At 43.0% G+C, this 69,817-nt stretch overlaps 4 protein-coding genes and 1 long non-coding RNA gene across 10 annotated transcripts in view; 3 read left to right on the top strand and 2 right to left on the bottom strand.

The window, feature by feature from the left end:
* The window catches only part of LOC118374571 (glia-derived nexin-like), an 8,177-nt gene extending 6,186 nt beyond the window's left edge, over positions 1 to 1,991 (top strand). For all 4 annotated transcript variants that reach the window (XM_035761020.1, XM_035761018.1, XM_035761019.1 and 1 more), the window contains exons 6-9: positions 372 to 469; positions 841 to 927; positions 1,070 to 1,153; positions 1,417 to 1,991. In XM_035761020.1, coding sequence (XP_035616913.1) covers positions 372 to 469; positions 841 to 927; positions 1,070 to 1,153; positions 1,417 to 1,454 — 307 coding nt within the window. In that variant the 3' untranslated portion in view covers positions 1,455 to 1,991. The remainder of the gene's footprint in view (positions 1 to 371; positions 470 to 840; positions 928 to 1,069; positions 1,154 to 1,416) is intronic.
* A 22,797-nt stretch (positions 1,992 to 24,788) lies between these two features.
* Positions 24,789 to 44,650, top strand: LOC118378391 (WD repeat and FYVE domain-containing protein 1). Its single transcript, XM_035765369.1, has 12 exons — positions 24,789 to 24,983; positions 30,350 to 30,417; positions 32,110 to 32,183; positions 32,393 to 32,447; positions 33,183 to 33,333; positions 33,477 to 33,589; positions 38,119 to 38,245; positions 38,467 to 38,572; positions 40,365 to 40,466; positions 40,838 to 40,968; positions 41,189 to 41,297; positions 41,787 to 44,650. Exons 1-12 carry the CDS (start codon positions 24,847 to 24,849, stop codon positions 41,844 to 41,846), a joined length of 1,233 nt encoding a protein of 410 aa, XP_035621262.1. The 5' UTR covers positions 24,789 to 24,846; the 3' UTR covers positions 41,847 to 44,650.
* Positions 44,651 to 44,723: 73 nt separating this feature from the next.
* Positions 44,724 to 53,074, bottom strand: LOC118378392 (dehydrogenase/reductase SDR family member 12-like). 2 transcript variants are annotated; one of them, XM_035765370.2, is made up of 10 exons: positions 52,922 to 53,074; positions 51,339 to 51,472; positions 51,096 to 51,178; positions 50,895 to 50,990; positions 50,045 to 50,126; positions 49,902 to 49,963; positions 49,713 to 49,817; positions 47,274 to 47,364; positions 46,908 to 47,051; positions 44,724 to 45,963 (listed from the first exon to the last, which is right to left on the bottom strand). In XM_035765370.2, the coding sequence occupies exons 1-10, from the start codon at positions 52,990 to 52,992 to the stop codon at positions 45,848 to 45,850; spliced, it is 984 nt and encodes a 327-aa protein (XP_035621263.1). In that variant the 5' UTR covers positions 52,993 to 53,074; the 3' UTR covers positions 44,724 to 45,847. The 2 variants fall into 2 exon arrangements, with proteins under 2 accessions (XP_035621263.1, XP_035621264.1); XM_035765371.2 differs by having other exon boundaries at positions 46,908 to 47,045.
* A 525-nt stretch (positions 53,075 to 53,599) lies between these two features.
* On the top strand, positions 53,600 to 59,115 carry LOC118378396 (uncharacterized). Of its 2 annotated transcripts, none has more exons than XR_004824427.2 (4): positions 53,600 to 53,758; positions 54,537 to 54,715; positions 58,152 to 58,289; positions 58,386 to 59,115. It is a non-coding gene; the product is annotated as an uncharacterized LOC118378396 (long non-coding RNA). The 2 variants fall into 2 exon arrangements; XR_004824428.2 differs by having other exon boundaries at positions 53,634 to 53,861.
* A 720-nt stretch (positions 59,116 to 59,835) lies between these two features.
* LOC118378395 (secretogranin-2-like) lies at positions 59,836 to 66,146 on the bottom strand. Its single transcript, XM_035765373.2, has 2 exons — positions 63,301 to 66,146; positions 59,836 to 62,222 (listed from the first exon to the last, which is right to left on the bottom strand). Exon 2 carries the CDS (start codon positions 62,208 to 62,210, stop codon positions 60,237 to 60,239), a length of 1,974 nt encoding a protein of 657 aa, XP_035621266.1. The 5' UTR covers positions 62,211 to 62,222; positions 63,301 to 66,146; the 3' UTR covers positions 59,836 to 60,236.
* Positions 66,147 to 69,817: the final 3,671 nt, after the last annotated feature.

Below are 69,817 nucleotides of genomic sequence, written 5' to 3'. Positions count from 1 at the left end.
ACCTTTACCCAGAATCCTGTACAGGAGGGTGCAATGTTCTAAACACATTGCAGGTAAAAAATATATTGTATAGAGCTGACGTTATTGCCCACTACATGACAGAGAAGCGTGTCTGTAGTGTTGCATCCCAATGACCAGGTAACTTCCAGGTATTGTTGCAGGGTCAGGTCAAAGACAAGACACACCTACTCCTAGCTCTTTTATTGGCAGGAAGCACTTCCTGTCACCTGCTAACACTCATCAAATGTCACACATAAATGACTAACTCCTAGGTACAACATTGTGCAATCTTTCTATTTGTTATGTGTATGAAAAGTCTTCACTAATTGTTGAAGGAAAGGCTCATTTTGTGTGTGTGTGTGTGTGTGTAGGTTTACTGCTGAGGCCGAAGTGGACCTGCAAGCCTCCCTCTCAGCCCTGGGGATAACGATCCTATTTGATGAGGGCAAAGCCGACTTCAGACACCTCAGTGAGTGGCACTGGGATAATAAATCAAATATCACATAGAACTGTAATGTCTTCTTTCTGACAGTGTATCAATCATTGGTCTGTCTGACTTGACACAACAATGACTGGAGCTAATATATGAAAGGATTGTGGACTGTTTACTGCAGTGAGATCTCCAAATAGCCATGATTCATGACTAACTGTCCGGTGTGAAGTGCCGATAAAGCATAAGATCTTCTTTACTACTAACATCTTCTGCAGGCTTCCTTAAATAATGGATCAGAATTAGTGTGCATAATAATTGGGTTGTCCTTTAGCGCCACCTAGTGGGACATTGTTTTTAATCAATGGAACTTTACAGCACTAATATTTTGTCATCAACTTTTCCCTTAGGTACAGAGCCTGTGTATATATCTAAAGCTCTACAGAAGGCCAAGATCGAGATCAATGAGGATGGAACTAAAGCAGCAGCTGTTACGAGTGAGTGGTTGTTGGTTTAGTCAGTTTTGTTTCTGTTTGTATTTAGTTTAGTGTGTGTGAATTGGATTTTGATTCTGAATATTAGAGATCAGGCAGGTTGAAGACTTAAGTGTTTTCATTTGTATTTCTAATTTTTCTCCAGCTGCCATCTTAATGGCCAGGTCTTCTCCACCTTGGATCATCGTAGACCGACCCTTCCTCTTCCTCATTCGGCACAACCCAACAGGTACAGCATGCTGTCTCTCTGTCAATCTCTCATTTTTCTATTACTTTTTGAAGCCATTAGAGTATATTCTAAAGACTGGCATCCTCTTTGGCAAAGATCACTAGTTGTTGTGTAATTGACATGACATAAATCGGGACGCATGTCAGGTCAAATTCTGATCTCTGGTCATATTCTGTCTTTGTTTTTCTTTCTTATTGATATGTTGACTATGTTAATTTTCTTCTATTTTCCGTAGAATTACTTGTTGTTTCCTTGGTCCTCAGGTACAATCCTCTTCATCGGCCAGGTCAATCAGCCTTGAGCCTTTCCTGCCTGCAGATATCCCTTTCACTGGAATGTGCCTTCCGAGCTTCAAAATAATACATTTTTAATATACACAGCACACACTTCCTTGCTCACATGCAAGCACACCTATACCACACTTGCACACAAACAACATACACACTGTCATACTCAAAGACTTGTATTTGTGGACAATGTGGACATATTATGATGCTATTTCTTTTAAATGTTTGCATTTGATTTTACTTTTATTATGGTCCATAATATAGTGTTCTGCCAATGAGACATTCCATTGTTTCAATTATCCTTTCTAGATTATTTGCTACCTTTTTTAAATGACCCTGAATGTCAAATGTGTATATTAAATGTAGTACATTTCAGTTTGAATTCATGTTATTGGTGATTTTGCATGTTCAATTTAAGATTGGAAAGTTACACTCCAAGTCACTGACTTCATTTAGCCACTCAAACCCATGTTTTGATAGGCATTAAACTCTGTTTGTTTCCAATACTTTTTATTTTTTAAATAAACATCCTTTCTGTTGTCTCAATCAAATATACAAAACTATATTTTTACTTTCTATAAAGTAAATTCATATTATGTAAAGGGTACCTTCTATTGAAAAGTACCTTTGATGTGCATTCGACTGGGAGATTCTCATTTGCGAAAAAGACAGTATTCTCCTCGACTCCTTCATCCCCTCTCCTCCGTGACCTGGAAACGACTCAAGTGATCTAGCGGTTGAGGAGAGTGTCAATTAATTAGTAGGCGAATGGAGGAGCATCCTCGCCTCATTCTGCCAATGAAGCACAAGAGTCATGTGAACTAAAGTTTTGTGAGCATGGACAGGATAGAGACAGGCAGACTAGTAAATTGAGATAAGATGGGTATTGAAGAAAGGCCATCTTTGTGTGTTCCCGAAAGCAGTATAGCGGACAAAGGCACGGCATGAGCAAGGTGAACAGATAGACGTGATTATGGACAGCAAGGAAGAAGGAGAAGATGTTGAAGTACAAAATGTATCCTTCTGTCTCTGATGGCTCAGAAATTGAACCTGACTGAGTGAGAATTAATTACCTGTGGTGGCAGGTGTGGTGAAGACCTCTGAGTCCGAGCCTTACCGGGGTGGCTTTGAGGTGGATAAAATAAAAAAATTCCCTCTGTCTGTGACGCCCACAGTTTGGTGTGACACAGACCCGGTGTTGAAACTGAGAAGACATTGTCCTTTTGAGATTTGAAGTAGCCTTTACCTGATAAAGTCATGTTAGGATATGTCAGTTATCCTGAGAGCATTTGTGCCGAACCCACTGAGGTGTTTCAGATGCCAAGCTTATGGTCATGTTGAAACCGTGTGTAGGAGGGAGATTCCAAGATGTGAGAAGTGTGTATGAGGGCATGGGACAAAGGAATGTGCAGTATCTGTGGAAAAACTTTGTCAATTGTGGGGGTGCCCATGTTGCTGGGGATCAGAAGTGCCCGGTGCGAGAGACAGGTTGAGTTTGCCAGGGTCAGAGTAGAAAAGAAGGTGTTGTATGCTGAGGCAGTGAAGAGAGAAGATGATGATGGGTCAAGGGTGAGCAGTAGGCCTAGGCTGATACATAGTGATACAAATTTGTGTTTCAGTAAGGTTGGCATCTGAGCATTCATTACCATGGTTATCAACTGTACCACAGAAATGGAAGGTAAAATCATATAAAATATGTTGTGGTGGCAGTTGCAGAGAAGAACTTGGGTGTACAAGTTTTTACTGCAGAAGAGTTACAAGGTGTGTTGAACGAAAGAGTCCCGTCCTTTCAAGCCATTGGCCTGGTGTAGGATCAGTTAGGGTCAAAGTAGTGGAATGGGGTGGTGATTTTTATTTGATTAAATAGTAGTCTACAGATGGAAGGTTAGTTGGTATGAAATAGTGGTATTTACATTTTTACTTTTAAGTCATTTAGCAGACGCTCTTATCCAGAGCGACTTACAAATTGGTGCATTCACCTTATGACATCCAGTGGAACAGCCACTTTACAATAGTGCATCTAAATCTTTTAAGGGGGGTGAGAAGGATTACTTTATCCTATCCTAGGTATTCCTTAAAGAGGTGGGGTTTCAGGTGTCTCAGGAAGGTGGTGATTGACTCCGCTGTCCTGGCGTCGTGAAGGAGTTTGTCCCACCATTGGGGGGCCAGAGCAGCGAACAGTTTTGACTGGGCTGAGCGGGAACTGTACTTCCTCAGTGGTAGGGAGGCGAGCAGGCCAGAAGTGGATGAACGCAGTGCCCTTGTTTGGGTGTAGGGCCTGATCAGAGCCTGGAGGTACTGAGGTGCCGTTCCCCTCACAGCTCCGTAGGCAAGCACCATGGTCTTGTAGCGGATGCGAGCTTCAACTGGAAGCCAGTGGAGAGAGCGGAGGAGCGGGGTGACGTGAGAGAACTTGGGAAGGTTGAACACCAGACGGGCTGCGGCGTTCTGGATGAGTTGTAGGGGTTTAATGGCACAGGCAGGGAGCCCAGCCAACAGCGAGTTGCAGTAGTCCAGACGGGAGATGACAAGTGCCTGGATTAGGACCTGCGCCGCTTCCTGTGTGAGGCAGGGTCGTACTCTGCGGATGTTGTAGAGCATGAACCTACAGGAACGGGCCACCGCCTTGATGTTAGTTGAGAACGACAGGGTGTTGTCCAGGATCACGCCAAGGTTCTTAGCGCTCTGGGAGGAGGACACAATGGAGTTGTCAACCGTGATGGCGAGATCATGGAACGGGCAGTCCTTCCCCGGGAGGAAGAGCAGCTCCGTCTTGCCGAGGTTCAGCTTGAGGTGGTGATCCGTCATCCACACTGATATGTCTGCCAGACATGCAGAGATGCGATTCGCCACCTGGTCATCAGAAGGGGAAAGGGAGAAGATTAATTGTGTGTCGTCTGCATAGCAATGATAGGAGAGACCATGTGAGGTTATGACAGAGCCAAGTGACTTGGTGTATAGCGAGAATAGGAGAGGGCCTAGAACAGAGCCCTGGGGACACCAGTGGTGAGAGCGCGTGGTGAGGAGACAGATTCTCGCCACGCCACCTGGTAGGAGCGACCTGTCAGGTAGGACGCAATCCAAGCGTGGGCCGCGCCGGAGATGCCCAACTCGGAGAGGGTGGAGAGGAGGATCTGATGGTTCACAGTATCGAAGGCAGCCGATAGGTCTAGAAGGATGAGAGCAGAGGAGAGAGAGTTAGCTTTAGCAGTGCGGAGCGCCTCCGTGATACAGAGAAGAGCAGTCTCAGTTGAATGACTAGTCTTGAAACCTGACTGATTTGGATCAAGAAGGTCATTCTGAGAGAGATAGCGGGAGAGCTGGCCAAGGACGGCACGTTCAAGAGTTTTGGAGAGAAAAGAAAGAAGGGATACTGGTCTGTAGTGGATGACATCGGAGGGATCGAGTGTAGGTTTTTTTCAGAAGGGTGCAACTCTCGCTCTCTTGAAGACGGAAGGGACGTAGCCAGCGGTCAGGGATGAGTTGATGAGCGAGGTGAGGTAAGGGAGAAGGTCTCCGGAAATGGTCTGGAGAAGAGAGGAGGGGATAGGGTCAAGCGGGCAGGTTGTTGGGCGGCCGGCCGTCACAAGACGCAAGATTTCATCTGGAGAGAGAGGGGAGAAAGAGGTCAGAGCACAGGGTAGGGCAGTGTGAGCAGAACCAGCGGTGTCGTTTGACTTAGCAAACGAGGATCGGATGTCGTCGACCTTCTTTTCAAAATGGTTGACGAAGTCAATTGAGAGAGTAGCGGGGGGAGAGAGAGCGAAGGTTGGGACGGCGCGATACCATCCGAGTAGGGGCAGTGTGGGAGGTGTTAGATGAGAGCGAGAGGGAAAAGGATACAAGGTAGTGGTCGGAGACTTGGAGGGGAGTTGCAATGAGGTTAGTGGAAGAACAGCATCTAGTAAAGATGAGGTCGAGCGTATTGCCTGCCTTGTGAGTAGGGGGGAAGGTGAGAGGGTGAGGTCAAAGAGGAGAGGAGTGGAAAGAAGGAGGCAGAGAGGAATGAGTCAAAGGTAGACGTGGGGAGGTTAAAGTCGCCCAGCACTGTGAGAGGTGAGCCGTCCTCAGGAAAGGAGCTTATCAAGGTATCAAGCTCATTGATGAACTCTCCGAGGAACCTGGAGGGCGATAAATGATAAGGATGTTAAGCTTGAAAGGGCTGGTAACTGTGACAGCATGGAATTCAAAGGAGCGATAGACAGATGGGTGAGGGGAGAAAGAGAGAATGACCACTTGGGAGAGATGAGGATCCCGGTGCCACCACCCCGCTGACCAGAAGCTCTCGGGGTGTGCGAGAACACGTGGGCGGACGAAGAGAGAGCAGTAGGAGTAGCAGTGTTGTCTGTGGTGATCCATGTTTCCGTCAGTGCCAAGAAGTCGAGGACTGGAGGGAGGCATAGGCTGAGATGAACTCTGCCTTGTTGGCCGCAGATCGGCAGTTCCAGAGGCTACCGGAGACCTGGAACTCCACGTGGGTCGTGCGCTGGGACCACCAGATCAGGGTGGCGCGGCCACGCGGTGTGGAGCGTTTGTATGGTCTGTGCAGAGAGGAGAGAACAGGGATAGACAGACACATAGTTGACAGGCTACAGAAGAAGCTACGCTAATGCAAAGGAGATTGGAATGACAAGTGGACTACACGTCTCGAATGTTCAGAAAGTTAAGCTTACGTAGCAAGAATCTTATTGACTAAAATGATTAAAATGATACAGTACTGCTGAAGTAGGCTAGCTGGCAGTAGCTGCGTTGTTGACACTACACTAATCAAGTCGTTCCGTTGAGTGTAATAGTTTCTGCAGTGCTGCTATTCGGGGGCTAGCTGGCTAGCTAGCAGTGTTGTTTACGCTACGTTGCGTTAAAAGAACGACAATAGCTGGCTAGCTAACCTAGAAAATCGCTCTAGACTACACAATTATCTTTGATACAAAGACGGCTATGTAGCTAGCTATGTAGCTAGCTACGATCAAACAAATCAAACCGTTGTACTGTAATGAAATGAAAATGTGATACTACCTGTGAATGCGACCGGGTTGTTGAGTTCTATTCAGTAGACGTTGGCTAGCTGTTAGCTGTTAGCTGTTGGCTAGCTAGCAGAGTCTCCTACGTTAAGGACGACAAATAGCTGGCTAGCTAACCTCGGTAAATTAAGATAATCACTCCAAGACTACACACTCTAAACTACACAATTATCTTGGATACAAAGACAGCTATGTAGCTAGCTAACACTAAACTAATCAAGTCGTTCAGTTGAGTGTAATAGTGTAATAGCACTACAGTGCTGCTAATCTGTGGGCGTTTGCTAGCGTTTGCTAGCTGGCTAGCTGGCTAGCTGCTGGGCAAATAGCAGTGAAGGCTACGTTAGGGCGACGAAATACGATAATTATGCAATTATCTTTGATACAAGGACGGCTATGTAGCTAGCTAAGAAGAAATTGCTAAGATTAGACAAATCAACCGTTGTACTATAATGAAATGTAATGAAATGTAATGAAAAAGTTATACTACCTGCGGAGCGAAGTGCCGATGCGACCGCTCGCTCCAACCCGGAAGTAGAACTAGAGAGGTGGAGGGTTAGTTGGTGGTGTTTAATAGTGGTATAGAGGTGGAGGGTTAGTTGGTGGTGTTTAATAGGGGTATAAAGGTGGAGGGTTAGTTGGTGGTATGTAATAGTGGTATAGAGGTGGAGGGTTAGTTGGTGGTGTTTAATAGTGGTATAGAGGTGGAGGGTTAGTTGGTGGTGTTTAATAGTGGTATAGAGGTGGAGGGTTAGTTGGTGGTGTTTAATAGGGGTATAGAGGTGGAGGGTTAGTTGGTGGTGTTTAATAGGGGTATAGAGGTGGAGGGTTAGTTGGTGGTGTTTAATAGTGGTATAGAGGTGGAGGGTTAGTTGGTGGTGTTTAATAGTGGTATAGAGGTGGAGGGTTAGTTGGTGGTGTTTAATAGGGGTATAGAGGTGGAGGGTTAGTTGGTGGTGTTTAATAGTGGTATAGAGGTGGAGGGTTAGTTGGTGGTGTTTAATAGGGGTATAGAGGTGGAGGGTTAGTTGGTGGTGTTTAATAGTGGTATAGAGGTGGAGGGTTAGTTGGTGGTGTTTAATAGGGGTATAGAGGTGGAGGGTTAGTTGGTGGTGTTTAATAGGGGTATAGAGGTGGAGGGTTAGTTGGTGGTGTTTAATAGGGGTATAGAGGTGGAGGGTTAGTTGGTGGTGTTTAATAGGGGTATAGAGGTGGAGGGTTAGTTGGTGGTGTTTAATAGGGGTATAGAGGTGGAGGGTTAGTTGGTGGTGTTTAATAGGGGTATAGAGGTGGAGGGTTAGTTGGTGGTGTTTAATAGGGGTATAGAGGTGGAGGGTTAGTTGGTGGTGTTTAATAGGGGTATAGAGGTGGAGGGTTAGTTGGTGGTGTTTAATAGGGGTATAGAGGTGGAGGGTTAGTTGGTGGTGTTTAATAGGGGTATAGAGGTGGAGGGTTAGTTGGTGGTGTTTAATAGGGGTATAGAGGTGGAGGGTTAGTTGGTGGTGTTTAATAGGGGTATAGAGGTGGAGGGTTAGTTGGTGGTGTTTAATAGGGGTATAGAGGTGGAGGGTTAGTTGGTGGTGTTTAATAGGGGTATAGAGGTGGAGGGTTAGTTGGTGGTGTTTAATAGGGGTATAGAGGTGGAGGGTTAGTTGGTGGTGTTTAATAGGGGTATAGAGGTGGAGGGTTAGTTGGTGGTGTTTAATAGGGGTATAGAGGTGGAGGGTTAGTTGGTGGTGTTTAATAGGGGTATAGAGGTGGAGGGTTAGTTGGTGGTGTTTAATAGGGGTATAGAGGTGGAGGGTTAGTTGGTGGTGTTTAATAGTGGTATAGAGGTGGAGGGTTAGTTGGTGGTGTTTAATAGGGGTATAGAGGTGGAGGGTTAGTTGGTGGTGTTTAATAGGGGTATAGAGGTGGAGGGTTAGTTGGTGGTGTTTAATAGGGTATAGAGGTGGAGGGTTAGTTGGTGGTGTTTAATAGGGGTATAGAGGTGGAGGGTTAGTTGGTGGTGTTTAATAGGGGTATAGAGGTGGAGGGTTAGTTGGTGGTGTTTAATAGGGGTATAGAGGTGGAGGGTTAGTTGGTGGTGTTTAATAGGGGTATAGAGGTGGAGGGTTAGTTGGTGGTGTTTAATAGGGGTATAGAGGTGGAGGGTTAGTTGGTGGTGTTTAATAGGGGTATAGAGGTGGAGGGTTAGTTGGTGGTGTTTAATAGGGGTATAGAGGTGGAGGGTTAGTTGGTGGTGTTAAATAGGGGTATAGAGGTGGAGGGTTAGTTGGTGGTGTTTAATAGGGGTATAGAGGTGGAGGGTTAGTTGGTGGTGTTTAATAGTGGTATAGAGGTGGAGGGTTAGTTGGTGGTGTTTAATAGTGGTATAGAGGTGGAGGGTTAGTTGGTGGTGTTTAATAGTGGTATAGAGGTGGAGGGTTAGTTGGTGGTGTTTAATAGGGGTATAGAGGTGGAGGGTTAGTTGGTGGTGTTTAATAGTGGTATAGAGGTGGAGGGTTAGTTGGTGGTGTTTAATAGGGTATAGAGGTGGAGGGTTAGTTGGTGGTGTTTAATAGGGGTATAGAGGTGGAAGGTTAGTTGGTGGTATGTAATAGTGGTATAGAGGTGGAGGGTTAGTTGGTGGTGTTTAATAGGGGTATAGAGGTGGAGGGTTAGTTGGTGGTGTTTAATAGTGGTATAGAGGTGGAGGGTTAGTTGGTGGTGTTTAATAGGGGTATAGAGGTGGAGGGTTAGTTGGTGGTGTTTAATAGGGGTATAGAGGTGGAGGGTTAGTTGGTGGTATGTAATAGTGGTATAGAGGTGGAGGGTTAGTTGGTGGTGTTAAATAGGGGTATAGAGGTGGAGGGTTAGTTGGTGGTGTTAAATAGGGGTATAGAGGTGGAGGGTTAGTTGGTGGTGTTTAATAGGGGTATAGAGGTGGAGGGTTAGTTGGTGGTGTTTAATAGGGGTATAGAGGTGGAGGGTTAGTTGGTGGTGTTTAATAGGGGTATAGAGGTGGAGGGTTAGTTGGTGGTGTTTAATAGGGGTATAGAGGTGGAGGGTTAGTTGGTGGTGTTTAATAGGGGTATAGAGGTGGAGGGTTAGTTGGTGGTGTTTAATAGTGGTATAGAGGTGGAGGGTTAGTTGGTGGTGTTTAATAGGGGTATAGAGGTGGAGGGTTAGTTGGTGGTGTTAAATAGGGGTATAGAGGTGGAGGGTTAGTTGGTGGTGTTTAATAGGGGTATAGAGGTGGAGGGTTAGTTGGTGGTGTTAAATAGGGGTATAGAGGTGGAGGGTTAGTTGGTGGTGTTTAATAGGGGTATAGTAGTGGAGGGTTAGTTGGTGGTGTTTAATAGTGGTATAGAGGTGGAGGGTTAGTTGGTGGTGTTAAATAGGGGTATAGAGGTGGAGGGTTAGTTGGTGGTGTTTAATAGGGGTATAGAGGTGGAGGGTTAGTTGGTGGTGTTTAATAGGGGTATAGAGGTGGAGGGTTAGTTGGTGGTGTTTAATAGGGGTATAGAGGTGGAGGGTTAGTTGGTGGTGTTTAATAGGGGTATAGAGGTGGAGGGTTAGTTGGTGGTGTTTAATAGGGGTATAGAGGTGGAGGGTTAGTTGGTGGTGTTAAATAGGGGTATAATGGTGGAGGGTTAGTTGGTGGTGTTTAATAGGGGTATAGAGGTGGAGGGTTAGTTGGTGGTGTTAAATAGGGGTATAGAGGTGGAGGGTTAGTTGGTGGTGTTTAATAGGGGTATAGAGGTGGAGGGTTAGTTGGTGGTGTTTAATAGGGGTATAGAGGTGGAGGGTTAGTTGGTGGTGTTAAATAGGGGTATAGAGGTGGAGGGTTAGTTGGTGAGGGTTAGTTGGTGGTGTTTAATAGGGGTATAGAGGTGGAGGGTTAGTTGGTGGTGTTAAATAGGGGTATAGAGGTGGAGGGTTAGTTGGTGGTGTTTAATAGTGGTATAGAGGTGGAGGGTTAGTTGGTGGTGTTTAATAGGGGTATAGAGGTGGAGGGTTAGTTGGTGGTGTTTAATAGGGGTATAGAGGTGGAGGGTTAGTTGGTGGTGTTTAATAGGGGTATAGAGGTGGAGGGTTAGTTGGTGGTGTTAAATAGGGGTATAGAGGTGGAGGGTTAGTTGGTGGTATTAAATAGGGGTATAGAGGTGGAGGGTTAGTTGGTGGTGTTTAATAGGGGTATAGAGGTGGAGGGTTAGTTGGTGGTATGTAATAGTGGTATAGAGGTGGAGGGTTAGTTGGTGGTGTTTAATAGGGGGTATAGAGGTGGAGGGTTAGTTGGTGGTGTTTGTTTAATAGTGGTATAGAGGTGGAGGGTTAGTTGGTGGTGTTTAATAGTGGTATAGAGGTGGAGGGTTAGTTGGTGGTGTTTAATAGTGGTATAGAGGTGGAGGGTTAGTTGGTGGTGTTTAATAGTGGTATAGAGGTGGAGGGTTAGTTGGTGGTGTTTAATAGTGGTATAGAGGTGGAGGGTTAGTTGGTGGTGTTTAATAGTGGTATAGAGGTGGAGGGTTAGTTGGTGGTGTTTAATAGGGGTATAGAGGTGGAGGGTTAGTTGGTGGTGTTTAATAGTGGTATAGAGGTGGAGGGTTAGTTGGTGGTGTTTAATAGGGGTATAGAGGTGGAGGGTTAGTTGGTGGTGTTTAATAGGGGTATAGAGGTGGAGGGTTAGTTGGTGGTGTTTAATAGGGGTATAGAGGTGGAGGGTTAGTTGGTGGTGTTTAATAGGGGTATAGAGGTGGAGGGTTAGTTGGTGGTGTTAAATAGTATGGAGGTGGAGGGTTAGTTGGTGGTGTTAAATAGTGGTATAGGGGTGGAGGGTTAGTTGGTGGTGTTTAATAGGGGTATAGAGGTGGAGGGGTTAGTTGGTGGTGTTTAATAGGGGTATAGAGGTGGAGGGTTAGTTGGTGGTGTTTAATAGGGGTATAGAGGTGGAGGGTTAGTTGGTGGTGTTTAATAGGGGTATAGAGGTGGAGGGTTAGTTGGTGGTGTTTAATAGGGGTATAGAGGTGGAGGGTTAGTTGGTGGTGTTAAATAGGGGTATAGAGGTGGAGGGTTAGTTGGTGGTGTTAAATAGTGGTATAGAGGTGGAGGGTTGGTTGGTGGTGTTTAATAGGGGGTATAGAGGTGGAGGGTTAGTTGGTGGTGTTTAATAGGGGTATAGAGGTGGAGGGTTAGTTGGTGGTGTTTAATAGGGGTATAGAGGTGGAGGGTTAGTTGGTGGTGTTTAATAGGGGTATAGAGGTGGAGGGTTAGTTGGTGGTGTTTAATAGGGGTATAGAGGTGGAGGGTTAGTTGGTGGTGTTAAATAGTGGTATAGAGGTGGAGGGTTAGTTGGTGGTGTTTAATAGTGGTATAGAGGTGGAGGGTTAGTTGGTGGTGTTTAATAGGGGTATAGAGGTGGAGGGTTAGTTGGTGGTGTTAAATAGGGGTATAGAGGTGGAGGGTTAGTTGGTGGTGTTTAATAGGGGTATAGAGGTGGAGGGTTAGTTGGTGGTGTTAAATAGGGGTATAGAGGTGGAGGGTTAGTTGGTGGTGTTTAATAGGGGTATAGAGGTGGAGGGTTAGTTGGTGGTGTTTAATAGGGGTATAGAGGTGGAGGGTTAGTTGGTGGTGTTTAATAGGGGTATAGAGGTGGAGGGTTAGTTGGTGGTGTTTAATAGGGGTATAGAGGTGGAGGGTTAGTTGGTGGTGTTAAATAGGGGTATAGAGGTGGAGGGTTAGTTGGTGGTGTTAAATAGGGTATAGAGGTGGAGGGTTAGTTGGTGGTGTTAAATAGGGGTATAGAGGTGGAGGGTTAGTTGGTGGGTTTAATAGTGGTATAGAGGTGGAGGGTTAGTTGGTGGTGTTAAATAGGGTATAGAGGTGGAGGGTTATTTGGTGGTGTTTAATAGGGGTATAGAGATGGAGGGTTAGTTGGTGGTGTTTAATAGGGGGTATAGAGGTGGAGGGTTAGTTGGTGGTGTTTAATAGGGGTATAGAGGTGGAGGGTTAGTTGGTGGTGTTTAATAGGGGTATAGAGGTGGAGGTTAGTTGGTGGTGTTTAATAGGAGTATAGAGGTGGAGGGTTAGTTGGTTGTGTTTAATAGTGGTATAGAGGTGGAGGGTTAGTTGGTGGTGTTAAATAGGGGTATAGAGGTGGAGGGTTAGTTGGTGGTGTTTAATAGGGGTATAGAGGTGGAGGGTTAGTTGGTGGTGTTTAATAGTGGTATAGAGGTGGAGGGTTAGTTGGTGGTGTTAAATAGGGGTATAGAGGTGGAGGGTTAGTTGGTGGTGTTTAATAGGGGTATAGAGGTGGAGGGTTAGTTGGTGGTGTTTAATAGGGGTATAGAGGTGGAGGGTTAGTTGGTGGTGTTTAATAGGGTATAGAGGTGGAGGGTTGGTTGGTGGTGTTTAATAGGGGTATAGAGGTGGAGGGTTAGTTGGTGGTGTTTAATAGGGGTATAGAGGTGGAGGGTTAGTTGGTGGTGTTAAATAGGGGTATAATGGTGGAGGGTTAGTTGGTGGTGTTTAATAGGGGTATAGAGGTGGAGGGTTAGTTGGTGGTGTTAAATAGGGGTATAGAGGTGGAGGGTTAGTTGGTGGTGTTTAATAGGTATAGAGGTGGAGGGTTAGTTGGTGGTGTTTAATAGGGGTATAGAGGTGGAGGGTTAGTTGGTGGTGTTAAATAGGGGTATAGAGGTGGAGGGTTAGTTGGTGGTGTTAAATAGTGGTATAGAGGTGGAGGGTTAGTTGGTGGTGTTTAATAGGGTATAGAGGTGGAGGGTTAGTTGGTGGTGTTAAATAGGGGTATAGAGGTGGAGGGTTAGTTGGTGGTGTTTAATAGTGGTATAGAGGTGGAGGGTTAGTTGGTGGTGTTTAATAGGGGTATAGAGGTGGAGGGTTAGTTGGTGGTGTTTAATAGGGGTATAGAGGTGGAGGGTTAGTTGGTGGTGTTTAATAGGGGTATAGAGGTGGAGGGTTAGTTGGTGGTGTTAAATAGGGGTATAGAGGTGGAGGGTTAGTTGGTGGTATTAAATAGGGGTATAGAGGTGGAGGGTTAGTTGGTGGTGTTTAATAGGGGTATAGAGGTGGAGGGTTAGTTGGTGGTATGTAATAGTGGTATAGAGGTGGAGGGTTAGTTGGTGGTGTTTAATAGGGGTATAGAGGTGGAGGGTTAGTTGGTGGTGTTTGTTTAATAGTGGTATAGAGGTGGAGGGTTAGTTGGTGGTGTTTAATAGTGGTATAGAGGTGGAGGGTTAGTTGGTGGTGTTTAATAGTGGTATAGAGGTGGAGGGTTAGTTGGTGGTGTTTAATAGTGGTATAGAGGTGGAGGGTTAGTTGGTGGTGTTTAATAGTGGTATAGAGGTGGAGGGTTAGTTGGTGGTGTTTAATAGTGGTATAGAGGTGGAGGGTTAGTTGGTGGTGTTTAATAGGGGTATAGAGGTGGAGGGTTAGTTGGTGGTGTTTAATAGTGGTATAGAGGTGGAGGGTTAGTTGGTGGTGTTTAATAGGGGTATAGAGGTGGAGGGTTAGTTGGTGGTGTTTAATAGGGGTATAGAGGTGGAGGGTTAGTTGGTGGTGTTTAATAGGGGTATAGAGGTGGAGGGTTAGTTGGTGGTGTTTAATAGGGGTATAGAGGTGGAGGGTTAGTTGGTGGTGTTAAATAGGGGTATGGAGGTGGAGGGTTAGTTGGTGGTGTTAAATAGTGGTATAGGGGTGGAGGGTTAGTTGGTGGTGTTTAATAGGGGTATAGAGGTGGAGGGTTAGTTGGTGGTGTTTAATAGGGGTATAGAGGTGGAGGGTTAGTTGGTGGTGTTTAATAGGGGTATAGAGGTGGAGGGTTAGTTGGTGGTGTTTAATAGGGGTATAGAGGTGGAGGGTTAGTTGGTGGTGTTTAATAGGGTATAGAGGTGGAGGGTTAGTTGGTGGTGTTAAATAGGGGTATAGAGGTGGAGGGTTAGTTGGTGGTGTTAAATAGTGGTATAGAGGTGGAGGGTTAGTTGGTGGTGTTTAATAGGGGTATAGAGGTGGAGGTTAGTTGGTGGTGTTTAATAGGGGTATAGAGGTGGAGGGTTAGTTGGTGGTGTTTAATAGGGGTATAGAGGTGGAGGGTTAGTTGGTGGTGTTTTAATAGGGGTATAGAGGTGGAGGGTTAGTTGGTGGTGTTTAATAGGGGTATAGAGGTGGAGGGTTAGTTGGTGGTGTTAAATAGTGGTATAGAGGTGGAGGGTTAGTTGGTGGTGTTTAATAGTGGTATAGAGGTGGAGGGTTAGTTGGTGGTGTTTAATAGGGGTATAGAGGTGGAGGGTTAGTTGGTGGTGTTAAATAGGGGTATAGAGGTGGAGGGTTAGTTGGTGGTGTTTAATAGGGGTATAGAGGTGGAGGGTTAGTTGGTGGTGTTAAATAGGGGTATAGAGGTGGAGGGTTAGTTGGTGGTGTTTAATAGGGGTATAGAGGTGGAGGGTTAGTTGGTGGTGTTTAATAGGGGTATAGAGGTGGAGGGTTAGTTGGTGGTGTTTAATAGGGGTATAGAGTGGAGGGGTTAGTTGGTGGTGTTTAATAGGGGTATAGAGGTGGAGGGTTAGTTGGTGGTGTTTAATAGGGGTATAGAGGTGGAGGGTTAGTTGGTGGTGTTTAATAGGGGTATAGAGGTGGAGGGTTAGTTGGTGGTGTTAAATAGGGGTATAGAGGTGGAGGGTTAGTTGGTGGTGTTTAATAGGGGTATAGAGGTGGAGGGTTAGTTGGTGGTGTTAAATAGGGGTATAGAGGTGGAGGGTTAGTTGGTGGTGTTTAATAGGGGTATAGTAGTGGAGGGTTAGTTGGTGGTGTTTAATAGTGGTATAGAGGTGGAGGGTTAGTTGGTGGTGTTAAATAGGGGTATAGAGGTGGAGGGTTAGTTGGTGGTGTTTAATAGGGGTATAGAGGTGGAGGGTTAGTTGGTGGTGTTTAATAGGGGTATAGAGGTGGAGGGTTAGTTGGTGGTGTTTAATAGGGGTATAGAGGTGGAGGGTTAGTTGGTGGTGTTTAATAGGGGTATAGAGGTGGAGGGTTAGTTGGTGGTGTTTAATAGGGGTATAGAGGTGGAGGGTTAGTTGGTGGTGTTAAATAGGGGTATAATGGTGGAGGGTTAGTTGGTGGTGTTTAATAGGGGTATAGAGGTGGAGGGTTAGTTGGTGGTGTTAAATAGGGGTATAGAGGTGGAGGGTTAGTTGGTGGTGTTTAATAGGGGTATAGAGGTGGAGGGTTAGTTGGTGGTGTTTAATAGGGGTATAGAGGTGGAGGGTTAGTTGGTGGTGTTAAATAGGGGTATAGAGGTGGAGGGTTAGTTGGTGGTGTTAAATAGTGGTATAGAGGTGGAGGGTTAGTTGGTGGTGTTTAATAGGGGTATAGAGGTGGAGGGTTAGTTGGTGGTGTTAAATAGGGGTATAGAGGTGGAGGGTTAGTTGGTGGTGTTTAATAGTGGTATAGAGGTGGAGGGTTAGTTGGTGGTGTTTAATAGGGGTATAGGGTGGAGGGTTAGTTGGTGGTGTTTAATAGGGGTATAGAGGTGGAGGGTTAGTTGGTGGTGTTTAATAGGGGTATAGAGGTGGAGGGTTAGTTGGTGGTGTTAAATAGGGGTATAGAGGTGGAGGGTTAGTTGGTGGTATTAAATAGGGGTATAGAGGTGGAGGGTTAGTTGGTGGTGTTTAATAGGGGTATAGAGGTGGAGGGTTAGTTGGTGGTATGTAATAGTGGTATAGAGGTGGAGGGTTAGTTGGTGGTGTTTAATAGGGGTATAGAGGTGGAGGGTTAGTTGGTGGTGTTTGTTTAATAGTGGTATAGAGGTGGAGGGTTAGTTGGTGGTGTTTAATAGTGGTATAGAGGTGGAGGGTTAGTTGGTGGTGTTTAATAGTGGTATAGAGGTGGAGGGTTAGTTGGTGGTGTTTAATAGTGGTATAGAGGTGGAGGGTTAGTTGGTGGTGTTTAATAGTGGTATAGAGGTGGAGGGTTAGTTGGTGGTGTTTAATAGTGGTATAGAGGTGGAGGGTTAGTTGGTGGTGTTTAATAGGGGTATAGAGGTGGAGGGTTAGTTGGTGGTGTTTAATAGTGGTATAGAGGTGGAGGGTTAGTTGGTGGTGTTTAATAGGGGTATAGAGGTGGAGGGTTAGTTGGTGGTGTTTAATAGGGGTATAGAGGTGGAGGGTTAGTTGGTGGTGTTTAATAGGGGTATAGAGGTGGAGGGTTAGTTGGTGGTGTTTAATAGGGGTATAGAGGTGGAGGGTTAGTTGGTGGTGTTAAATAGGGGTATGGAGGTGGAGGGTTAGTTGGTGGTGTTAAATAGTGGTATAGGGGTGGAGGGTTAGTTGGTGGTGTTTAATAGGGGTATAGAGGTGGAGGGTTAGTTGGTGGTGTTTAATAGGGGTATAGAGGTGGAGGGTTAGTTGGTGGTGTTTAATAGGGGTATAGAGGTGGAGGGTTAGTTGGTGGTGTTTAATAGGGGTATAGAGGTGGAGGGTTAGTTGGTGGTGTTTAATAGGGGTATAGAGGTGGAGGGTTAGTTGGTGGTGTTAAATAGGGGTATAGAGGTGGAGGGTTAGTTGGTGGTGTTAAATAGTGGTATAGAGGTGGAGGGTTAGTTGGTGGTGTTTAATAGGGGTATAGAGGTGGAGGGTTAGTTGGTGGTGTTTAATAGGGGTATAGAGGTGGAGGGTTAGTTGGTGGTGTTTAATAGGGGTATAGAGGTGGAGGGTTAGTTGGTGGTGTTTAATAGGGGTATAGAGGTGGAGGGTTAGTTGGTGGTGTTTAATAGGGGTATAGAGGTGGAGGGTTAGTTGGTGGTGTTAAATAGTGGTATAGAGGTGGAGGGTTAGTTGGTGGTGTTTAATAGTGGTATAGAGGTGGAGGGTTAGTTGGTGGTGTTTAATAGGGTATAGAGGTGGAGGGTTAGTTGGTGGTGTTAAATAGGGGTATAGAGGTGGAGGGTTAGTTGGTGGTGTTTAATAGGGGTATAGAGGTGGAGGGTTAGTTGGTGGTGTTAAATAGGGGTATAGAGGTGGAGGGTTAGTTGGTGGTGTTTAATAGGGGTATAGAGGTGGAGGGTTAGTTGGTGGTGTTTAATAGGGGTATAGAGGTGGAGGGTTAGTTGGTGGTGTTTAATAGGGGTATAGAAGGGTTAGTTGGTGGTGTTTAATAGGGGTATAGAGGTGGAGGGTTAGTTGGTGGTGTTAAATAGGGGTATAGAGGTGGAGGGTTAGTTGGTGGTGTTAAATAGGGGTATAGAGGTGGAGGGTTAGTTGGTGGTGTTAAATAGGGGTATAGAGGTGGAGGGTTAGTTGGTGGGTTTAATAGTGGTATAGAGGTGGAGGGTTAGTTGGTGGTGTTAAATAGGGGTATAGAGGTGGAGGGTTATTTGTTGGTGTTTAATAGGGGTATAGAGATGGAGGGTTAGTTGGTGGTGTTTAATAGGGGTATAGAGGTGGAGGGTTAGTTGGTGGTGTTTAATAGGGGTATAGAGGTGGAGGGTTAGTTGGTGGTGTTTAATAGGGGTATAGAGGTGGAGGGTTAGTTGGTGGTGTTTAATAGGGTATAGAGGTGGAGGGTTAGTTGGTTGTGTTTAATAGTGGTATAGAGGTGGAGGGTTAGTTGGTGGTGTTAAATAGGGGTATAGAGGTGGAGGGTTAGTTGGTGGTGTTTAATAGGGGTATAGAGGTGGAGGGTTAGTTGGTGGTGTTAAATAGGGGTATAGAGGTGGAGGTTTAGTTGGTGGTGTTTAATAGGGTATAGAGGTGGAGGGTTAGTTGGTGGTGTTTAATAGTGGTATAGAGGTGGAGGGTTAGTTGGTGGTGTTAAATAGGGGTATAGAGGTGGAGGGTTAGTTGGTGGTGTTTAATAGGGGTATAGAGGTGGAGGGTTAGTTGGTGGTGTTAAATAGTGGTATAGAGGTGGAGGGTTAGTTGGTGGTGTTTAATAGTGGTATAGAGGTGGAGGGTTAGTTGGTGATGTTTAATAGGGGTATAGAGGTGGAGGGTTAGTTGGTGGTGTTAAATAGGGGTATAGAGGTGGAGGGTTAGTTGGTGGTGTTTAATAGGGGTATAGAGGTGGAGGGTTAGTTGGTGGTGTTAAATAGGGGTATAGAGGTGGAGGGTTAGTTGGTGGTGTTTAATAGGGGTATAGAGGTGGAGGGTTAGTTGGTGGTGTTTAATAGGGGTATAGAGGTGGAGGGTTAGTTGGTGGTGTTTAATAGGGGTATAGAGGTGGAGGGTTAGTTGGTGGTGTTTAATAGGGGTATAGAGGTGGAGGGTTAGTTGGTGGTGTTAAATAGGGGTATAGAGGTGGAGGGTTAGTTGGTGGTGTTAAATAGGGGTATAGAGGTGGAGGGTTAGTTGGTGGTGTTAAATAGGGGTATAGAGGTGGAGGGTTAGTTGGTGGGTTTAATAGTGGTATAGAGGTGGAGGGTTAGTTGGTGGTGTTAAATAGGGGTATAGAGGTGGAGGGTTATTTGTTGGTGTTTAATAGGGGTGTAGAGATGGAGGGTTAGTTGGTGGTGTTTAATAGGGGTATAGAGGTGGAGGGTTAGTTGGTGGTGTTTAATAGGGGTATAGAGGTGGAGGGTTAGTTGGTGGTGTTTAATAGGGGTATAGAGGTGGAGGGTTAGTTGGTGGTGTTTAATAGGAGTATAGAGGTGGAGGGTTAGTTGGTTGTGTTTAATAGTGGTATAGAGGTGGAGGGTTAGTTGGTGGTGTTAAATAGGGGTATAGAGGTGGAGGGTTAGTTGGTGGTGTTTAATAGGGGTATAGAGGTGGAGGGTTAGTTGGTGGTGTTAAATAGGGGTATAGAGGTGGAGGGTTAGTTGGTGGTGTTTAATAGGGGTATAGAGGTGGAGGGTTAGTTGGTGGTGTTTAATAGTGGTATAGAGGTGGAGGGTTAGTTGGTGGTGTTAAATAGGGGTATAGAGGTGGAGGGTTAGTTGGTGGTGTTTAATAGTGGTATAGAGGTGGAGGGTTAGTTGGTGGTGTTTAATAGGGGTATAGAGGTGGAGGGTTAGTTGGTGGTGTTTAATAGGGGTATAGAGGTGGAGGGTTAGTTGGTGGTGTTTAATAGTGGTATAGAGGTGGAGGGTTAGTTGGTGGTGTTTAATAGGGGTATAGAGGTGGAGGGTTAGTTGGTGGTGTTTAATAGGGGGTATAGAGGGGGAGGGTTAGTTGGTGGGGTTTAATAGGGGTATAGAGGTGGAGGGTTAGTTGGTGGTGTTTAATATTTTATTTAAAAAAAATATTTCACCTTTATTTAACCAGGTAGGCTAGTTGAGAACAAGTTCTCATTTGCAACTGCGACCTGGCCAAGATAAAGCGTAGCAATTTCAAATAAAATCTAATCAAATTTATTTATATAGCCCTTCGTACATCAGCTGATATCTCAAAGTGCTGTATAGAAACCCAGCCTAAAACCCCAAACAGCAAGCAATGCAGGTGTAGAAGCATGGTGGCTAGGAAAAACTCCCTGGAAAGGCCAAAACCTAGGAAGAAACCTAGAGAGGAACCAGGCTATGTGGGGTGGCCAGTCCTCTTCTGGCTGTTCCGGGTGGAGATTATAACAGAACATGGCCAAGATGTTCAAATGTTCATAAATGACCAGCATGGTCCAATAATAATAAGGCAGAACAGTTGAAACTGGAGCAGCAGCACGGCCAGGTGGACTGGGGACAGCAAGGAGTCATCATGTCAGGTAGTCCTGAGGCATGGTCATAGGGCTCATGTCCTCCTCCGAGAGAGAGAAAGAAAGAGAGAAAGAGAGAATTAGAGAGAGCACACTTAAATTCACACAGGACACCGAATAGGACAGGAGAAGTACTCCAGATATAACAAACTGACCCTAGCCCCCCCGACACATAAACTACTGCAGCATAAATACTGGAGGCTGAGACAGGAGGGGTCAGGAGACACTGTGGCCCCATCCGAGGACACCCCCGGACAGGGCCAAACAGGAAGGATATAACCCCACCCACTTTGCCAAAGCACAGCCCCCACACCAATAGAGGGATATCTTCAACCACCAACTTACCATCCTGAGACAAGGCTGAGTATAGCCCACAAAGATCTCCCCCACGGCACAACCCAAGGGGGGGACGCCAACCCAGACAGGATGATCACATCAGTGACTCAACCCACTCAGGTGACGCACCCCACCCAGGGACAGCAATTTGACACATACACCAACAGAGTTACACATGGAATAAACAAAACATACAGTCAATAATACAGTAGAACTAAATAAAACAAAAAAGTATATACACAGTGAGTGCAAATGAGGTAAGTTAAGGAAATAAATAGGCCATGGTGGCGAAGTAATTACAATATAGAAATTAAACACTGGAATGGTTGATCGGCAGAAGATGAATGTGCAGGTAGAGATACTGGGGTGCAAAGGAGCAAAATAAATAAATAAACACCAATATGGGGACGAGGTAGGTAGATAGATGGGCTGTTTACAGATAGGCTAAGTACAGGTGCAGTGATCTGTAAACTGCTCTGACAGCTGGTGCTTAAAGCTAGTGAGGGAGATGTGAGTCTCCAGCTTCAGAGATTTTTGCAATTTGTTCCAGTCATGGGCAGCAGAGAACTGTAAGGGAAGACGACCAAAGGAGGAATTGGCTTTGGGGGTGACCAGTGAGATATACCTGCTGGAGCGCGTGCTACGAGTGGGTGCTGCTATGGTGACCAGTGAGCTGAGATAAGGCGGGTCTTTACCTAGCAGAGACTTGTAGATAACCTGTAGCCAGTGGGTTTGGCGACGAGTATGAAGCGAGGGCCAACCAACGAGAGCATACAGGTCGCGATGGTGGGTAGTGTATGGGGCTTTGGTGACAAAACGGATGGCACTGTGATAGACTGCATCCAGTTTGTTGAGTAGAGTGTTGGAGGCTATTTTATAGATGACATCACCGAAGTCTAGGATCGGCAAGGATGGTCAGTTTTACGAGGGTATGTTTGGCAGCATGATTGAAGGATGCTTTGTTGCAATATAGGAAGCTGATTCTAGATTTAATTTTGGATTGGAGATGCTTAACTTCTTGCGTTGAGCCATCCCGCAACCGGGATCGTGAATACAGCCTCAAGCTCATTACCATAACGCAACGTTAACTATTCATGAAAATCGCAAATGAAATGAAATTAATCTATTTGCTCTCAAGCTTAGCCTTTTGTTAACAACACTGTCATCTCAGATTTTCAAAATATGCTTCTCAACCATAGCAAACTAGCATTTAGCGTTAGCATTGAGCGTTAGCATTTAGCATTAGCATTTAGCGTTAGCATTAGCAGGCAACATTTTCACAAAAACCAGCAAAAACATTCAATAAATCATTTACCTTTGAAGAACCTCGGATGTTTTCAATGAGGAGACTCTCAGTTAGATAGCAAATGTTCAGTTTTCCTGAAAGATTAGTTGTGCGGGAGAAATCGGTCCGTTTTCTGCGTCATGTTTGGCTACCAAAAAAAAAACGAAAATTCATTCATCCAAACGCCAAACTTTCTTCCACATTAACTCCATAATATTGACTGAAACATGGTAAACGTTGTTTAGAATCAATCCTCAAAGTGTTTTTCACATATCTCTTCATGATATATCATTCCTGGAAGTCTCCTCTCTGTCTCAATCACATGGATAAATGCGAGCAGCTTGGAGATTACGCAACAATTTCAACAAAGGACACTGGGCGGACCCCTGGTAAATGTAGTCTCTTATGGCCAATCTTCCAATGATATGCCTACAAATACGTCACAATGCTGCAGACAACTTGGAGAAACGATAGAAAGGGCAGGCTAATTCGTGGCGCTTTCACAGCCATATAAGGAGACAATGGAAAACAGAGCCTCAAAAATCCTGCTCATTTCCTGTTTGAAGTTGCATCTTGGTTTCGCCTCTAAGATCAGTTCTGGGGCACCCACAGATAATATCTTTGCAGTTTTGAAAACGTCAGAGTGTTTTCTTTCCAAAGCTGGCAATTATATGCATAGTCGAGCATCTTTTTGTGACAAAATATTGCGCTTAAAACGGGCACGTTTTTTTTATCCAATAATGAAATAGCGCCCCCCTAGCTTCAACTGGTTAATGGTTCATTGGTGGTGCAATTGTTATCCTTTCCCCCCTTTGTTTTTGCATCACAAAATGTAACATGATCGACCAAGCACATTAGGTGGCGGTATGCACAAACAAAATGTGCAAACGCCATAATACCAAAGAAGAAGAGGAAGCTCAAGAGTATCCTGTTGAGTCCTTCTCAGAAGAGTTTTGAAATCTGCCACACCTCCTTCGAAACCAGCTGTGGTTTACTCGGAGAAGAAAAACATGCACATATTTAATAACGATGTGTTACTTTTAATTGTATCTATAAAATGTCTAGCACAACTATCTAAATGTCTTTTTACCTTGTTACAGATTTAATTTGGGATTCCACCCTTGTAAACACAGTTTGCGTGATGGGATTGAAGTGAATAAAGAGTCATTTCATACAAGCTTATTTGTTTCCACATTTCCTCTCCTCGGTTACCTTTGACCCTATTCAAAAGATGTTGAGGAGAGGACGGATGAGTTGGCAAACCAGTTGAGATTCTCCCTAAGTTTGACCACATAACAGTGACAGCAGCAAAGAGTTGTGCGCCCTAGTAGACAAGGCATTGGCTTTGGATGGACAGTTGAAAAACATATTTCCATTTCTAAAATCCTGTTTTTGCTTTGTCATTATTGGGTATTGTGTGTAGATTGATGATTAAAAAAAATATTTAATCAATTTTAGAATATGGGTGCTATGTAACAGCATGTGAGGAAAGTCAAGGGGTCTGAATACTTTCTGAATGCACTGTAAAATGGATATTCGTGCTCCACTGGGTAGAAGTTAGGCCAAATGTAAGATTAAAGCCATTATGATAGATGGGACAGAGCCCTCCAAAGAAAGGTTGGTGGACCAAGATTCAATTTAGGAAGGATTGAGGTGGTGTATGCTTTGTTGCATGTAGGACATTGTACATTGAACTGGTCATTGAATCTGGTTGACAAGCATGCAAATGGTTTCTGTCTGATTGATGAAACAGTGAAGAACTGTCATTTGTTGATGCGTTGTTGTAAGTACCGGTAGTGGGCTCACGGGTGGCGCAGCGGTCTAAGGCGCTACGTCTCAGTGCAAGATGCGTCACTATAGGCCTTGGTTTGATTGAGGTTGAGTTTATTTTATTTTTACAGGGACAGTGCACATTAATCAACGTTTCAGTAAAAGTGCCGGTTTTAGCCAGCCGGCTAATTTTCAACCGCAGTCCCTGGGCAGGTTATTAAAAACAATTACAATATAGACAATCATTGAGCAGTGAGCACACGCAGAGCAACATAGGACAAGCAAGACATAGCATACAGACAGAGAAACATAGGACAAAAAGCAGCAAGACAACATTCAGAAAAGCAACAAAGTGTTTCCACACCTCACAAGCTACAGACAACAGACAACATGGAAAGCGGCAACACACAGCTAGGGATTATGATCACAAATCTGATTGACCTTTAGCCGTGTATTCATACATTTTGTGAAAGTGTGATAGGTGGTGCAGTTATGTGTGTCTGATGGCAGTGTATTCCAGACATGGGAAGCTCTCACAGAGAAAGTGCATTTACTAAAGGTGCTTTTCCTTAAGGGAACTATATAGTCACCTCTCATGGCAGACCTTGTGGATCTGCTGTCATATGTTTGGGTTTTCTGTTTAACAAAACTGAGTGGAGGGGGAGCCAGGCCATTTAGGATCTTGAATACAAGACATGCGTCGGTGTATTGCACAAGATTTTCCCAACTCAGGAGCTCATGCTTTCTGAGGATGTAACAGTGATGATGGCTATTGGGCTTCCTATCAAGCACTTGCTTCCAGGCTGTATCACAACCGGCCGTGATTGGGAGTCCCATAGGGTGGTGTACAATTGGCCCAGCGTCGTCTGGGTAAGGGTTTGGCCGGGGTAGGCTGTCATTGTAAATACGAATTTGTTCTTATCTGACATGCCTAGTTAAATAAAGGAACAATAAAAAAAAAGATGTGGAAGAGAGGGAAAGATTGATGTGTTGGGTTATTGAGGTTGGACAGTTGATGGGGAGGTTTTGATAGAAGGGCTATTTTCTGTCTTAGTAGTACAGGATTAGATAGGAGATTTTAGTGTCTCTCAATGTTTATTTTCTTTATATTCATTTAAGTCTATAAACTGTGATTGACTACACGCCCCAATGCAGTAGGAAACGCTGTGCACCGCTAACGTTTGTTTACGGGCCGCCATAATATTATAGTTTGAAGAAGAAACAAAGTAGTGCGCTGCTATTCTAGACATTATTGTAATCCTACTGAACTTCCTTAGCCGTCATCTGATTGTCGAGTTGGGAGAAAAAGACAACATAGCCATGGCGGCAGAGATTCATTCGAGGCCTCAAAGCTCAAGACCCGTTCTTCTAAATAAAATCGAAGGACACTCGGACGCGGTCAATGCTGCAGTTTTGATACCGAAAGAGGACGGAGTGATCACGGTTAGCGAGGACAGGTAGGTTGTCTGACGCCCCATTAGCTGTTTTCCAGACCATTATCTAGCTCTTAGCCAGATAACGGTAACGTTAGCTAGCTAGCCTGGTTACTGTTATTTTTTTCCACCTTTATTTAATTTAACCAGGTAGGCCAGTTGAGAACAAGTTCTCATTTACAATCAAGATAAAGCTAAGCAGTGCGACAAAAACAACACAGAGTTACACAAAAACAAACGTACAGTCAATAACACAATTTGCCATGGGGACCAGACGGTGTTATTCTAAATTCACCGTCTGGAACATCATGACAGTGTTTGATTCTTGAAATGGTCCTCCTCTACAAGCCGGAATGTTGAATACAGTTATATTTTAACTTACTCAGCCTATTTTCTGATGTTGATCCTTCAAATGTTCCAAACTTTAGACAAAATATCTACAGGAAAATATTTAGTCGACTTTTTAGAACACCGGTATTGAAGTTTAAATGTATATCACCTGGTACGTGCGCAAAACCATGTAAACACCTGCAAGACAATAGATATCCTATTAAACTAGAGGGGCTAGCTACAAAGATTTTTATAACTAACCCAGAGCTTGTCTTTCCAATGGGAGCAAATTAATCATAGTGGACAGAACAAGCAAGGAGGTAGGCAGGGTCAAGCAGGAGCTAGTGAGATCCTATTGGCGCGTTTTAGTCTTTATTTTCATATTTCCGTTAGGGAACGCGCACTTAACAGAGTATGCGTTCCCTAACGCAATTTTTTTGAAACTTTGGCAAAAGTCTACAAAACGCAGTCCACTGTTTGGAGATGAAATGATTCATTGAATGTCGGGGAAAATCCATCTTGTTCCATCTTCTCCCACTGCCAGTCACTGGGCTTCCTCTCATCACCATATTTGGTAGTGAGTGGAAACTCCAACAGGATGCTTCACATTTATACATCCAGTGAAATATCTGGCTCATTGTTCTGTGTTAGCTTTGTTATAAACCCTCAAATGTGGGAAATACACATGCTGAGATCATCCTTTCACCTACTATGCGTCTCATAAAGACAAGGCGGTTGGAACCAAAAATCTCCAATTTGGACTCCAGACCAAAGGGCAAATTTCCACCGGTCTAATGCCCATTGCTTGTGTTTCTTGGCCCAAGCAAGTCTCTTCTTCTTATTGGTGTCCTTTTTGTGGTGATTTCTTTGCAGCAATTTGTCTACGAAGGCCTGATTCTCGCAGTCTCCTCTGAACAGTTGATGTCTGTTACTTGAAATTTGAAGCATTTATTTGGGCTGCAATTTTTGGGGCTGGTAACTTGTCCTCTGCAGCAGAGGTAACCCTGGTTCTTCCTTTCCTGTGGTGGTTCTCATGAGAGCCAGTTTCATCATAGCTCTTGATGGTTTTTTATATTATATTATTATTATTATTATTGATGGTTTTTGCGACTGCACTTGAAGAAACTCAAAGTTTTTGAAGTGTTCCGGATTAACTGACCTTCATGTCTTAGAGTAATGATGGACTGTGGTTTCTCTTTGCTTATTTGAGCTGTTCTTGCGATAATATGGACTTGGTATTTTACCAAATAGGGCTATCTTATTTCTGTATGCCATCTCTACCTTGTCACAACACAACTGACTGGCTCAAACGCATTAAGAAGGAAATAAATTCCACAAATTAACTTTTAACAAGGCACACCTGTTAATTGAAATTAATTCATGAAGCTTGTTGAGAGAATGCCAAGAGTGTGCAAAGCTGTCAAGGAAAAGGGTGGCTATTTGAAAAATCTCAAATATAAAATATATTTTGAATTGTTTACACTTCTTTTTGCTTACTACATGATTCCATATGTGTTATTTCATAGTTTTGATTTCTTCAATATTATTCTACAATATAGAATAATATTATTCTACAATATAATATATGGCTCAGTTGGTAGAGCATGGCGCTTGTAACGCCAGGGTAGTGGGTTCGATTCCCGGGACCACCCATACGTAGAATGTATGCACACATGACTGTAAGTCGCTTTGGATAAAAGCGTCAGCTAAATGGCTATTATTATTATTATTATTATTATTATTATATTATATTATTATTATAAAAACCCTTAAATGAGTAGATGTTCTGAAACTTTTGACCGGTATTGTATTTTATATACATTTTCTGTATAAATGGCCTCTAAAATAAATGTCTTAGATGTATTTTTCCTGGAAAGCTTTTAGTGCTATTATATGATGGATACAATATCAGTTCAACTTGTCTATCATCATCTGATTTGAGCCATTGTATGACTGTGGATTAACTGCATTGTTTGAATACAATCATTCCTCTAAAATTGACTGGTTAGCTAGCTAACACACATATAGTGCAGATCAATTCTTAAGTTAGTGTAAAACACTGAAAGTTATCACAGCACTGTCAAACCATGATCAACTCCCTGAGCAATATGAGCAATATGGCTGACCTTTGGACCATCATATGAAGGTTCATGTCCATTTTTGGTATTCTAAATCCTAATTCTATGTGCAAGACTTGGGTTAGTATGCATGGTTCGCATGCGTATACTTCCGTCTTGTGTGTGTGCCTTCAGTCATGAGCAAAATACATCTTGATTACCAAACACATAGACCCATGTTTTGAAGTCTGTTTTTAAAAATATTTTGTCTCAAAATACCAACTGAGGGACCAACACCACAGACAGTCAGCTGAGTAGGTTTAAATAGAATTGTATTCTACATTCGTTACAGACTAGGGACATTTAGGATTTTTAAATGTGCGTGACGTTGTCTACATAATTTGAAGACATCGCCACGTTTCGTTATCATCAAACTAACCAAACAGCGAACTGTCCTCTGCCTAAATAACCTGTAAACCAATGATTTATATGTACACTAAACAATAGCTCATTGTGTGATGAATCAACTTCGCTCCTAGAGGCAACTGCTTAAACAGTTTACTGCTTTTGTTGGTGTTAGCAATAGCAAATATTTATTTTATTGATTTTGCAAGTTAGCTAGTTAGTAGGTTTGGAATGCATATCCTCAGGGCATAACAATGTGTGTAACGCTAGCTAGCTGCACAATGCTGGCACTGACATCAGGATATTGTTGATTTGTGTGCTAGTTGGTATATATTTGGCTACCTGTTACCTTCGCTACATACTAGGACTGGGATTTGCCAGGGACCTCATGATACAATATTATCACGATTAGAGGTCGACCGATTTAATCGGAATGGCCGATTTAATTAGGGCCGATTTCAAGTTTTCATAACAATCGGAAATCTGTATTTTTGGACACCGATTTGGCCGTTACATTTTTTTAAATTATTTAATTTTTACACCTTTTTATTTAATCTTTTTAACTAGGCAATTCAGTTAAGAACACATTGTTATTTTCAATGACGGCCTAGGAACAGTGGGTTAACTGCCTTTTTCAGGGGCAGAACGACAGATTTTTACCTTGTCAGCTCGGGGATTCAATCTTGCAACCTTACAGTTAACTAGTCCAACGTAAGTTGCTAGCTAGCATTAAACTTATCTTATAAAAAACCATCAATCATAATCACTAGTTAACTACACATGGTTGATGATATTACTAGTTTATCTAGCGTGTCCTGCGTTGCATATAATCGATGCAGTGCGTATTCGTGAAAAAGGACTGTAGGTGCTCCAATGTGTACCTTACCATATACATCAATGCCTTTTATTAAAATCAATACACAGAAGTGTATATTTTTAAACCTGCATATTTAGCTAAAAGAAATCCAGGTTAGCAGGCAATATTAACCAGGTGAAATTGTGTCACTTCTCTTGCGTTCATTGCACGCAGAGTTGGTGTATATGCAACAGTTTGGGCCACCGAATTTGCCAGAATTTTACTTAATTTTGACATAACATTGAAGGTTGTGCAATGTAACAGGAATATTTAAACTTATGCATGCCACTCGTTAGATAAAATACGGAACAGTTCCGTATTTCACTGAAAGAATAAACGTCTTGTTTTCGATATGGTAGTTTCCGGATTCGACCATATTAATGACCTAAGGCTCATATTTCTGTGTGTTATGTTATAACTAAGTCTTTAATGAAATACAAATGGTATAGAGAGAAATAGTCATATAATTCCTATAATAACTACAACCTAAAATTTCTTACCTCGGAATATTGAAGACTCCTGTTAAAAGGAACCACCAGCTTTCATATGTTCTGAGCAAGGAACTGAAACGTTAGCTTTCTTACATGGCACATATTGCACTTTTACTTTCTTCTCCAACACTTTGTTTTTGCATTATTTAAACCAAATTGAACATGTTTCATTATTTATTTGAGGCTAAATTGATTGTATTGATGTATTATATTAAGTTAAAATAAGTGTCGTCGTCACGATACATGGGTTACGATTGCGATTATCACGATTCTATATGTATTTCGATTCGATGTTCCAAACATATTGCTCACCGTATGTCTGCTGCAGAGGGACGAGAGAGCCATGAGAGAATGAGTTTTGATCAGCTATGCGAATAAAAGTCCTGAAAACAAATTGGCTGCCTATTTAAAAAGATGGAGAGCAAGCTATGAAGGAAAAATACTAAAGTTTTGGTGCAGGTACAGCAAACTAGCATAAAAACACTACCTAATACCCAATGGTCACCATTATTTGAGACATTATCTTACGGGTATGCCTTATGTGAATCAATTGACAAGTGTTACTGCAACCCCAATTGCAGTTTAATTTTTATTTTGTTTTCAGTCATTTTGTACACCTCCTAACCACACAATTTAGACACAAAAGAGATGTAGGCCATTAACACCCAACTCCAAAAAGTATTCATAAATGGTGAGGAAGAGAGTAGCATGGGCACTTCTCTAAAACGGGAGGCCTTCTGCTTCTGGTCAACTTTAGGGCACCAGGCAGGCGTAGATCAGAGCAAATTAATTTGTCGGTCATGCTTGGTCAATTGTACATTGAGGAGCAATATCCTGAGCAAGGTATAGAGAGAATTTAAATCTCTGGAGCGATACCCTTCCTTGTCCCCAGTAGGATAAGCTTCTCATGGTTGACTAGAAAATGAACATTTTTGAGGAAGGGAGAATCCAGTAGTATGAGAAGTTATTTTTTTTAATATATATATCTTGTGACTGGGCTGTCGTAATGGCACTGTACTCTCCTTTTGTCTCACAATGATCTTGTGGCTTGAGAATTTCATGGTGTTCTAAAACTGTATTATATTGCAATAGAGGAGCTGACAGTCTTACAGACATTTTTCTCCCAAGTAGCCCAAGTTCTAGTACTGTAATCCCTATTCACATTTGAGACTATCATGCTGCACCTTCAGGAGCAGTGCCAAGAGGGGCACTTGAAGTTTGAATATGACATTTCCTGTGTCCTATGTCCAGAACTATCCGGGTATGGCTGAAGAGAGACAGTGGACAGTACTGGCCCAGCATCTACCACACGGTCTCTTGTAAGTACCACAAGTGATTAGAAGTAGGCCTCAGCTGAAACATCCACTAACGTTACATGCTAAAAATACAGTGACCTGCAAAAGTATTCATCCCCATTGCCATTTTTCCTATTTTTGTTGCATTACAATCTGTAATTTGAATAGATTTTTATTTGGATTTCATGTAATGAACATACACAAAATAGTCCAAATTGTTGAAGTGAATTGGGAAAAAAATATAAAAAAAATAAAAAACCAAAAAGTGTTGTGTGCATATGTATTCACCCCCTTTGCTATGAAGCCCCTAAATGAGTTTAGTTAAATAAAGTCCACCTGTGTGTAATCTAAGTCTCACATGATCTCAGTGTATATATACACCTGTTCTGAAAGGCCCCAGAGTCTCCAACACCACTAAGCAAGGGGCACCATGAAGACCAAGGAGCTCTCCAAACAGGTCAGGAACAAAATTGTGGAGAAGTACAGATCAGAGTTGGGTTATAAAAAAAATATCAGAAACTTTGAACATCCCACGGAGTACCATTTAAATCCATTATTAAAAAATGGAAAGAATATGGCACCACAACAAACCTGCCAAGAGAGGGCCGCCCACCAAACTCACAGACCAGGCAAGGAGGGCATTAATCAGAGAGGCAACGAAGACACAAAAGATAACCCTGAAGGGGCTGAAAAGCTCCACAGTGGAGATTGGGGTATCTGTCCATAGGACCACTTTAAGCCATACACTCCACAGAGCTGGGCTTTACGGAAGAGTGGACAGAAAAAAGCAAATTGTTTAAAGGAAAAAAAGGAGCAAACACATTTGGTGTTTGCCAAAAGGCATGTGGGAGACTACCCAAACTTATGGAAGAAGGTACTCTGGTCAGATGAGACTAAAATGGAGCTTTTTGGCCATCAAGGAAAACGCTATGTCTGGTGCAAACCCAACACCTCTCATCACCCCGAGAATACCATCCCCATAGTGAAGCATGGTGGTGGCAGCATCATGCTGTGCGTTTGTTTTCCATCGGCAGGGACTGGGAAACTGGTCAGAATTGAAGGAATAATGGATGGCGCTAAATACGCGAAATTCTTCAGAAAAACCTGTTTCGGTCTTCCAGAGATTTGAGACTGGGACGGAGGTTCACCTTCTAGCAAGACAATGACCCTAAGCATACTGCTAAAGCAACAATTGAGTTGTTTAAGGGGAAACATTTAAATGTCATGGAATGGCCGAGTCAAAGCCCAGACCTCAATCCAATTGAGAATCTGTGGTATGACTTAAAGATTGCTGTACACCAGTGGAACCCACCCAACTTGAAGGAGCTGGAGCAGTTTTGTCTTTAAGAATGGGCAAAAATCCCAGTGGCTAGATGTGCCAAGCTTATAGAGACATACCCCAAGAGACTTACAGCTGTAATTGCTGCAAAAGGTGGCTCTACAAAGTATTTACTTTTTTTGGGGGGGTTATTTCTTGTTTGTTTCACAATAAAAACATATTTTGCATCTTCAAAGTGGTAGGGATGTTGTGTAAATCAAATTATACAGGCCCCCCCAAAAATATATTTTATTTCCAGGTTGAATGGCAACAAAATAGGAAAAATGCCAAGGGGGTGGATACTTTCGCAAGCCTCTGCAGCTGAAGCGTATACTATCGAATCAAAACATTGGCCATACACAATTGTTTTTTCAAGACATTTTTCATCTCTGTACTAGCGCCATGCTCCTGTATGTCATACCATCACGACAGCAGGCGCATCTTCATTGGGCAGGACAACGGAGCCATTGTGGTGAGTGAGATGAAGCCTTTAAGATGACCTCATGTGTAAACCCCAGTCTCTGTGTTTTGAGTGGACCCATAACATTCCAATCTGGTTCACACTGACCCCGTTTCTAATGTTTCCCTGCTTTGAATGAGAAAAAAGCATGAGTATGAAGTTACATGGAATAAGAGTGGGACGGGTAACTGATTTTTACTATTGTTTGGTGGTGCGAACAGGAATTCCTTCTGTCTGAAGATTTCAACAAGATGAACCATGTGAAGACCTATCCTGGTGAGATCTTAGTGGGGGTTTTCTGCCTTTACAAAGTCAATGAAAACTAAGAAGCTTTGGTGACGTAGACATGATATGATCTCTAGTGTTCAGTAATGGAGTCTTGTGTAACAGTATATATCAGTGATAATGGCTCTTTAGTGTACATTAGTGTGTGTGTCTACTGAGCTGTGTTCTGAAGCACTGCCCAGTCCCATGAGAAATCATCTGGTCCCTACCCAGCATGCCTCTGGGGAAATGTCCGAACAGGAAATAGAGACCGACGTCATTGCTGCTTAGAACACATGCATGCACACACTCACAGACCCAGACCCACCGTGAAAGAGGATAAGTAATTATTGTTCAAGCAATCCCAACTTGATGATGATGATCCACCACCACCATATTGTCTGACTATTATTATGTTATTACAGTCACCTTCCCCCAGGCTCAGAGAATATATGGTCTCTGTGACTAACAGCCTAGCCATGCAGTCTGGACCCTTCTCTCATCATTGGAAAATCCCTGCTTAGGGAAACTTGAGTTTTTTTTTAAGCATTAAATGCCAAAAAACATGTCTCTGGAAGTTTGTAGCAGTTCTCATCCAGCAGTGAAAATGGGCCCAGAACAGAATATCTCCATTAAGTGATCTATAGTCTTTCTACTCGCTAAAACCTTTTGCAGAAAGAGAAAGTTGAGTGGAGAATGAATTCAACATTTTTGTGTATTTTACCCATTGTGGCTGTGTGTGTCCAGCCCATCAGAACCGTGTGTCAGACATGGTGTTTTCTTTGGAGAGCGAGTGGGTGGTGAGCACCGGACACGACAAGAGTGTGAGCTGGATGTGCACCCAGAGCGGCAGTATGCTGGGGCGCCACTACTTCGGCTCCTGGGCCTCCTGTCTACAGTATCCTTCTCTGTTTGCGTGAGAGCTGGACAGGGGTCAGTTTATTGTTAATGTTCTTATTCCTAAGAAGGACTTTGGTCGAAGGTAACTTCCTATCTGTCCTATGTGCTCTTCCTGTGTATCTTCCTTGACTCTGTGTCTAGGTATGACAACGACACCCAGCATGCCTTTGTAGGGGACTACTCAGGACAGATTACCTTGCTGAAACTGGAGAGACAGACCTACTCCACCATCACCACACTGAAGGGCCACGAAGGTAACGCACACACCACAGGAGGTTTGTGGCACCTTAATTGGGGAGGATGGGCTCGTTATAATGAGTGGAATGGTATCAAATACATCACATACATGCTTTTCAGGCGTTTTGATGCCATTTGCTCCATTCCGGACATTATTATGAGCCGTTTGCCACTCAGCAGCCTCCTGTGACACACAACGGGACACACGGACAGCCTATGGACAATATGGAAACGGACGCTATAAATTTCTCGGATGCCATCTCTAACTGGCAATCATTTAAAAAGAGGAAATGTTGCTGGCACATTGTATGGCGCTATACTGTATACATACAGTGCGGTAACAGTTTTGTACTTGTATATACAGTGGGGCAAAAAAGTATTTAGTCAACCACCAATTGTGCAAGTTCTCCCACTTAAAAAGATGAGAGGCCTGTAATTTTCATCATGGGTACACTTTAACTATGACAAACAAAATTAGATTTTTTTGTTCTCCAGAAAATCACATTGTAGCACATCTGGGACATCATGTCTCGCTCCATCCACCAACGCAAAGTTGCACCACAGACTGTCCAGGAGTTGGCGGATGCTTTAGTCCAGGTCTGGGAGGAGATCCCTCAGGAGACCATCCGCCACCACCTCAGAAGCATGCCCAGGTGTTGTAGGGAGGTCATACAGGCACGTGGAGGCCACACACACTACTGAGCCTCATTTTGACTTGTTTTAAGGACATTACATCAAAGTTGGATCAGCTTGTAGTGTGGTTTTCTACTTTAATTTTGAGTGTAACTCCAAATCCAGACCTCCATGGGTTGATAAATTTGATTTCCATTGATAATTTTTGTGTCATTTTGTTGTCAGCACATTCAACTATGTAAAGAAAAAAGTATTTAATAAGAATATTTCATTCATTCAGATCTAGGATGTGTTATTTTAGTGTTCCCTTAATTTTTTTGAGCAGTGTATATATTGTGTGTGTGTGATTGCACATTATGTTTTTTTACGAAAATTGTGTGTGTGTACCAGTCAGGTTTGGACACACCTGCTCATTCAAGGGTTTTTCTATATTTTTACTATTTTCTACATTGTAGAATAATAGTGAAGACATCAAAACTATGAAATAACATGTAGTAATCAAAAAAGTGTTAAACAAATCAAAATAGATTTGAGATTCTTCAACGTAGCCACCCTTTGCCTTGACATATTTTACATACTCTTGGCATTCTCTCAACCAGCCTCGCCTGGAATGCTATTCCAACATTTTCTGAGAAGTTGTTGGCTGCTTTTCTTTCACTCTGTGGTCCAACTCACCCAAACCATCTCAATTGGGTTGAGGTTGGGTGATTGTGGAGGCCAGGTCATCTGATGCAGCACTCCATCACTCCCCTTCTTGGTCAAATAGCCCTTACACAGCCTGGAGGTGTGGGTCATTGTCTTGTTGAAAAACAAATGTTGGTCCCACTAAGCGCAAACCAGATGGGATGGTGTACCGCTGCAGAATGCTGTGGTAGCGATGCTGGTTTTAGTGTGCCTTGAATTCTACATTACAGACCGTGTCACCAGCAAAGCACCATTACACCTCCTTCTCCATGCTTCACCGAGGAGGGCCGTATTTGGTAAAAGACTAAGTCCATATAATGGCAAGAACAGCTCAAATAAGCAAAGAGAAACGACAGTACATTCCTTTTAAGACTTGAAGGTCAGTCAATATGGAACATTTCAAGAACTTTTAAAGTTTTTTTCAAGTGCAGTCGCAAAAACCATCAAGTGCGACGATGAAACTGGCTCTCATTTCCCTTTGACTCACTCCAACCTTCCAAAGTCAATCAAATTTGATTTGTCAAATGCTAATTCAGAAAGTTTTCAGATCCCTTCCCCTTTTCCACATTTTGTTACAGCCTTATTCTTAAATGGATTAAATAACATTTTCCCTGACAATACCCCATAATGACAAAGTGAAAACAGGTTTTTAGGAATGTTTTGCAAACGTATTTTAAAAATTAAAAAACAGACCTGATGAGACTCGAAATGGAGCTCAGGTGCATCCTGTTTCCATTTATCATCCTTGATGTTTCTACAACTTGATTGGAGTCCACCTGTGGTAAATTGAATTGATTGGACATGATTTGGAAAGGCACACGTCTCACAGTTGACAGTGCATGTCAGAGCAAAAACTAAGCCATGAGGTCGAAGGAATTGTCTGTAGAGCTCCAAGACAGGATTGTGTCGAGGCACAAATCTGGGGAAGGATACCAACAATGTATAGTATTGAAGGACCGCAAAAACACTGTGGCCTACATCACTCTTAAATGGAAGACGTTTGGAACCACAAAGACTCTTCCGAGAGCTGACCGCCCGGCCAAACTGAGCAATCGGGTGAGAAGGTCCTTGGTCAGAGAGCTAACCAAGAATCCGATGATCACTCTGACAGCGCTCCATAGTTCCTCTGTGGCAATGGGAGAACCTTCCAGAAGGACAAACGTCTTTGCTGCACTCCACCAGTCAGGCAGACCTTTATGGTAGAGTGGCCAGATGGAAGCCACTCTTCAGTAAAAGGCACATGACAGGAAATTGGCACCATTCCTACGGTGAAGCATGGTGGTGTTTTTCAGCGGAAGGGACCCGGAGACAGGATCAAGGGAAAGATGAAGGTAGCAAAGTACAGAGATTCTTGATGAAAACCTTCTCAGGACCTCAGACTGGGGCAAAGGTGAGCCCGATCGAACATCTCCGGAGAGACCTGAAAATAGCTGTGCAATGGCGCGCCCCATCCAACCTGACAGAGCTTGAGAGGATCTGCAGAGAGGAATGGGAGAAACTCTCCAAATACAGGGGAGTCATACCCAAGAAGACTCAACGCTGTAATCACTGCCAAAGGTGCTTCAACAAAGTACTGAGTCAAGGGTCTGCATACTTACAGTGCCTTGCGAAAGTATTCAGCCCCCTTGAACTTTGACCTTTTGCCACATTTCAGGCTTCATACATAAAGATATAAAACTGTATTTTTTTTGTGAAGAATCAACAACAAGTGGGACACAATCATGAAGTGGAACGACATTTATTAGATATTTCAAACTTTTTTAACAAATCAAAAACTGAAATTGGGCGTGCAAAATTATTTCTGAATAAAGTACTTTCTGAATGCACTGTATGTGACTGGGTACCTGTACTGATTCGATATGCAGGGGTACGAGGTAATTGATGTAGATATGTACATATAGGTAAGGATAAAGTAACTAGGCAACAGGATAGATAATTAAGCAAAGGGGTACGAAGGGCTGTTTATATATGGTCAATATACCACGGCTAAGGGTTGTTCTTATGCACAACACTGAGTGCCTGGATACAGCCCTTAGCTGTGGTAGTGTATTGGCCAACAATCCCCAGAGGTGCCTTATTGCTGCTATTATTATTATTATTATTATTATTATTATTATTACCAAAGTAATTAGAAGAGTAAAAAAATATGTTTTGTCATACCCATGGTATACAGTCTGATATATCACTGCTTTCAGCATCCAGGAGCCAAACTACTTGGTTTATAATAAACATTACCATGGCATTGTTGAATACTCATTTCTGATTGGCTTGAAGGGCATTCTTTGTAGCGTGCATTATATCTCTATAATGCACATGTTCTATGTTTGAGCTGCTTTTGAAAGCAAAAGTCGAACTGAACATTTATTGGTGTTGAATTTGATTTTCATACTAGCAGTAGGGCTGATGGTTTGGTTAGCGAAACATGCAACTATGTTTGTTTGGTCACCAAGGCAACTAGCTACTGTAATAACTTGCTAGCTACTTAGTGGATGTTGAACACATTTCTAGTGGCAGATGTGTTAAGTTATTTATATATTTTTATTTAACCTTTATTTAACTAGGCAAGTCAGTTAACATAAATTGTAAATTCTTATTTACAATGACGGCCTACCCCTGCCAAACCCGGACGATGCTGGGCCAATTGTGCATCGCCCTATGGGACCACCAATCACGGCCAGATGTGACACAGCCTGGATTTGAACCAGGGACTGTAGTGATGCCTCTTGCATTGAGATGGAGTGCTTTAGACCGATGCTCCAGTCGGGAACCCAAAATGATGCATCTTCCACATCATTCATAATTTTCCATAGAATGCATAGCCCCTTGTTGATTATCCATTTTTGCACCAGAAAAAGTGCAAAAAGGGTCCATGCAGATAGGAGCAATTGGTTAACTTTTTAGCAATCTTATGCCGTTGGGTTAGAAACTGTTAAGGGTCCTGTTGGTTCCTGACTTGGTGCATCGGTACAGCTTTTCTGTGCGATAGCAGAGAGCTCAGTCTTATGACTTGGGTGGTTGGCATTTTAGAACATTTTTAGGGTTTTCATCAGACACCACCTGGTGTAGAGGGCCTGGATGGCAGGAAGATCAGTGATGTACTGGGCTGTACACACTACCCTCTGTAGTGTCTTGCTGTTGGATGCCAAACAGTTACCATACCAAGCGGTCACACTACCAACCACCCGTCTGTTGTCATAACTTCCTGGTCTCTCTCCTCCCCTCCCCCCAGGTAGTATTGGAGCTCTGTGGTGGGATCCTGTTCAGAGGCTTTTGTTCTCAGGAGCGTCTGACCACAGTGTCATCATGTGGGATATCGGGGGCCGCAAGGGACGAACACTACTGCTCCAGGGACACCAGTAAGAGGGAGGGAGTGTATGTGTGTGTGTCAGCCAGTGCATATGCTTATCAGTAGCAGGGCTCTGTAGGTCAGTACCAGTTGTCGCAGGGAGCTGTTCACTTCCTAATGTTTTATTTTGATGTTTTACCATCTGTGAGCTCATCAGATGGCGTAACTATCAGACCAATTTACGTCTGGAATTCTTTGGAAGATCACTCTATTTTCTACACCCCCCCCCAGTGAACGAGTGCAGGCAGTGCGATACCTGCAGCTGACCAGACAACTGGTGTCCTGTTCTGCAGATGGCGGCGTCACAGTGTGGAACATGGACACTCCCAGAGAAGAGGTAGGTACAGTGCATTCGGAAAGTATTCAGACCCCTTGACTTTTTCAACATTTTGTAAAGTTAAAGCCTTATTCTAAAATTGATTGAAGTTTTTTTCCACTTATCAATTTAAACACAATACTCCATAATGACACAGGTTTTTAGAAATGTTTGCAAATTGATTCTAAATACAAAACTCATATCACTTTTACGTAAGTATTCAGGCTCTTTACTCAGTACTTTGTTGAAGCACCTTTGGTGACGACAGCCTTGAGTCTAATTTGGTATGGCGCTACAAGCTTGGCACACCTGTATTTGGGGAGTTTATCCCATTCGTCTCTGCAGATCCTCTCAAACTCTGTCAGGTTGGATGAACAATGTCACTGCACAGCTATTTTCAGGTCTCTCCGGAGATGTTCGATCGGATTCAAGTCCGGTCTCTGGCTGGGGCCACTCAAGGACATTCAGAGACTTGTCCCGAAGCAAGTCCTGCGTTGTGAAGGCTGTGCTTTGGGTCGTTGTCCTGTTGGAAGGTGAACCTTCACTCCAGTCTAAGGTCCTGAGCATTCTGGAGCAGGTTTTCATCAAGGATCTCTCAGTACTTTGCTCCGTACATCTTTCCCTTGACCCTGGCTAGTCTCCCAGTCCCTGCCACTGAAAAACATCCTCACAGCATGATGCTGCCACCACCACATTTCTCCGTAGGGATGGTGCCAGGTTTCCTCCAGACCTGATGCTTGGCATTCAGGCCAAATAGTTTAATCTTGGTTTCATCAGACCAGAGAATATCGTTTCTCATGGTCTGAACTCCAACTAGGCTGTCTTGCCTTTTACTGAGGATTAGCTTCTGTCTGGCCAGTACCATAAAGGCCTGAGTGGTGGAACGCTGCAGAGATGGTTCTCCTTCTGGAAGGTTTCCCCATCTCCCCAGAGGAACTCTGGAGCTCTTTCGGAGTGACCTTCGGGTTCTTGTTCACCTCCCTGACCAAGGCCCTTCTCCCCCGATTGCTCAGTTTGGCCGGGTGGCTAGCTCTAGGAAGAGTCTTGGTGTTTCCAAACGTCTTTCATTTAAGAGAGATGGAGGCCACTGTTCTTGGGGTACTTCAGTACTGGATCATTTTTTGGTACCCTTCCCCAGATCTGTGCCTCGACACAATCCTGTCTTGGAGCTCTACGGACAATTCCTTCGACCTCATGGCTTGGTTTTTGCTCTGACATGCACTGTCAACTGTGAGACCTTATATAGACAAATATGTGCCTTTCCAAATCATGTCCAATCAACTCAATTTACCACAGGTGGACTCCAATCAAGTTGTAGTAACATCTCAAGGATTATCAATGGAAACAGGATGCACCTGAGCTCAATTTTGAGTCTCACAGCAAAGGGTCTGAATCCTTATGTAAATAAGTATCTCTGTTTTTATTTTCAATAAAAAAAAAGTGCTTTGTCATTATGGTGTATTATGTGTCGATTGATGGGGGGGAATTACAGTTTAGATTAAGGCTGTAACGTAACAATGCAGGAAAAAGTAAAGGGGTCTGAACTTTCAGAATGCACTGTAAATCAGGAGCCAGGAATACATCTCAATGCCTCACTTCACCTTTTCCTTAAAAAGCAGAGGTGGGTAACCTTTTTGGCACATGTTGTAGTTTTCCCACCCCTGCCTTAGATGCTGCTGAACTCACAATCTCCTTGTTAAGGAGCGACGTCAACTCTCTACTGCCCTTTGGTGTTGAAAGTTGAACATTGCTACAAAGTAACATCACTCCCCCTCTACTCTTTAACTTTCTCTTCCTGCTTGACTCTCCACAGGCTCCTCAGTGGTTGGACAGTGACTCATGTCAGAAGTGTGAGCAGCCTTTTTTCTGGAACGTCAAACAGATGTGGGACTCAAAGACCATTGGACTTAGGCAGGTGAGAGGGCAGGCAGCCTCTGGTATAGTCCAGAGCCTTGTATTGAGAATATAATACAAGGCTCTGGCATAGCCATTACTGTTGTAAGAATGACCTTGTAACTGTATAATAGTAATGGTAGAAATATAGGAACTAGGGAGTGATCAGTTAATTTTCTTTGACCCTTGGCTGATGTGGGACTCAAAGACCATTGGGCTTCGGCAGGTGAGAGGGCAGGCAGCCCCTGGTGTAGCCATTACTGTAATACAAATATCCTTGTGACTCTATTGTAGTGGTAGAAATATAGATATAGGCATATAGAAATACAGGAACTAGGAGTGATCGGTCTTTATTATTTGACCCTTGGCGAACCCTCGTGTTTCCTGTTTTAGCACCACTGCAGGAAGTGTGGCAAAGCGGTGTGTGGGAAGTGTAGTTCCAAGAGCACTACATACCCTGTGATGGGCTTTGAGTTCCAGGTGCGCGTGTGTGACATCTGCTACGACACCGTCAAGGACGAGGAGTGAGTATGATCGACGAGTAATAGAACATAATTGTGATAAAACATCTCAAAACAATCTGAGTCGCTCTCATCCAGAGCGACTGTCTGCTAAATGACTTAAATGTAATGTCACTATAATAATACTGTAATGGAGTATAATAAAAATGTGACTCAGATTTACATTTGTCTTCTTCATCCCACCCCCTCATTTCCTCACGTACCACGTTGTCTCATCTTCCAGTCGTACTGCATTAGCAACGTTCCATGAGGGGAAGCACAACATAGCCTTTATGGACATGGACCCTTCCAGAGGCCTGATGGTGACCTGTGGCAGCGACCGTGTCGTCAAGGTCAGACATACTATCAGCCTTGATCAGTAACTAGTGGTCAGATACAGTCCCTGATGAGTTGGTTCTAGACTCAATAGTACTGAATGTTTTTTAATATGCTTGGAAAACGGAAACGTTCTAGAACGTCAAAGTTAACATTACTGGAGACCTTGCAGTTTTGGAGACGGCATCTCCTTTGCTAGCAAAGAGATTTACAGTGGCTAATTTAACAGTAATTAAGTGAATTGTTTCGCCCCAAAGTTAGCCAAGAATATTAGCTTGTCAGATAAATGTTTTTTGCAGTTAGTTAGCAATCGCCTCTACACTATCTTGCTTGCTACAGTAGCACTGACATGTCAATAACCTGCCTCCAAAAATGTTGAGGTGTTGGTTGTTTACATTTTACCATTGTGATGTGCATCAATGCGTGTCTACTTTCTATGCGAATGGCTCATCTTTACATATTCATCTGACTTTACTGAATCCCTGATTGGCTCTTTCTTTCCACAGATATGGGACATGACGCAAGTGGTTGGCTGCAGCATAGCAACAGGCTTCTCCCCACGTTGATTAACCCCATCGGCCCTCAAACTCTGTCCTCTACTCTACTGACAGGTGTCTGTCATTGGGACCTCCTCTGTTTTCTCATCTTTCTGGCTCCTTTTCTGTCCGGCTGCTTCTGTTCACTCATCTCCCACTGGTCGTTTGGATGAAGATACGAATGCGTGTGTTGTGTTGTGTAAGTGGGTGGGTACTAGTGTTGGTAACCCTTTGCTTGATTTGGTGTCAGTTTTGTACATGAGAATTTGAGTCTCAAATGTGTCTCAGGTCTAACTTCCAGTGTGTACCCGTTCAGCGGCGTTCCAAGCACAATGTTCTGTTCTAATGTGTGAATGGAAGGGAGCAGTGTTTGTGTTTATGTATGTTCCACCTCTGTCTGGTTTCTTTGACATAGTGGGTCAGCTCTAATTCCTTTTGCACTGTAACATTGGACTGCTAGACCCGATAATCCACAAAACCCTGCCCAACAGACACACACAGGGCTCTCCTATTGGCTGCTTACTTCAACTTTCTACATTTTAAATATTGCAAATGCTAACCATGACAACACAGCTTTTGTATACCCATATGCATAGTGTGTACAGTATGAGATGCAGTGTGCTTATCGCTCTATATCCCTCACTGATCATGAGGTCAGTTTCACTCTTTCCTCGCTAGTTGTTCTTTCCCTCTCTCTTTCTCTTCACTAGTTGGCCTTAAACTCTTTCGTTTGTCTCAGGAGGAGGAGATGGAAGAGTCATTAGAGGGCATGGCTGTATGTGCTGTCACCATGGCAACCCTGGCCGAGCTGTAGCCACAGCTGTTCTCCCATAGACCTTGTCCAACTTCATCTCAGACACCTTTCGTCAATTTACACAACTGTACAGATATCACTTCTAGTCCTGATAACCAAGACCCCATACTCTGTTGCCTTTGCGATTAGTTAAGATGAATTTGCGTATAATGAAAAACAAGTGTCAGCTTTTGAACAAGAGGTTTTTATTTGGCTTTTGCTCTCTTTACAGGCACATAGGTATTGCAATGGTACTGAATTAAAGTCAATGTAGCGCTAAAGTTCCCATGCACTGATGTTTTATGCTGTTTCATCTCTCACTGTGGGATTGTGGGTAAAATTAGAAGGTGCTTGTGTTTCCTCTAAGGCCTTAAGAGAGCGGGATGGACCAAGCCTTCTAGAACCTTCAAAACTCTCACGACTGTTCTTACACACACTACTCTGTAGCATAGCTGCATTTTTCTCTCAACACTCACCCATGAATACTAAGCATTCAACACTATTTACTAGTTCCTCTGTCACTCTCCCGCTCTGTTTTGTTTCCAGAGCCCCGTAAGGTTCTCAACTGCACTTAAATGCACTAATTGTGGCTTGAGTTGCATAATGTCCTTAAACTGGTATATATTTGGCTAATTTTATGCTAGGTTAGACTAACGCTTGCCTTAAGGTAAAACTGAACGTTGGAGTAACGTATGTAGTCCCATTCCAGTTTTGATCACCTACTGTATAATATTTCTATTTGTAGCAAAGTGTTTGATTGTTTCTTGATGTTTACTTCATGTATAGATATGATGGTGGTGAGGTCACACAGACAGGATGATGTTTTGATGTCACTGAGAAATCTTTCACAGATGTGCTTGCAATGTTATGTCAGAAACGTGATGACATCTCTGGGAGACATGTTTATGTCACAGAGAGGTGTTGACATAAATTCATATTGTGGACATCACAGAGATACAGGGGTGTGCATGTTTCACAGAGAGGAGTTAATATCACACAGAACATGCTCATGTCTCAGAGGGACATAGCGAGGTCACAGAAGCTGCAGGCAGCCTAGCGGTTAAGAGCATTGGGCCAGTAACCGGGAAGTTGCTGGTTCGAATCCCTGATTCGACTAGGTGAACAAAGCACATAACCCTAATTGCTCCTGTAAGTTGCTCTGGGTGAGAGCGTCTGCTAAATGTAAAGTACAGTCATCAGGGATGTGCAGTGTTCTTGGGAAACACTTTTCCTACAGCACAATCAAGGCTCAAGATCAGCTTTTTAAAAATTGTGTTCGATCGAAAGAAATCTCTCTGTAAGAGAATATCTGTGACCGTTAACTGGAGTCCCAGTGATTTCTGTTCCCAACTATAGATGAATTCCAACTAGATCGATTCCTTTGAGTAATCGAGAGCCACTAACGTTTAGAGGCTAACATTTGTGATTCCCTCCACAAATTATTGTTCCCACCACAATTGTGATCAATACAATTCTCCTAGGTATGTTGGTTTGTAATAAGTCTGTTTTATGGGGTCGATCCCATGAAGAAGAATTTATATACTTTTTACTGGTTCTTATATGTAATTTGACTAAACTCTATCCACGTTTTCACACATGTATAAAATAGTAAGATCTCAAACTGGAGCCATATCTAGCAGAGGGGTCTAGTGGGAGGAGCTATAGGAGGACAGGTTCAAGGGATGGATGGAACGGAGTCGTATCGTGGTTTCCATATCTTTGTTTGATACGTTCCATTTATGCCATTACATTGAACCCTTCATCCTATAGCTCCTCCCACCGGCAGCCTCTGAATTCTACAGTATACATTCTCTACTACTCTGTTAACCTCTTTGTTGCTGTTTGTCATTTTATCATGTCATACTGCTTGTAAAATAATCTTGTTCCGACGTTGTTGTATATCTCTAATAATTGTATTTTTAAAGAGAAACTCCTGTTGATAATGTTGACCGTACTGACTTTAGTCTCCCTGTGGCACTCTGTTCTGTCACGGTGAGGAAATAAATAAAAGCTTAATAAAGATATCCATTCAGACATGTTATTAAGTCTAACGCTTGTGTTGGATGCCTCCCCCATCTGCAATATAGTAACACTCAGAAAATACTTTACATCAGTTGGGTTTTACATCAATGTATTTTTTTTATTCAAGGATGAAATCACAAAATACATGACTGCCTCATCAATAAGCATATTTATATCTCATTACTTCCTCAGTGTTAAGTGCCCCTTAAACATCAAGTGTTACTTAAATATATCTTAGCTGTATTGGCCATGTCAGGTACAGTGGTGGGAACCTCTGGTCTGAATAGGTCAAATCTCCATCTACCTGCTGATAGTGAGAGTTTTCACGCCTGGGCTCGGTATAACCACCCAGAGGGGTCTATTATAATGCAAGTTCAATGATTTAAACAGCTAACGTGCCAAAATATTCAGACTATTATACTTTTGTAGATAAGCATGAAATGAGGATGGTGTAATTGGCTGAACAACCAAAATCCCATATCTAAGTTTACCTTTTTAATTTATGTTTCTGGTTGTTAATCAAAGTTAGCTGGCTAACTCATTAATCTCTGTCGTTTTACCCTCATGATGTAATTTTGATAATGCACACCAATGCATTTAATCAGTTATGTACACAAGTGTTGTAGACTTTTCATGGATCAACAGACAACTTCATGAGGTTGTAATACTGAAGAAGCACTTGGGTAAAATAGTTTGAACATTTTCAAAGCAGAGCAAACCAACAAACCCTGTGTTAGGCTGGACCCATAGCAACAGGCTGTGATGTGATTGGTGGATGGATAAGGGAGTGACTTTGGTCACATCAGATTCCCATCTGATTGACAGCTTTCATTGAGTCACTGCTTGAAGTGGTAGAAAAACAACATACTGTGTTTGTTGGGTTAAATGTATAAAGAACTTAATGCTTTCCCTATCAGCAGCTCAAAGGCTACAAGGTAAAGAACTATTTTCAGGGAACCCCAAATCAGCATCATCAAACACTGTTCTGTTTTAGCTTAGAATATTAAGTGTTTTAAGCCATGTAGAGGTTACATATTTAAAAAGTGTTAGGGGTCAATAAATATCTAAACTGTTAAAGTAGTGCAAATCAAATATAGTAGGACCCCCCTGACAGGTATGTGTAGACTGTTAGCTATGCTGAACTGGTTCCCAGTATACAGCACTGGTTCCAGTGTGTACTGTAGTACTGGTATGGTACTTGTGTGTGGTAGTGGTCTCAGTGGGGCTGGAAGGTCTTGGCCAGATCCTCCATCACACTCATGAACTTCTGCTGCTCCAACTGGGAACTGTGGGTCCAGGCCAGGGGCAGGTGGGCCGACACCATCCTCCGATCTGACACACACAATACAATCTTTTTTACAACCTGGTTGGTTAAAAGATAAGCATTTACTATTCACATTGTGATTGATCCATCCTATAGCCATGTCAATGAAGTTAGCTAGAAAATACAGTTCAACCAAAACGTAGGCCTAGCTGTTGACCCCAGATCCCCTGACATGTATTGTGTACACGCAGGCACAGAGATGAGAGGAGGTGTCTGTGTTAGTGACTCTATTGAAGTGTTTCTTTTCTATCCTGCTGTGCTGGGGAAGGTCACTGAGGTCGCCGCATTGGAGGGAGAGGGCATGTGTCAGAGGGGGGTTCCACTGTACTCTCTGGGAGTATCTGGTACCGAGAGCTCCAGCTGCAGTGGACCAATGCCAGAAACCCAGCCCAACCCACCGCCCGCCTGCTATCTCCAACCTTCCCCATCCTCTCATGCCCTCAGTCCAACCCACACAGACAAACACTGCATTCAGACAGCACTCGTCTTCTTTCTCTCCTTCTTCCCCACTCTAAACCCCTACCATATGCTCCAAATATCCTCTCTCATCTCTTTCTCTCTCTGTCACTATTCTTCTCTCTCTCTCTCCCCTTTCCCTCTCCTTCGACCTCTTTTCTCCAATTCTGACTGAGGTCCACTGTACCGAGAAGCCTGGCTGTTTTAAAGAGCTCTTGTTTTCTCCAGAAGCACATATTGAGAACGGGTTGTGAGGAGAGAGAGATTGTGTGGATCTGACAGTTAACCCATGACACTCTACGCTAGACCTCACTTTGCTTTCTTACTGTAGCTTTCTCTCTCGCTCACTCTTCTGGTCATGACCTCAGATACTTTACCATATAACACATATTAAATTGTTACCTGTAATTGCTAAACAAATGGGACGATCCCATTCTTCAGAAAATGCTTCACTTTGTTTGTGATACTTGTGTGTTCTGTGTCTCTTACTGCCTACCCTGGAAGAAGCTTCCGCTGGGCTTGGTGGCGGCGGCCTCTGAGATGGCCAACCACACCGTGGTGTCAGCCCCCTGCTCCGGGGTCCTCATACTGCCCTTCATAGACTGGTGGAAGTCAGGCATGGCATTGGCCACCGCTACAACTCCAGAGAGAGATGGGTCAGTAACACAGTTATTTTAGTGTATTATGTTCAAAACTGTTTTAGACGATATTAAAACAGCATTGGATTTATGTATTGAAATAGTAATTCTCACTTGAAAATGTCAACCTCCAAATGTGGATATGTGTTTACAATGTTGTCATACTTAGAACCAAAGCTGTTTGCTGCTGGTGATTATGTAGTTGTGGTGTATTGATACAGTACCTGGGGTGTCCACCCAGCCAGGGTGCATCACTGAGAAGTGGACGTTGCTATGGGTCTTGGCCCACTGCTCTGTCATCACCACCTGTTGCCTCTGAAACACACACAATACATACACACACACCAGTAGCTGGGACCAGTTCAAGCACAAATCTCAAACGTGTCATGACTGTAATGATCAGGTCAGGTTACAGGAGACCACAACCCTACAGATTATCTCTCAACCCCAACAGAGGAGGAGATATCTAGGGGTCTGAAGATGTGGGAGTTTTATGACCCCTCACGCCCCTGGTAAATCTCAGGCCACAGACAAATTCCTTTGTCCTGTTACTATGGAGAACCAGCCTCAGAACATTAAACATGAAATAAAGGGACCTTGGAACAATGGTTTCCGTCAGCCACAATGGTGGTCATGACGATAGATGGAATATAAAAATGTATGTCATTTTTGTTTTGTTATTAAAGGTTAATAGATGACGTTATTACGAAAACATTGTAATGTGTAGAGTTTTCCTAGTATATGTTTGATGTTTATACATTGTACGTTGTATGGAAAATGCCTAAATCAAAGATAATGTTTTGGGAAAGATGAAATTAGTTGTCTAAAATTGGATTTGAGTCAAATCTAGACCTTGCCCTCATAACTTGGTACGCCCAGAGAATTGCCCTAAAGGCGGTTACGCCCACTTCTGACCCAAGGGTATAAAACCTGTGAGTAAAGAATTTACAGACAAGACTACGTGACCCAAGCTGCAGCCAAGGTCTAAAAAGTCAACAAACCAAAAACGCAACCCAAGTTTGAAGACAAAGAAGTCTTTTTCTACCCAAGCTACGGATGAGTAGCTGTGTCTAAGCGGGTTAATTCAAGTCGAACCACCTAGCCTCCATCTCCCATCGAATCGTGGTATCTACACTGTTTCATTCCAACGCTGTGAGCTCTGAGCTACAGAGTTGTCTGTCCTCAGAAGACCCCTTCCAGAGCAAGGTGAGGGAACAGACTCCTAAGACAAAAGGACACTGACATCGGGAAGACGATCAGAGAGGTGCGCCGGAGAGGTGCATCATCGAGCAGCTGAACGGTCCCTTGAACGGTCCACACAGAGAATCCTCAGAGATCTTCCTCACGTAATTACATCATTATATTCTGACCCATAAGAGCGGCAGTTTGGGGCAAGGCTATGGTTAGAATAAGCATAGCTGATAAATTCACCCAAATGTATATTTCTCTCGTGTACTTTCTGTTTTCTCTCGCTCTTTGAAATCCCCATTGTGGGTAACACGCGCCATAGTGTGTTGGCCCGTTATACTAAGTTCTAATCAATAGCCTAGAATGTGTTTTGTCTATGTGTATCTTTAATCATCATTTTAGCTTTCTCATAAATAAATATTAAACTAAAGATTGGTGTGTTACGAACTCATTGGTGAAACCCGGGGCCGTGCAGATTCACGGACTATACAATGTTCAGAACGAGATTGTAGAGGTGACTGGTTAATTAGCGGTTAATTAGCGGCTGTTGTAAAATCGATATTCTGATATTCTTTGAGTTCATTTGCGAAATAGAAACTCAATAAAAACTATTTTTCCCATGGTGTTCCAGGTTAACGAGTTAATAATTGCTTGATTCAGATAATCACGCAATTAGAAACTTTTAATCATTCGATGAACAACAGTCGTCACATCAACAAATACAACGTCATGACAAACGCAACGTTAAAATCGGACCTAGACCATGTCACACAAGCACAGACCAGCAAGAGACCACCACATTATGCATTTAATGGAATTGTCTCCAACCTTGTATGGCTCACTGGGGCCAAGCTTCCTCCTGCCATCCAGAAACTCTATACTAGGCGGTGTCAGATGAAGGCCCAAAAATGTGTCAAGGACTCCAGCCACCCAAGTCATAGACTGTTCTCTCTGCTACCTCACGGCAAGCGGTACCAGAGTACCAAGTCTAGGTCAAAAAGACTCCTTAACAGCTTCTTCTCCCAAGACATAAGACTGCTGAACAATTAATCAAATGGCTACCTGGACTATTTACATTGCTGCCCCCCTTAATGACCTTAATTACCTCAACTAACCTGTAACCCCACATATTGACTCGATACTCCCCTGTATATAGTCTCGTTATTGCTATTCTATTGTGTTACTATTTGTGGTTTTCTTAACTCTTATTTTCTTAAATAAGCATTTCACGGTAAGGTCTACACCCTCTGTATTTGGCGCATGTGACAAATAGCATTTGATTTGATGTTAAATGTAAATGTAAATGACGCAACACAATGTGACATGTGAGGCCCTACTCCCCTGCCCTCCCGCTCCCCCTGCCCTCCCGCTCTACTGCTCCTCCGCCCTCCCACTTTCCTGCTCCCCCGCCCTCCCTGTCCCCTGCTCCCCCGCCCTCCCGCTCCCCCGCTCTCCCGCTCTCCTGCTCCCCTGACCTTGTGCTGTGCGTAGACCATGGTGCCGTCATAGCGGCCTATTTCTGTCTGCAGGTTCCCTGTCCTCAGCTTCTGGACCAGCATCCCTCCAGATGAAACTGTGATCTGAGGAGGAGGATTTAGTCAAATTACATCTAAGGACAATAACCATCAGTGGTGGTGCCAGTGGGTTGTGGGTTTCAAACTCACCACTCTTGGCTCTGCACTCTTCTCCAGTAAGGGAATCAGGCCCTTGGTCAGGATATACACACCTAGAGATAGAGAGAGATGTGTGTCTTTAAAAGGGTATTGAGACTGAAGTATTCACACATTCACCTCTCTCATTGACTCACCCATGACGTTACTGGCAAAGCTCTTCTCCAGCCCCTCAGCGTTCACATCCCTCTCACTCATGATGCAGCCTGCATTATTTATCTGTTCACACCAATCAGTCAGTAAATAATCCTACATTATGAATACTGTACACATGTAATAATACATCAAACATGGGAAGAAGCCCTACATTATGGGAAGGATGAAAGACAGAGGGAGTGAGAGACAGAGAAAGAACGAGAGACAGAGAAAGAACGAGAGACAGAGAAAGAACGAGAGACAGAGAAAGAGCGAGAGACAGAGACAAGAGCGAGAGACAGAGAAAGAGCGAGAGACAGAGAAAGGAGAGACAGAGAAAGAAAGTCTCAGAGAAATTCAACGAGAGACAGAGAAAGAGAGACAGAGAAAGAACGAGAGACAGAGAAAGAGCGAGAGACAGAGAAAGAGCGAGAGACAGAGAAAGAAAGAGACAGAGAAAGAACGAGAGACAGAGAAAGAACCAGAGACAGAGAAAGAACAGAGACAGAGAAAGACACCAGAGACAGAAAAGAACGAGAGACAGAGAAAGAACGAGACACAGAAAGAACAGATTCACAGAGAAAGAACGAGAGACAGAGAAAGAACGAGAGACAGAGAAAGAACGAGACAGAGAAAGAACGAGAGACAGAGAAAGAGCCCTAGAGACAGAGAAAGAGTTAGAGTTTTGACAGAGAAACCAAAGAGAAAGAACGAGAGACAGAGAAAGAGCGAGAGACAGAGAAAGAGCGAGAGACAGAGAGGATGATGATGAAAGGCAGGGTGATGAATAGAGGGAGAAAAATATATGTTACACGGTTATCACTTCGAGTCAAACATATGTTCATCACTCACCAGTACATTCAAGGCTTTGTACTTCCTCTTGAAGGCCTCTGCAAACTCCCAAACCTTTCGTGTCTCAGACAGGTCCAGAATGTGGACATATATTTCCTGAAATTACATGATTATTACACTCTGGTTTATAATATCCAAACAGTGTAAAAAGTCCCCCACACAAACAATTTGAAAGTGAGAGAGAGGCCCAAACTCATTCACTTTATTTCCTGACTCCTTGACAATGTCAGCCCTGGCCTCCTCTGCTTTGTCCTTGTTCCTGCACACCATGTGGACTGTACCACCTGTAGACGGGATGGGGGGATAACAGTAGAGCAAGAGTGGCTGAACCAGCGGTGTATTCAGTGAGGTGAAACGTGATGATTCTCTTCCTCCAAAGACACACATGCATACACTCACTCAAACTTGCACACACACACTCTCCTCTACAGACACACACCGTACCTCTCTTGGCGATGGCCATGGCTGTAGCTCTCCCTATGCCACTGTTGGCTCCGGTGATCATGAAGACCCTGCCTGCCATGGACACCTCCAGGTCCTTTTCCACAAAGTGTTTGGCGGCAGAGAGGAACGCACTCCTGCAACACACACAGTTAGACAGACAGCGGTTAGGTGGAGAATATCAATCCACTGCTCCACTCCACAGGGAGGTAGAGGGGGACTGAGGAGCTCAGTAACAATACACCCTTTTCCACTTGAAATGATTGAATGATCGATTGAAAACAGATTATAAGAAAGTAGTTCAGTGCCAGCGCACATAGATGTCCTGGGGTCAGATAGATGCTGTCTCCCGCTCCAAACCTAAAATGGAGCAAATTCCAAACAGTTTAGATATTCAATCAGCAAGACAAAGGTCTAACAAAGAGAAAGACTGTCGCATCATCTCTTAGGTAATGTGAGAAGGAGAGAGGAGGCGGTTCTGAGGCCACCGCTGGTGACACCGACAGCGGCCTGTGTGCCGCGTCAAGGGGTTCAATGGCAGCCATTGTTCCCAATGGGGGATTAAGGGAGCAAGGCGGTGCTGTGCTTAGGGATTGTTTTTGGCTAAATGCATGCTCTGTTTGGTGGTGTCATGCAGTGTAAACACTAGTGGAGTTCAGGGTCAGGGAGACTGGTTGGTCTCTGCAAGAAAACACAACATTGAACAAAGGAAGTGCTGAATAAATGTCAAAGACACCTCTTCAGTTGGATTCGATTGCTTTGTTTTAGAATGAGGAAAGGCAGTGTGTGGTCTGATGCTATGTTTTGTATTTAAAAATAAAATAATGTTTTGGTCTGATGCTACTGATAAGCCATTTATCAACAGTTCCACATGACGGCCTTGACTTGAGCTGGTGGATTTACAAATAAGATTGCAAGCTTTATAGTAAGCATTGATAACCCAATTTATTTAGTAATATAGTAGTAAACAGTTCTTCAACAGTTGTGTCCAGTTAGTGGTTTTGACACCACACACCAGTAAAGTCTCAGCCCTATTCAACAGTTGTGTCCAGTTAGTGGTTTTGACACCACACACCAGTAAAGTCTCAGCCCTATTCAACAGTTGTGTCCAGTTAGTGGTTTTGACACCACACACCAGTAAAGTCTCAGCCCTATTCAACAGTTGTGTCCAGTTAGCGGTTTTGACACCACACACCAGTAAAGTCTCAGCCCTATCCTGATTCTTAATCAATGAGGGTAAAACAAATCTAGAATCTATCTGAAACACTGTGATTAATTGAATACTATCATGCCAAAGGATGGACACACATACAAACAAAAAGAGAGAATATACACATTGTTCTGGAAATAGGAAAGATGTATTTTGTATTATTCAGTTTTATACATTTGATTGATTTAGTTTATATTTGTGACATTTGTAGCCAGGTATTTAATTCCATGAAATAACCTGAATCAACCATAACAAATGTGTGCGTATGGACCCAAAAGGTGTAGGACCAGTTATCAGTTGCCTACTTTTCTCCAGAGTAAATATAAAAGCATGAAAGATGATGATGACAGACACACCATAGCATAGCAAATCTTACCTGGTGAATTCAGTCATTCCTTTCAGAAACCAAGCAGAGTTGCGGTAAAGAGACATCGTTGTATTACCCATGGAATCCTCTCGTCCCGTCGTCTGTTATTGCACTCTCTCCTCCGGTTTTATCTTGGACCAAACCCACGTGTTTGAATGTACATTGGATGACACCTTCGGCCACCCAGCGGCGACTAGGGAACAATAACTGAAGCACAATGAAATTCAGTGTCAACTGGTGTCAGCTCGACACTGTCCTTGATGTCTATAGGCTTGAATGAATTAAATAAAATATATTTCCTACTGAATCTTCAATAGGCTTACATGGCAAATTCATTATTCGCTTGCACAGCATTTCAAATGTAAATTAAATGTTTTTCAACAACCGCATATTTCAGTAACAGAGTAAAATTTTATCAGGGAATTATTGATAACGCTTCTGGGGGAAATTAAGCTATTGTCGGTTTTTATAGACATGTAGGCTACAATAGAAAAAGCTCAAATAACACTCAACGTGTCTGGAAATGAAAGAATAGACACACAAACACATCATTTGATTTGACAAGCAGGATGGTTTCTATATTTTATCCCAAACCAGAGTGTACAGTACACTGCAATCCACCTTTCCCAGGAAAGCTCCTGCGACAGGTGTGAACCAATCTGGACCAAGCACAGCGAAAAACGGGGCGCGGCACAGTCTAGAGAAGGTGTGGTTTCGCAATTTAACCCACAGCATTGTGGGAAGGTTGACGATGCCTCTTCCATATGAATCATTTCTACGCAAGAATTTAGATAACATATTTTTCCTCAAGATTCGGCCTTAGCCTCACATTGCAGCTTCACGATGGTGAGTCAAATGTCGTCATTTGGTTCCATTGTTCAAGTTTTGACATATTTTACAGGGCAAGTAGGGGGGCAAGCTCTCTTTATAGCATGCACCTGTCCAAAAGGTGAGTAGCCTACTGTAACTAACTGTGTGGTCAATGGCGCTCCAGCACACTTAGTTTCTTTGGCTGGTCGTTGAACTTGAGTCTTGTCGCCTGAACCTGTTTGCCCAGAGGCTACATTAGCCTAAAGAAGCGTTGCTGTCATGTTTTTATAGTAGAACGTCTTGAAAGTCAAACTGGCCTTAAACTGGCCATTATAAGGCTGTCCGTGGAGAATTGTGAAATATTGTTTTTGTCTGGCACAACAACCACTTATCAGTTAGAAGTGTTGTTTGGATTGCAACACATCTAGGCATAATGAGTATAATTGTGGGGTGTGTTCAAAGTGTCTGAGTATGTGTGAGTGAGTAGCCTTCATGAATATGTCAATTTGTGTGTTACATGAGCATACATATGCATCATTCTGTGTAAGTGAATAAGTATTAATTTAATTTTTTAATTTTACCTTTATTTAACCAGGCAAGTCACTTAAGAACATATTCTTATTTTATTATCAATGCAGTTACTGATTAACTAGGTCGTTAACAACATGGTTTGACCTGAGTGACACCAGATAACCTAAAGAACAAGAGGAACTATTCTGCTTCAATCTGTTGCCTGCAATAATACCCATTCTAGTCATTCTATTTCTATGATTTGGGTCCAAGTGGGTCAACTTCCTGCCCCCTCTTCCCACAGTTGCGCTTCCTGCTGCTGTTCAGCCGGCAGGGGAAGCTGCGACTGCAGAAGTGGTTCACTCCGGTGACTGAGAGAGAGAAAAAGAAGGTGATCAGGGAAATGACTCTGATGGTGCTGGCTCGCCCTCCCCGCTCCTGTAACTTCCTCCACTGGAGGGACCTCAAGATTGTTTACAAGAGGTGAGTGAGGAAGTAGATTCTCTGTTTGGGGCTGGATCTGTCTGTGGTTTACCTTTGATCTCTTATACCCCCTTCTCTCGCTCTTTGATTTGGTTTATTTGGCAGATTATTTGTTTTCCTATTTTTGACTTCTGTCTTTTCTTTTGTCTGTTTCTCTGTTGACCCCTATTGCTGTCTGTTTCTCTGTTGACCCCTATTGCTGTCTGTTTCTCTGTTGACCCCTATTGCTGTCTGTTTCTCTGTTGACCCCTATTGCTGTCTGTTTGTCTGTTGACCCATATTGCTGTCTGTTTCTCTGTTGACCCATATTGCTGTCTGTGTTTCCCCCCTCTCACTATTGTCTCTGGACTGGAACAGACTATGGTGCCTGTGTACTGTAGGGGTGTGGAGGAAGGGGGTAAACTGGAACCATTGGCCCTTTTTATTAGTGGTTAATGTTTAACCTCTTAAAATCCTTCCTCCTTACCCACAAAAACAAACAGATGCACAAGTTAAATAATCACATTTTATTGGTCACATACACATGGTTAGCAGATGTTAATGCGAGTGTAGCGAAATGCTTGTGCTTCTAGTTCCGACCATTCAGTAACACGTGATCTAAAGATTTCACAACAACTACCTTATACACACAAGTGTAAAGAATAAGTAGATAAAAATATATGGATGAGTGATGGCCGAACGGCATAGGCAAGAAGCAGTAGATGGTAAAGAGTACAGTATATGAGATGAGTAATGTAGGGTATGTAAACATTATATAAAGTGGCATTGTTTAAAGTGGCTAGTGATACATTTATTACATCCAATTTTTTTATTATTAGTGTCTAGAGATTTGAGTCAGTGTGTTGGCAGCAGCCACTCAATGTTAGTGATGGCTGTTTAACAGTCTGGTGGCCTTGAGATAGAAGCTGTTTCTCAGTCTCTCTGTCCCAAATTTGATGCACCTGTACTGACCTCGCCTTCTGGATGATAACGGGGTGAACAGGCAGTGGCTCGGGTGGTTGATGTCCTTGATGATCTTTATGGCCTTCCTGTAACATCGGGTGGTGTAGGTGTCCTGGAGGGCAGGTAGTTTGCCCCCGGTGATGCGCTGTGCAGACCTCACTACCCTTTGGAGAGCCTTACGGTTGTGGGCGGAGCAGTTGCCGTACCAGGCGGTGATACAGCCCGACAGGATGCTCTCGATTGTGCATCTGTAAAAGTTTTTGGTGACAAGCCGAATTTCTTCAGCCTCCTGAGGTTGAAGAGGTGCTGTTGTGCCTTCTTCACCACGCTGTCTGTGTGGATGGACCATTTCAGTTTGTCCGTGATGTGTACTGTCGTGGAAATTTCCTCTATTTACCAAATCATGAGAGCAAACCACACACACATGTCAGAGTTAGTTCTAAAAGTCCATCTTTAATTATGAGCTCTTATCACAATCCTGTGACTCTCAGATAAATGCAGTGTCTCCCCAGTGAATTTTCTGAGAGTCCCCTTACAATGCAACTGAGTTCCTTTAATAGCAAAGACACATATAGTCAGACAGCATAGACATAACTCATCGTTCATCTTTGTCTCCTTTCCCAAAACCCCAGAACCATAAACCAATCCTCCAAATCAACAGGCATATATCAAATTGTCATTTAGATACAACCACTCTAAATACAAACTCTTGGACAAACTCACAGATAGGAGAGTGACCCTACAGGTCAACAAAGATAGAAACAACAATAAGAGGGAGCATAGAATGATTCCAGACACTGCAACCCCTCCTTTCCCCACTGGGAAAGTTAGGGAGTATAAGATATGTTTACACATGATGACACTTTGACCTCTCCCCTCTCATGTGGCCCATGCAACTTAGTCCTGACATAGAACAGATACCTGCCAATGTCCACCACTATAGTACAACAAAATACATTCTTATGAGAAGTAACTTACACACATTTGATGAATATTAAACATCTTACAAATGTTACCAACATATTCTGATAATTCCACGACAGTACACCGAGGAACTGAAGACTTTCCACCCTCTCCACTACTGTCCTGTCGATGTGGATAGGGGGCTGCTCCCTCTGCTGTTTCCTGAAGTCCACGATCATCTCCTTTGTTTTGTTGACATTGAGTGTGAGGTTATTTTCCTGACACCACACTCCGAGGGCCCTCACCTCCTCCCTGTAGGCCGTCTCGTCATTGTTGGTAATCAAGCCTACCACTGTAGTGTCGTCTGCAAACTTGATGATTGAGTTGGAGGAGTGCGTGGCCATGCAGTCATGGGTGAACAGGGAGTACATGAGAGGGCTGAGAACACACCCTTGTGGGGCCCAAGTGTTGAGGATCAGCGGGGTGGAGATGTTGTTTCCTATCCTCACCACCTGGGGGCGGCCCGTCAGGAAGTCTAGGACCCAGTTGCACAGGGCGGGGTCGAACCAGGGTCTCGAGCTTAATGACGAGTTTGGAGGGTACTAGAGTGTTAAATGGTGAGCTGTAATCGATGAACAGCATTCTTACATAGGTATTCCTCTTGTCCAGATGTTTTAGGGCAGTGTGATTGCGATTGTGTCTGTGGACCTAACAATAATGCAAGGGCTGTTCATTGGCAGGTTAAGGTCTCTTTGGGGGACAATTGTTCAATATAACACAGCGAAAGTTAAATTGGTGAATAGCAACTAAATGTGCTTTAAAAAAAAAAGTATAATCTTAATGGTGTCTAATTCCTCTCATTGATGTGCTGTTGTCGGCCTGTCTGCTCTGCTGCAGGTCTGTGGGTTGGATAACATCTTTAACTTTGACAAGGCCTACATCATCGTGTGTGTGTACACGTTTTAGTTTACTATTCCCAAGAATAGTAAACAAACAAATTCAGATAAGTGAGGAAATGTTGCTGGTCCTCAGTAGGAAAAAAGGCAATTTCAGGATTAGGGTTTAGGGTTAAGGTTGGGGGTTAGGGAAAATAGTATTTTGAATGGGAATCAATTAATGGTCCTCACAAGTATAGTAAGACATGGCTGTGTCTGTGCTTGTGCATGTGTGTGGTTATTAGAGAATTACATGAAAAGTGGAGGCTTGTGCTGAGAGTAAAAATGAGTCAGTCAAATACATCAACAGAAGCATACAGACAAACAGACACTAGTTCAATCTAATTGTTACACTGACAAAAGAGAAGTGATCTGAAAGTGTATCAGGAATCAGGATCCATAGTAAACAAATCATACTCATCCTGAGTGCTGCCTCCTGACAGAAATGAAAGTGACTGCATCACCCTGATGTGCGACAGACAGGACTTGACAGGCAACCAAAATAAAAGACTGGCTGACGATAGCCCCGCCATAGGCACCTCCCATAGCACACGGTCTCTTTCTGAAGTCTTCTACAACCCTGCCTCGTTCTGGTTCGATCTTGGGCGTGAGTCATCGATGGACTTTAACTGTGTACATGTGCATGCACACTGCAGGTGTGTGAGCTGGACATCATCTTTAACTTTGAGAAGGCCTACTTCATCCTTGATGAGTTCCTGATGGGAGGAGAGATCCTGGAGACCTCCAAGACAGCTGTGGGCATTGCTATGGAGGAGGCAGAGACACTACAAGAGGTGACCCCCCCTCACACACACACACACACACGCGGTCACTTAAGTCTGACACACTTGCCAAAATATGTAAATATGTTTATTCTGTTCTCTTTACAGACAATGGAGGAGTATATGAGTAAACCGACCTACTGAACCAATAACAAGGACATGAGTCGAACCTTAAGACTGAAGAATCCTTTCCTCAGTTGCTATAAGTGCCACAACATTTAACATATTAAACTGTAATACACTCTTCTATTCAGACATCACACATAGTAATACACTCTTCCATTCAGACATCACACATAGTAATACACTCTTCCATTCAGACATCACACATAGTAATACACTCTTCCATTCAGACATCACACATAGTAATACACTCTTCCATTCAGACATCACACATAGTAATACACTCTTCCATTCAGACATCACACATAGTAATACACTCTTCCATTCAGACATCACACATAGTAATACACTCTTCCATTCAGACATCACACATAGTAATACACTCTTCCATTCAGACATCACACATAGTAATACACTCTTCCATTCAGACATCACACATAGTAATACACTCTTCCATTCAGACATCACACATAGTAATACACTCTTCCATTCAGACATCACACATAGTAATACACTCTTCCATTCAGACATCACACATAGTCTGTTTTATGTAAGCACTTTCTAAAAGATGCATTAGGAGTTTTAGAATTCAGGAGTTTGTTTTAAAACACAGTTTTACTTTTGTTACTTTTAGATATTTTTTTGTGTTTTAGTTTAAACTATTTTATAATGACATTATATTTGATAGGATCATACAGGTTTTTAAAAAATGGTAGCCTACTTTGCCTTGTGTGATTTTTCAAGCAAATCAATGTTATTTTAGAATTTTGCAGCTGCTTTTTCAAATGTTTTAATTCAGTTGTGAGTTGATACAAACATTAGCATTTTGAAAGTCACGTTTCTTATTTGTATTCTATGTTGGCTAACGTAGCCATTGCCTACACAAGCATAGTGCCTTATTGTAATATGTATCAGTAGTCAAGCTCTAGCCAGAGGGTTCTAAGGCTGAAGTTAAAGGTGGACATTTTGGAAAGTGTTGCAATACCGTTAGTTGTACTGTCTGAGTAGTTTTGTTTGCAGAACAGTCTTTTAAATGTTAGTTGGAGTACGTTATTTCCAACTTTTGAAAATTGATTATTGCTACTTTATTAGACAATCTCTTGGTTTTATAGCTGGAATTGACTAGAACTACCATGCTTGCCCCAGGCTAAGTTCGTTGCAACCTGAGTTGACCCATGGTGCTAAAATCATAGAAATAGAGTCTCATTCAGTGTGTCAGAAATGCCCAAATTCATATTTGCTCATTATTGTAACTCCAAATGGATTACAATATACTACTAGCTTACCTGTCAAACTAAGATATTTGCTTGATTGAGGCTACATGTTGTTGCTGACACATTGAGGCAGATGGTGTTTTGAATGTGATATTCTGCAGCCTGTTCACCATCTCTGTTCATCTCTGTGAGGTCCAAATGAGTAAACACTACACAGTAAGGAAAAAATAAAGTCAATGCTTTATTCATCTCATACGTCACACATTACCGAACACATGTACGGAATATAATTTACGAGGAAGAACACAAGTGGATGTGAAGAATCCAACACTGTATGTGCACTGAAATGTATGGCTAGTTTGAAGTGGTGTGTTGTGTTTTATCTAGCCTATCAAAAACATTGAATATTATGCCACACACCCAGTTACAACCATCAATAGGCACTCCCTTATAGCTACACCAGATCAAGTTCATGTATAAATTGGCTATTAAAGCATGAGCTGTAGTAAATCTACCGAAGAGACTAAACTTCATTGCATGTATTAATTTTTCAAAATACTTTATTATGATCCCCCCCCCCCATCAAAAACAATTATATAATATGTAGCTGCATCTCCCCCATCTACATTCCTTTGACAGTTTTGGCGTAAAGGTCCTTATCTTCGCCCTCTTCGGTCTCTGGGTTCAGATAGCCTAGAACTTTCAGAAGCATGTCGTCATCCAAGCCATGCATTTGCAAAGCACCGCCTGTGTCCTCGGGTTCTGACTGCCTTTTCTGAGGCTGGCTTTTGTCTGAGTCCATTTGGTCAAAGTAGTCCTGTACTGCCTGCTCGAACTTTCCCAGCACATTATCGTCTTGTGAGGGAGGCTGCGATGCGTGCTTTTTTTGGTCTGCCTTGTTTGCTGCCTGCGGGTACTGCACCAACATCTGGGCAGCCAGATACGTCTCCAGCTCATCTTCATCGACAGCGTTGTCGTAGTCGCCCGTTCCTTTCTCTGGGACGTTTGGCTCAGAGAACATGTAGTCTTTCTGCCTTCCAACTGGTGCGTAAAACCTTAACGGTGGGCTTGTATGCTGTTTCTGCTTCTTGAGCGCAGGTGCGTTCTGATTTGCCACACTTCCCAGCCCGAGGATTTTTTTAATGTCTTCTGTGTTTATTTCGTATGGGACGTTGCTTGTTTGGGTCTCAGGCAGCCGTCTGTTGAAGAATGTCTCTAGAGGGATCTTTTTTTTCTTAGGGTAGATCTGAGTTAGTTTGTCCTCTATCCTGGCCAGATCGTTGGGTGTCCGAGAATGTGTTTGTGGTGTCCTGTCCTGTTTTGTCATCTCCCCACTCTTCAGCATGTCCATCAGGTCTTCTGGTGGGATCTGTAGTTTCTGGGAGATTTGGATGAGCTGGTAAATGGCTTGTGGATCTACCGGCTTGTCGCTGTACAGAGTTTGAGTTGCCCTCCTCTCTTCCCTCTCCTCTTCTTCTAGCTCTCTCTTCCGCTCCTCCTGCTCTGTTTTCTCTAACACTTTCAGAAGGTAGTAGTCGACCAGTTTGGTGATATCATCTGCGTCATGTTCTCCCGGACCCGGGTGGCTCGATCGCTTGACCTCCTCAATCTCCTCTTCATTATCATCATCCTCTTCATCATCCTCCAAGCCTCTGTCAAACTCCTGCCTGTTGTCACTCTCCTCGTCCTCTGTCTCCACCTGCTCCTCTAAGGGTGCCCAGTCCTCTCCCCCCATCACATCCTCATAGGCCAGATTCCTTACCCGGAACATGTCGTCATCATCATACTCTTCATCATCCTCAGTCTGGCGTTTGTGCCCAGCCTTGGCGTTGGCTATCCTCCCCAGTTCCTCAAACACAGACTGCAGGTTGGCCAGGTTCTGGGGTGTGTACTTCCCTTCCATGTTCTCATTGGTGCGTTTGAAGGGGCTCTCGCGGCCTGGGGCTCTGCTTTCTTCCTCACCGTCCTCATCTTCAAACATCAGTGGGTACTTCCTGTGAGGCCGGTTGGTATGCTGCTGCTGTGACCATGGATATGCCACGCCCTCTCCCAACTGGCTCTCCTCATTCCCCGGTCTCTGCCCTTTGCCCAGAGTGTGGCGGGCTACACTGGGCCTCACAGGGGCTGGCTTGGGGCCCTTCTCGGTCTGCTTGAGGGTACTCAGCACCGCCTGCAGCCACTCCTGGGTCTTTTCCTCCTTGTTGTGCTCCCCCTCCTCATCCTCCTCATCCTGGTCCTGGCCGATTTTACGCTGACTGGTCTGCGCAGGAGAGGCTAGCCTCAACATGGAGCGGAGTTTCTCTGAGTCTGTGTCCATGTTGGTGGTGTCGTAGTCTGGGGTGAGTGGAGCCTGCTCCTGGGGGGCTGGCGCCCCTCCCCCGGTACGCTGGCGGAGGCTCTCAATGTACTCCAAGGCCTTGAGCATGTCTGCGTTGGTGGGGAGGTAGGGGGTGTCTACTTGCTGGGGGTCCAGCTCACTGCCTTTCAGTCTGTGTTCTCTGAGAGAGGCCCCCTGGACACTGCCAGAGCCCAAGAGGAGGAGCAGAGAGAAGAGGAAGGCCATCCCTACCGAGGAGAGCGTGGGGAGTGATGGCATGGTGTGTTCAGCCTGGAGACGACAGACACAACAGGGAGAGAATTGTCAATGCTGACCTTTAGGTTTAGGATAAGATTTTTTTCACTGGTCAGACCATTATGTACATATTTCTTTCAAACAAGAATATGTTAAAGGACTGTGCAGCCAATTGTGATTTTCTTGTGTTTTTATATTCATTTCCACACTGAGGTTGGAATAATATTGAAAATTCATGCTGGAGAAATTGCTCTTTAATTTAACATAATCCCAGTAAAATACTTAACTGTTACTCAGAAATGATTTGATATTGAGATAAAATGGCTGCAATGGACCTTTTTTAACGATAAGACCAGTTTAAATGCTTTTGTAATGATCAGCTCTCATGATCCTCATTTAAATTCTGAAACCTTTACTTTTCAGACCTGCCATTTTATTCCCGTTTGACGCTTCAGATATATTGCTATAGCTTACCAGTGATGGTGATATCAATGCGATTTTAAATCTCTGGATAAAAACTCATCTGTTGAATGCCCAAATTATTGTTTGCGGAGCAGTAATAGCATGGGTATTCAACTCGCCTGTAAATCTCATTCGTTTTCAAATTGCTGCCTTCCGGAATGAGTCACAATCTAGTTGTCTAGGTAACCCTTCGGGTGATGCTGGCTGCTGTCGAAACACAACTACCTACACACAAGACATCTCTAGCGCACTAAAACGCTGTTGTATTTGTTGCACGAGCTTTTTACTGATAAAATGCAATGGAACTTTATAATCATACACCTTTATCTAAAGGTATTACGGCTACTTATAAACCAACTAGTGGATTAATTGGTTTTGAAATCAAATTATTGCTTAATTTAGGCAATTTATCAGTTTAGCCTACATAATTACTGAAAACAAACTATAATAAACTTTAGTTTGTCTAAGAATGGCAGAACAGATTATGTATCTCTTCACTGCGGCAGACCTGTTTGCAATGCATCAGGTTGGTTGCAAAGCTAAGCGGATTTTAAAATGGACAAACATATTAAACGAACTGAAAATAGTCTAATTAAAATCAATTTTCTCAAAATAATAATAATTTCGATGTAGGCCCTGTGTAAAGTCTTACCTCTGCAAAATAGTTTCAATTGATCGTCGTGAGTGAATTTAGCATCTCTTTCTCAGTGTGAGCGCGAGCAAGGATTCTGTGTTCAGCACCAGGGACAGCTCCTCCCATTATATGAGGCGCCACTTGACTCGTGCGTCACTGCGACATACGCAATACTAGATCCAAAGAAACATCCAAACCCAATTAGAACTGGCTCACATTTGTTCAATTATTTTATAATCTCTTAACCTCAACTTTCAATTGGAAATGCTGTCATGTCGAATTGTATTGGTTATCCAATAGTGATGAATATCTGGACATTAAGGACGTGATTCATTAGCCCACAGCACAATGTCAATTTAGATGGTCATAGACCTATACAACCATGCCCACGAGTTCACCAGTGTATAGGGTAATTATAGATTACAGGCCCAGCTATAATAATTTGTACAGGGACATGAGACTACGTTAAGTATTTCGTATGCTACATAATGCTGCATTATTTGTGTTTACAACTAAACAGTTGTGTAGGCTATTACAGAAACGCTACACAACATTTTGGATAATAATCCTGGCCAAGCAAGGAGAAATGAAACATCTATTGATTTAAAACATATTGGTAGAGATCACTTCCTGTTCCCATATTGCGCCTCATCTCCTCCTAATCAGGTAGCCTACCATAATGGCTGATGTTCGCAGTAAATTGTGATTTGTACCTATGCGTCAACAAAAAGGCGTTCGCGGGCGTCCCTCGTGACAGAGAGTAAAGTCCATCGATGACTCACTCACGCCCAAGATCGGCCAAAGAATGATGCGGGGTGATGAGGACTGCAGAGAGACCGTGCGCTATGGGAGGTGCCTATGCCGGTGCAATCGTCAGCCAGTGGTAATTTATTTTGGTTGCCTGTCAAGTCCTGTCTGGCGCAGGTCAGGGGGAAGCCGTCAGTTTCATTCATACATTTACGTCGGGAGTCGGCACTCAGATGTGTACGGTAGTATGATTTGTTCACCTGATTCCAGATATGGTTTCAGATATCACTTCTGTTTTGCCATTGTAACAATTAGATTAGACTGGTGTCTCAGTGTGTCTGTATGCTTCTGTTAATGTGTATGGCTAATAGACCAACCATATTTTACATTCAGCACAAGCCTCCACCTCATGTAATTCCCTATTTACCGCAAGCATGCACACACACACACCAAGCAGTAAAGGAAGTAAGGCTCAAGCAGCTTGGCTAATTGCTTGTGGGGATGCTCTGGGTAAACAGAAACCAATTACCACTCAGTTCCACCCTCTCCCTCCTCCTACAGCCCATCCGCCCAAAACACTGGACTTTAAGGTCAAATAGAAACTTTCTTGCAGGCTTTTAATTAAGTCTCAAGTGTAATTACAGTAATATACATATTGTTGTAATATCTGCATATCTTGCGCCATCTGTTTGATGTAATATCAAATTGCATCAGCCTATTAGAGAAACATAACCTGTTATCTCCAAGTGCCTCATACTAATCAACCTGCTTCATCCTAGGCCCTGGTTGTAGCCTGAAGACACTGTCTGATTTCAATAAGATAACATCAGTGAAATTCAGGCCAATTGGTTCTTCATGCTTGCTTGGCATCATATAGACATTGATCTGTAGTAGGCTATTGCTCTGTTCAGTATCAGGAATAGCCATACATCTGACACATCTGTACTAATTCTATTTGAATTGATCTAATCAAATTGATTCCAATGCCATACCAATTATCCATATCACATGCTGATCTCATATCATAGGGGAACTGAGTTATGACTGATACTACTCCTTAACCCCACCTGTAAATGTCCTGGCAGGGTGGAAGGAGGGAGAGATAGGAATACATTGTATTGGTCTAGAAGCTTTGACGGCACTGTCTCAATTTTCAGGTGGGTCATGTCCCTCTTTGTGTATGTATGATATGGGCTGATTGTCTCAACTGTTGTCTGCATGTGTTTGCATATATCTCTGTCTGTGTTGTGACTCATGTTCATGCCCCACTGAATTCTGTACATTTGTGGCAATGGCATTTTGCTTCAGATATACATTTGTGTGTGCGAAGCACTTGAGTGTGGGAAGACTATGAAATTATTTCAATATACTCCAGCCTCCAGAGCCCCAGAACGCCATATGAATACTCATCAATGTGGCATAGGCCTTGTTATTGTGAGGGGATTTACAGGTAGATTACAAAGGCGTCAGTCAGTATTATCAAATAAGTTTTAATGTCATGTGCACAAGTGCAGGGAAATGCCTTCCTTGCCAGCTCTAAACCCAACAATGCAGTAATCAATAACAATGTAATACTAAAAATAGCATACGGTAGAACAGAAACACAATAAATAAAAATAGGATGAACATGAGAAATGATAGAGTAGATATGTATAGGGGGAACATGTCTAACCTTGTGTAATTTGTGAAGCATGTGTGTGTGGTTGTAATTGTAGCTCGACATACGACTCTTACATAAATGTGCCCTTTTTGATTTTTCTGTTTTCATCTCCAGCTAAAAAAGGAACACTATTTGTTTATTTCAACAAGAGGATGAGTCACACGTAGCTTTTCTACTGACAGATTGTGCTCAGAGCGAGAAATCGGAGACGAACACAAACATCCTCTGCTGTTGGTGGATGTGAGATGAAAAGCAGCTTTATTTTCAAACTATAATTATGATGTAAATGTTGAAAAAAGTGCATTAGTTTGGAAGTTTTTACATTTTGTATGAAAGGATTGACGAGGGTGATGCAGCGATTGAGAGGACAATGAGGGAAGTACAGTACAGAGCCCCGAGGAACACCACCAATTCAAATATGTTCTTTAAAAAATATAGATGTCTCTCCTTTTTGTTGTTGAGTGCTCCTTTCTACCTTAAATGAGTCCTTTTTCTTGGTAAACCTGTCTCAATCTAGATGTCTTAACCAGCATTTCATGTTGATCAGTGATGACCCATCATTCAGGGCAGGTGGAGCCCCACCTGTTTTGAACCCCACATATCAGTTAGATTGCAATATAAAAAACATTTTGTTTAATAAAGCTGCATTAAAACATGGTCTCTTTTTTTGCTTTCTCGAGTAAGGAAGCTCCAAACTGTAGGTGTTTCAGCCTAGCTCAGTGCTTTCTGTGGGGGTGGAGCAGCCAGCGGAAAATACAGATTGGCTCAGTGTTCTGTCACTCATGGGGACACTACATTCCCACCAAATCTAACGGTAGAGCTTGAGAATTCAAGCCCCTTGGGTGCTGCCATAGAGTTACATGAGAAGTGCCCATCCAAGAAGGTGCAAGGTCATTGGCGACAGATTGAATTATGTCAAATCACCTTATATCTACAGTAGCTTTGATTGGACTGACTTCATACTTTCAATCTAGCTAGCAGTCATCATCGTGAATCAAGTCTACAATCTACTGGCAAATCCTTTTTAAAGCTTGTCATATGCAGAGAAATTATGAAGAGGAATGATAGATAAAACATATTGGTGCTCATCGGCCATAAACAATACACAACAAGTTGGAAATCGCCAATTCAACAATGAGTGGTTTGGAAGGAATCAGTGGCTAACTGCAAGCATTGCAAAGCAATCACTAGCCTGCTATTCAGTGGAGTGGGTTTGTGTTCCCAAATATGGGTTTAAGTGTATCTTTTCCAAGGTTAAAATGATAAACATTCAACATTGGCCATGCTGTCAATCCAGCATAATTTATGCGCGCTCAAAACAACTAACTCGGAACTGGGAAATCTGACTTCAGTGAGTTCAAGACAACTGGGACCTCATGAAAAAAAACTAGCTCTGACTGGGAAAATACGTTTTGAATGGTTATCCAACTTAGAATTGTAAATCAGGAACTCGGGCCTCTTTCTAGACCTATGACCAGAAGATCACTGACGTCATCATGATTCAACCTTGTTTTTTTTGAGTTCCCAGTTGTCTTGAAAGCACCATAAATCCAGAGAACATTGACAACATTTCCCTACGAAGGACCGCATCACCACCTTTCTGTTCAAGTGAGTACAGAACAACAAGGTGAATCCAAAAATCTATTTCAGTTGAAGTCGGAAGTTTACATACACTTAGGTTGGAGTCATTAAAACTCATTTTTCAACCAATCCACACATTTTTGTTAAAAAACTATAGGTTTGGCATGTTGGTTAGGACATCTACTTTGTGTAAGACACAAGTAATTTCACCAACAATTGTTCACAGACAGATTATTTCACTTATTCACTGTATCACAATTCCAGTGGGTCAGATGTTTAGATACACTAAGTTGACTGTGCCTTTAAACAGCTTGGAAAATTCCAGATAATGATTTCATGGCTTTAAAAGCTTCTGATAGGCTAATTTGACATCATTGGAGTCAATTGGAGGTGTACCTGTGGATGTATTTCAAGGCCTACCTTCAAACTCAGTGCCTCTTTGCTTGATGTCATGAGAAAATCTAAATAAATTGAATACTTCCACAAGTCTGGTACATCCGAGGGAGCAATTTCCAAACGCCTGAAGGTACCACGTTCATCTGTACAAACAATAGTACGCAAGTAATAACACCATGGGACCTCGCAGCCGTCATACCACTCAGGAAGAAGACGCCTTCTGTCTCCTAGAGATGAACGTACTTTGGGGCGAAAAGTGCAAATCAATCCCAGAGCAGCAGCAAAGAAACGTGTGAAGATGCTGGAGGACAGGTACAAAAGTATCTATATCCACAGTAAAACGTATATAAACATAAATGAAAAAAAGGCCACACAGCAAAGAAGAAGCCACTGCCTCAAGTCTGCCATAACAAAAGCCAGACTACACATGGGGACAAAGATCATACTTTTTGGAGAAATGTCCTCTGGTCTGATGAAACAAAAATAGAACTGTTTGGGCATAATGACCATTGTTATGTTTGGAGGAAAAAGGGGGATGCTTGCAAGCTGAAGAACACCATCCCAACCGTGAAGCACGGGGGTGGCAGCATCATGTTCTGGGGGTGCTTTGCTGCAGGAGGGACTGGTGCACTTCATAAAATAGATGGCATTATGAGGGGAGGATAAGTATGTGGATATATTGAAGCAACATCTCAAGATATCAGTTAAAGCTCGGTCGCAAATGGGTCTTCCAAATGGACAATGACCCCAAGCATACTTCCAAAGTTGTGGCAAAATGGCTAAAGGACAACAAAGTCAAGGTATTGGAGTGGCCATCACAAAGACCTCAAGCCTATAGAACATTTGTGGGCAGAACTGAAAAAGTGTATGTGAGCAAGGAGGCCTACAAATCTGACTCAGTTACACCAGCTCTGTCAGAAGGAATGGGCCACAATTCACTCAACTTCTTGTGGGAAGCTTGTGGAAGGCTACCTGCAACGTTTTACCCAAGTTAAACAATTTAAAGGCAATGCTACCAAATACTAATTGAGTGTATGTAAACTTCTGACCCACTGGGAATGTGATGAAAGAAATAAAAGCTGAAATAAACCATTCTCTCTACTATTATTCTGACATTTCACATTCTTAAAATAAAGTGGTGTTCCTAACTGACCTAAGACAGGGAATTGTTACTAGAATTAATTGTCAGGAATTGAGTAAAAAAAAAAAAGAGTTTAAATGTATTTGGTTGAGGTGTATTTAAACTTCCGACTTCAACTGTGTGTATACTGTAGCTAAGAAAGTAGTACTAAGCCTATTTTGTGTAGTAAGCTGTTAGTAGCCCACGTGCTTCACCCTAATAATTTGGTCAAATTTTGCCAACTGTTCTGACTAGATGGTGCACATGTAGCCTATAACCTGTTTTAGAGAAATGTAATCATTGAATATTGTAAGAGCTTTCATTGGCTGCTTATATGCCCCCTTTATTTATATTACAGTTCTGACTTGGTGTACAGGGAGAACACTGTAAGAACAGCCCATGTTCTGAATTATTTTGTTGTACATTTCAAACGTGCTGAACAAATAGTTATATAGACTACGTCTGTCCTAGCTCACTCATTAATGTCCTAATCAAAATTACGCATTGCCTCTTATCCCTTATGCCATAGTTTATACATCTCAATTGTCAGTAGAAACCACATTTGTTTAATAAGCAAGTCAGCCATATCAGCTATGTTTTTTTAAAGGCAATAAATTAGGCTGAATTAACTATTTTCACTGCCAGACAAGGCTCTGCTGATAGCCAGGCGTAGTAGTGGTAAGGTGTTGGGACTGCTGTTGAAAAGCTTTATGTAGGCCCTAACAGTTTGTGGGCACCATTTGTCACTGTTATAGTGCAATTAATGTATTGTTGTGTTGTGTAGTGGCTTTGTGGCATGCATCCCCAATAAATAAATACATGTTTGCCACACCAAGATTTACATGCTAAAATTGCCACTGATGTTGATCCATAACAATTTTGAATATTTCTCAGAAGATGTCTTTGAGTTCAAATGCTGTGATCCACAGTGAGACAGAATTCTACTGGTTACCATGGTGCACACCTTTCTTTAGTATTTAGCATCATGTGATACAGAGCCCTCTAGGTAAAACTCACTGCATTTGGTAAGA

Source organism: Oncorhynchus keta, chromosome 1, assembly GCF_023373465.1.
Source record: "Oncorhynchus keta strain PuntledgeMale-10-30-2019 chromosome 1, Oket_V2, whole genome shotgun sequence".
Lineage (NCBI taxonomy): Eukaryota > Metazoa > Chordata > Actinopteri > Salmoniformes > Salmonidae > Oncorhynchus > Oncorhynchus keta.
This window is presented reverse-complemented; position numbering and strand designations above follow the sequence as displayed.

Excerpts from the sequence above, each read along its gene's own strand:
- LOC118378391 (XM_035765369.1), top strand. The coding sequence starts at position 24,847 with ATGGCGGCAGAGATTCATTCGAGGCCTCAAAGCTCAAGACCCGTTCTT. Across the intron at positions 33,334-33,476 it reads TCCTGGGCCTCCTGTCTACA|GTATGACAACGACACCCAGC; the intron begins GTATCCTTCTCT and ends CTCTGTGTCTAG. Across the intron at positions 38,246-38,466 it reads CTACTGCTCCAGGGACACCA|TGAACGAGTGCAGGCAGTGC; the intron begins GTAAGAGGGAGG and ends ACCCCCCCCCAG.
- LOC118378392 (XM_035765370.2), bottom strand. The coding sequence starts at position 52,992 with ATGGGTAATACAACGATGTCTCTTTACCGCAACTCTGCTTGGTTTCTG. Across the intron at positions 47,052-47,273 it reads TGGCTGGGTGGACACCCCAG|TTGTAGCGGTGGCCAATGCC; the intron begins GTACTGTATCAA and ends CTCTCTCTGGAG. Across the intron at positions 45,964-46,907 it reads CAGCGGAAGCTTCTTCCAGG|ATCGGAGGATGGTGTCGGCC; the intron begins GTAGGCAGTAAG and ends TGTGTGTGTCAG.
- LOC118378395 (XM_035765373.2), bottom strand. The coding sequence starts at position 62,210 with ATGCCATCACTCCCCACGCTCTCCTCGGTAGGGATGGCCTTCCTCTTC.